At 43.2% G+C, this 71670-nt stretch overlaps 1 protein-coding gene across 1 annotated transcript; it reads left to right on the forward strand.

Annotated features, from left to right (window-relative positions):
- The first annotated feature begins 394 nt into the window (after positions 1–394).
- LOC104537796 (anthrax toxin receptor 1-like) lies at positions 395–60282 on the forward strand. Its single transcript, XM_010180793.1, has 18 exons — positions 395–555; positions 12801–12872; positions 13014–13085; positions 15247–15328; positions 15427–15460; positions 17431–17510; positions 17625–17693; positions 17894–17974; positions 18078–18138; positions 24562–24660; positions 26952–27021; positions 28156–28234; positions 31999–32094; positions 32808–32846; positions 35975–36073; positions 37732–37899; positions 39051–39131; positions 60052–60282. The coding sequence occupies exons 1-18, from the start codon at positions 395–397 to the stop codon at positions 60280–60282; spliced, it is 1674 nt and encodes a 557-aa protein (XP_010179095.1).
- The last annotated feature ends 11388 nt before the right edge of the window (positions 60283–71670 follow it).

A 71670-nucleotide genomic window follows, 5' to 3' on the forward strand; every position in this document is an offset into this window, starting at 1 on the left:
CCCCCTCCCGCTCTTCTCCCTCTGCCCCTTCCTGCCTCTGGCCCTGGCGAGAGGAGCTGCTTCTCTCCCTGCGGGACGGGGCTGAGCCACTCGGGGCAGCCGCCGAGGCGGCGGGGAATGGGGACGGGGCTCAGGGGACCATCCGGCCAGGCTCAGCCTCCAGCCCTGAGCCTGCAATCCCGTGCCCGGCGGACAGGGTTGCCTTGAGCAGGCAGGGTTGAGCCGAGATCCTGAAATTAGCGTGTGTGGGTTTTTTTCCCCTCCACTTTCCACACCCCTCTCCCTTCTCCCCCTTCTTCTCTCCTCTCTTCTCTTCCCTTGGTGCTTCCTAAGAGCCCGTAAGGTCTGCAGCGAGAAAGACTGGGGGAGGAGGAAGAATTAAGGCAGGGAAAAGATGGCGAGTTGCAGGAGCAGCGTGGAGAAAGCAGCGTTTTTGTGCTGCTGCTTGCTGGCAATGGGGAGCCTAACCTTCTGCGCCCGGCCGGAGGAGGAGGAAGAGCAAGAAGAGCAGCGCTCCTGTCACGGTGCCTTTGATCTCTACTTCGTCCTGGATAAGTAAGTGACAGTCGCATTTAAAAACGTTTATTCACCCTTCAGTGCCTCCTTGCAGCAGCAGGGACGTTATTTCCCCAGTCTCCCCGGGTGCCTTCCCTCACCTTCCCTGGTGCCAAACATGATGTGAAGGGCAGGGTCCTTATTTTTGCTCCCCAAAACTTGCGCGTTTCCCAGGCAGAGCATTCAGGGGAGCAGTATGCTTTATCCTCGGTTAGTTACACATGCGAACCTGGGAAATGAGAGCACCTTCAGGTTGTGGTGTGTGGGCTGTGAGCATTGAATTTGAAGGGGTGTTGGTCAGCGTCCCCAGCACCACTAGACTTTGGTGTTAAGACTCAGGCTAAGTGCTGAGATGTCACCTGTGGGATTTAGCAGCACCAGGGCTGTGCAGACCTACTTAAAGTTAAGGCTAGATTGCGTGTATGTAGTGGCTGTTTTTTTACAGACTCGATGTAAAGTTTTATGGAGCTTGTTTCTGCTCAACTTCTTCGGAATTGTCTAAATCTGTGTTTGAGTTACATCTATTAAAATAGGTTGGCAAATAACAGGTTGGTTCTTTAATACTGTGTTAGCCCAATTTAGGTATGGCCAGAGGGTATGGTTAAGCTCACATTCATAGGCATGTTATAGCAAGCACTAGCAAAGTAATTGGTAAACTGGTGTGCACACAGGTGATTTTCAGAAGGCACAAATTTCTCTTCCTCATGGTGCATTGCTCTGGCTTGACAGCCAAGGGTTGTACTCAAAGAATAAATTATTAGTCTTCCACATATACTCAGTGTGATGGCTGTGTTATCTAATAGATCCTGGGTTGTATATGCGGTATGATATTATGAAAGACTGAAGCCTTTTCTTCATGATCTTTGCCCATAAGCCTGGTGTGATGGCTGTACTGTGCAGTTTCCTGGGTGGGAGAACTGTTCAGTCCATCAGGCCTCCTGCACAGCCTGAGAGAGGCAAAAAGCCACAATCCCTCAGGAGCTTGTATATTCCCATATTCAAGAACAAGAAAAAAAGAGTCTTTAATAGTGGTTTTGGTTTTATAGCAAAAGGATCTGAAGACCAAAGGCATTATGCCTTTCTGAAAGATGCACTAACACCATGTGGTCGTTGTTTTGTTTTCTTACACTAAGAGCTTGTTCCTGAAGTAACCTTCATGTCTAGAAAGAGCTCTGGGAGGGGGACAGTGTTAGTTCTCAAATTCATTCTTGCCAGGCTTTCAAGAAGTGATTGGTACTGTTGTTATGCTCACTTCCCATGTCGAATTCCCCTGTAACAATAGATGTTAGTGAATGCAATACAGGTTCTCTCTGTGACACAGTATCTGTCTTCTGCAGTGCAATGTCTTTGTTTGCAATGGCTCTGTGTACCCCTAGCAATCACCACACTGCACTCCTATGCTACTTTTGTGTTTGGGGAAATCAAGGTAGAGAAGAGAGTGATTTGCTCAGTTACTGATATGTCAAGCAATAGGAAGCTGGTTGTGTAAGCAAGTTCCTCTTCAGTATCGTAGACAGGAAATCGTATGTTTTCTTTTAGCTGTGGGTCTTGTGTCTTGGCTCAGGTGCTATCAACTCAGTACAGTTGTCTGCTGGAGACCAAACCTGGTTATGATCGGAGTAAGTCATGCACTTCAGTTCCAGTGGGAAAATTGTCTTTGGCTTCAGTTGCACACTTAGTGTTTATAACCTTTGAGAGTTTTACCAAAGAGTTCCTCTTTGGTAAAAAGCTGTAGTAAAAGTTACTTGGGCCCCTGGGTGGTTTTAGAATCCGTCCCTGTTCCTACCAAGTCTGTGGCAAGGTGGTGGCAAAGCATCTTTTGGTCCCAATGAGATTGCATTGCAGGCCATATGGGTAATATTAGAGTGCCAGATCTGAGGAAGCATAGGTCCCATGCTACCTTTCTGCTGTAACCAAATGCATGTGGTACCTGGAGGCAGAGGAGCCGGCTGAGGGTGTATTTGGTCCCGGTTGTATTCTGTGACATCTGGCACAGCACAAGGAGCTTTATGGAAGCAGGGAGGATTAACTGAGTGGACAGACTCTGGATCTTGGGATAGTTAATCAGGAAGGAACTAGATAATCCATTAGTGTTGAGAAGGGTTAGGGTATTCCTGGTAGGGAGAAGGCAGGAAGCCAGTGAGAAGCAGCTGGTCAAAACTGAAAATGCAGTGGAGATATATATATATGTGTATGTATATATATATTAGAATTGGATCAATTCTGATACATATCTGGGAAGAATTCTGGCTCTAATTTCTAATGGGAGAATCCCCAGAATAACCCAGCCCTATAAATCACAGAGTATCCCCACGTGGCCTGGGGATTGTCTCCCTTCATTGGTGCCTTGCCAGTCTGGAGTTCGATGCATTCAGACTTAATTAGCTGTCTAACAATGGCATTGAAGTCTTGGCTCTGTAAAAACTCCAGGCTTTAATCCCGCGACCCTGTAGCATGCTCTTTAGCAGAATGACAGGCCCTGTCTCTAAAGTCGGCCTGGGTGAACCAAAATGACTTTAAATCTGCTTTGCTTTGGTTCCCCATAGGAAGATGTAATCTCACATCAGTAGGAGGCAAATTGGAAGAAGACAACAAACCTTTCTCCTTATGCATGTAAGCACTATGTGTTACTGCAATGACTTTATTGGGGTATGATTTTTCCTTTTCATTCTGCCAGGCAAAGTCTGTGGAGATTTAATCCTGCAGGCAACAACCATGAGATGGAAAAAATCATCTGCTGGTGAAGTTATTGGTATAATATATATGCTGCCAATTAGAAAAAGAAACTCTCTGTTTTCTTACAATTTTTATCTGCTTGAAGTTGACTGCAGCTTTTTATGTTAACTTCATGGGATAGGCAAGGTCACAGCAGTGGAACTAAGCCTTGGATGCTGAACAAGCTGGCATGGTGAAAGGGAAAAGCAGCATGTGTGGAAGGGAGACCTGCTACCATATTCCTTAGATTTATCTGACTGTGCCAGAGCCACATTAGGACAGCCTTGTCTCGGGAGATGCTTAAATGAGCAAATCTCTTGACGCTACAAGAACTGGACACTTGCTGGCTGCAGAGGCAACTGCCTAGAGTCTGTAATCTTGTGCTGTCTCTACTTCATACTTTGAGTTAGGCAGGCTTGAGCTTATTTAGAGGTATAGTGGAAAGCTTTAAAGTATCATATTGAAGCAGCAGAAATTTTTCTGCTTGCAGCTAAGTCACTCCCTGTACACGAAGTAAGGGGGTATGTTGTGGAGTTGGCATACACATCTCTCCTATGGCATGTGGCAAGATCAAGCCACATGTGATACCGAAGATCTTTTGTTTACCTTTAAACAAGCATAGCTCTTAAGTCCAACATAATTAACAGCTGAGTACTTTTCACTTGCTTGGGTTGCTGCTTTTGCTTTGGCTGTCCAGGTGCATGAAAATCCTTTTTCCAGTTCCGTCTCAAACTGCTGAGGGCAGGTCCTCCTAGGGATTTGATTGCTTCACTGTGTAGGTCTTGTAGTGACATCCCCTTGCTTGAGTGTGTAAATAACTCCCTTTCATCTCTGCTTTGCTGTTAACATCCAGCTGTTGTTTGTAATCATATTGAAATGCACTTGCATAGCAGGAAGAATGACTGACCTCTAGTGTTTCCTGATTATAATAGTGCATGGTAGCATCGTTATGATTGTTTGTTAGTGCAACAAATAGAAACCCTTTTAAAATAAGGACTTATAACAGTCATAAATATCTGCTCCTGGAGATGCTTGACATGGTAGATCTGAGCTGCAGAGCTGTCTGTATTTTATATTTACCAAGTATGAGGAAATTTCGTTGATTATTTTTTCACTCTAGGATAGGATGGGAAATGGGAGGGGAGGGGGAAGGGAGAAGAATGTGAGATAGTCAAAAGTATTTTCTCATTTTTCCTGCTGGGATATTTGCTAAGAAACTGTTTGGATTTTGAGGAAAAATGAACTGCACAGCCTTGGGAGAATGTTTTCTTTTTCCACAGCACAAAGCATGGCAGTGCAAATGTTTAGAGTAAGGCTCACTCTTGCTGATTTTCTTTTAGAGCAGTGATTCTAACTTTTTCTTTGGGGGAGACTGGCCTCACTACCCTTTCTCCACTCCTCATCTTCCCCCTGAACTTCTGGTCTTCATGGTGTTCTTTGTTTTGGGCCTATAATACTGTCTTTCACATCAGTTTTGCTTTGTCTCCTGTGGTCCCAAGAGCATCTCTGTCAACAGCAACTTTGGTAAAGGCATCAGTACAACGTGGCCAGTCACGCCTTCTCACTTGTAATCCATTTTCCAGCTGCCTTCCTTTAAATTTTCTGACCCTCGCTCCAGAGGTGAATGTCGCTGGTAGGATGGTGGTGGTGAAGAGCATAACCTCTGATTACATGGGAATTTAGCTACCTTGTTCCATCTTCTTCCTGGTTTTGGTTTTTGGGTCCCTGTCCAACACCTCCCTCCCCACCAACTTCCCCTCGAAAAGCTAGTTTTGTGGGGGAGGGGGGTGTTGGGCAGGAAGCCTGTTGATACTTCCTAATCCAGTTAAGGCAAGACAAAAAGCCATCAGAACAAGAGGCATTTCAGTAGCTGCTCTTCTGGACCAGCTTTTATAATTTTAAGGCAACTATGGTGAATTGCTGAACTCCATATGCCTTGGGTTTTTTTCACAATATGCCACATTTGAAGCAAAGGTGTTTGTGAAATGGGTTTTTTTGTGTCTCTTCCCCCACCCCTGATGATTTCCTTGCCATGGATGCCTTTCCTTTTGAATGAATTCAGCACTCATTAAGCAGCTATTTTTTGCCTTAGCCTCTCACTATAGCCTTTTGCCTTTCTTCCCTCATCCACATAGTCCCAGCTCAAGAGTGTTAGGATGGAGCTGGACCTGTGGGAACTTCTGCAGCTTGTCTCCGCACTCTCTCGATCCAGTACCATTCTGCCTGGTGGTATTATGCTGCGTATGAAGAGGTGAAAAGCGTGGCTAACAACATTGTTGTAGTTGGAAATCAGACTGTTGGCAGACAGGTGCCTGACACGTGTTCTGTCACCTAGCTTAATTGCATTTGAAAATCTTTTATTGACAATCTGCTGAACTCCTTTTTCTGTAAGCAAAAATATCTATGTACTACAGCCAGCCTTAAGTTCATCATAAGAAGTAGGACCTGATGCAGGTCAATTGCCTATTGAGATTGAGAGGAGTTGCTTCCTGAATAAAAGTATCAGCTTTGTTCCCTAGATGGCATTAATTACTACTATAAATGCATGTCTAAAACCTGTTGTGTCTGTCTTCCTTCTTTTCTGTCTGATTTTCTTTTTCTTCCCCTTCATTTATAACGTAACCACATCATGTACATGACACCTCGCATACTCGGCAACTGCCTGTAAGCCATACTCTTTATTGTTTTCAAAACATAATCTGTTGGTATTTTGCCTTTGCATCTATCTTTGTTGTGGCTATATTGCAGCCAGTGCTGTGATTTTCTTACAACCAGGTATAATTGCTTGGAATGTTCCAAAGCAAATTTTTGTTTGGTTTCAGACATACCTATGTTATTGGAAACAGGTTTTGTTTGTTTGTATTTTGTCTAATATTATTCTGCCAGATTTGCCTTTTGGCAAGGAAAAAAAAAATCAGGAAAACCAATTCTCCTCCCCTCTATCCCAAGGAAAAAAATCTTTATAAAACACAAGGCAAAGCTAATGGGGAGTGGTTATTTGACATAAAATGTGTACAGTTAACAGGAAGAAAAAGCCACGGCAGCTTGTCATTTGCAGTCTATTTATGCATGTAACTGAATCTGATTTATTTGGGGCTTAAGCCAAGGAAGTAAACTGTAAGATTCCCACTGACTTAGGAGTTTTTGTCTGTGAGTACACAGTGATTGAGAATTTCATTACTCTTGTCTGAGCTTTCAGACCAAATGCCGGTGTGAATTGTGATTTGAGTGTGTATGAGGTGTAGTAGCATTGAACCTATTCATCGCAAATGTGGAGAAGATTCATTGACTCGTGTGAGCTATTAACAGCACAAGAGCTGTATCTCCCTGCTCCTGGTTATCATTTGCACTTTGTTGGAGTGTGACTAGGGTTGAGTGCCCTGCTTTTTGCTCCTCGTATTGTGCTGAAGAGGACTGGGATGCTGAGAGTGGGTCTTCCAAGCCTGGTGCTGCTCAGAGCAGCTCTGGAGCTTTACAGGGAGATCGGAAGTGGTTCGATGCAGTCTGAGCATGGCTTCTGAATTTTACTTTGATGTTCTGTTCTGGTGGCTGGATATGAAGCAAGAGGTATAGCACCAGGTAGATAGAACTTGTAGATTAGATGGATTACTGTAGAAGCAATGGGCAATGTTTTGAGGGATGACTTACAGAAGTCACCAGTGCTGCTGCAGATTTTGTCAATAGTTTTATAGAAATAAAGTTATCTAGAAAATCGATGGGTTTGGTCATGAAACCTTTTGGATTCAAATACTCCAAGTCCTGTGCTCAGGGTGCTGGCCTAGAACTGAGAAATCTATTTTCCAATCACTTCTCTGTATCTTCCCCTCTCCATTCCAGGCATTGTCTTGTCCATTAACATTACAAGGACTTTGAAACAAGGACTGCCTCAGAATGGCTGTCTCTGTCAGTGCTTCTAATTGCCTCTGGAACAGATAATATAAACTAGTCCTTCCTTGCTTGGATGAATCACCCAGTCAAGGTCCCTTCCATACTTGGAAGAAGCATTGTTTGGGAGAGGAGGATTCTTGTCACTTTGAATGCTCTGCTGGTTCAGAAGGGAGCAGAGTGGTGGATGAACATGCACGTGCATGTCTGAAACCACAACAAACTAGATGCCCCAGGGTTTGCTTTTATTGCAGAGCCGTTATTAGCCATGTGCAAGAATTCTGCTGCTGTCTACAATTGGGTTGTGGCCACAAAGAGCTCTCTTCACATAACAACAAAGTGACATGTTTCTGAGCAATGGGCTGTATACGGGGCCACCATTAGCACGAGGTGATAGAGACTTGCAGGGACCTGCAGACTCTGAGTGTTGTACTCCCCTGACACCATACTCAAACTGAACCTAGCATCTGTAATGATGGGTTTGTTTCTTGCTCCAGGATCTCTGTAATTGCTGCCTTCAGCTAATTTGTAGCAGAGGCAAATGTCCATATGGGGGAATAGGACAAGGGGCAGCTCTGTATCTTCAAGGGGTCTCATTTTCTCACTTTCAACCTTGAAAAAAGGCTCTGAGTCCTGCTGCTTTCACTCTGTGTACATGTGGTAATAAAAATATTTATTGTTTGGGTAGTGTTGGAGTATTATACTTTCACTGCTAAGCTGCAGGTCTGATGCATATTGCACTGGGTTGATCTGTATAGGCTCCAGACAGTGAGCTTAGCTATAACTGTGAATCATGTATGTCTGAGGACAGATACCTTACAACTGACCCTCTTAGTTTTTGCCTGCTGAAGTAACTGGGCTGAGAATGGCACCACATATGCCAGGGTTGTCCTGCTTGGTTTTTCTGGACTTCAGCTTCCACCATCTCTGTGAACCTATTGGAAAAGAAGAATATATTTCCAGCCCACCTCATGGTTTTTTATCTCTCAAACAGCAGTGAAATCCCTCAGTCTGGGGTAGGCATGACTCTAACATACCGTTTTTGTACTGACATAGAGCTCCACTAAGCTAGACAGAGTCACGCTGAGACACTCAGAGCAAGCAGGAGCAGAATCAAGCCTTGCAATCACATCACTTCCTTCCACCCCCAGAAATACTCCCTGACCTCCTCTTTCCCCTCCCATCCAGCAGTAGCAATGTGAAATTCAGGAAAACAGTAGAAGCGGGAGCTGCAGCAGCAGCCGCTCCTCTGAGCTGAGTCCTGATGAGGCTGGGAGCACATTCCTTCCTATGTTGTGGTTTGCTGACTCTTCTCTTTGTCTCATGTGCAGTGGGAATAGAGCTCATGGAGCGGAGAGCATGCTCGCAACAAATGGCTTCTATGGGTTTTTTCACTTTGCTTGGGACTTATTCTCATCCCATTGGTGCAGTTATGAACCTGAGGAAATTCTGCTGTTTCTCTAGACCCATTCCAAGTTCACCCCAGTGATACTCGCAAGAGAAACAGGCCCTGAAATATTTTCCTGTGCTGCTCTGGCTACCCACAGCAGCTGTTTAATTGCTTTGCATTTTTCTTTGCCATAAGCATTATGTAACCTCCGAAGACTGAAACCTCACCAGTCCTGCTTGGCTCTGACAGCCACACAAACTGCTTGTAAGCTGTGGGTCAGTATCCACAGGGGTCTTTGGCTTCACGGGGTTGGTACTTTGCAGAGAATGTCAGGCTCACTGGGCTGCTTCAGTGAGGAGAGCCTGGGACTTGGCTGGGTGACAGTGGCTATTTTGATCGATGTAAGAAGTTGAACCCAGGTAGCTGATGACTGAAAGCAGGAAATCTCTAAGGCATGAGCCAAGAAGATAGATCTGGTTGTAACATAGTCTTTCTTTGCAGACAGCCACAGCGTTGTCTTGGTGGATGTACTGGTACAAACCTCCACATAACAGGATATATAGGATTTCCTGGCTGCATCACTTTCCTATGACTTCTAGTTACTGGTGAGGGTGGATGAGTGTGTATCGCTTGCCCAGTGCTTTTTCTGAACAGCACCGATCTTTGCCATGCTTCATTTATTCTTTTCTGATTAGTCAGAAGTCTTCACAGCTCCTCTGAAATCTTGCAGGAGTTTATAATTTGGTGGCCAAACAGGCCAGGTAAGGAATCTGTGGTTATTTACCAGTGGCACCTTGGGACAATGTGCCAACTCTGTCTAAGGCTCCTATTAGCACAGGTATGCGAATTAACAGGCGTTTGTTCCTAGTTATTGTAAAGTTCTAAGGGAAACAACAAAAGAACTGAAACTGCTGTAAAAATCATGCTGTGGATGTCCAAGAATAACCTGTAGTGTAGAGCATCACTGAAATACTCTGTGCTTTCTCTAGGCTTAGTAACTGAAATTAAAAATGAGTATGGCTTTCAAGCATTGACCATGGTCAGAAAGGAGCTTGAAGTATGCTTGGGGCCTTCCACTTGCCATGGGAAACCAAGGCAAAAACCTCGTAGTCTGATCCAGCCATGAAGGGCAGCAAGCTACTTTATGCTGGCAGCAAAAGTGATTTTGCAGTGTGAAAGATAAGATCCCAAAAGCAGTGAAATACTGCAGTATTTTCAATAGTGTTGGTCAGCTTCTGTGTGTCAGTGTTGGGAGTAATATTTGACAGCATTTGGCATCTTAGTATGTAGTTTAGCAAACATTTTATTATTGTAATCTTGTTTAATCTGCCATTACAACGGCTGTTTGCTGATGGTGTTGGGTTTGGCCTCTGGGACAACAGATAAAACTATCAGGACAAACCCCAGAAGCCTCCAAAACATACATATATATGAAACAGCAAATAAAAAGACTTTGCAAACAGGGATATTTAGAGGTGAGCTTGGGTAAGAGGGAGGGGAACTCAGGTTCTTCTATAAGCCAGGCCAGCCCCACTGGTGTTCATGAGGGATTTGACATGACTGGCAGTGGTAGCATTTGGGAATAATTTGCAGTTGGAGATGACACACCTGGGCTTGGAGAAGTCTGGTGGTGAAAGTGGTTAAGTGCTGACTACTTCGCTGGTGTTCTCTATATGGGATTTTGAAACAGTAACATTTTCTTGCTAGCATCTCCATCTGGCTTTGACACTTCTTGGTTGATGGATTGGGACACTTTGACACTTGCCAGCTGATAAACAACATGTGGGTGCAGAATTCCTCCTAGGGGAGAAGGAGAGCCACTGCTGTGCTGAAGTCCCTCTGCTCACCAAGGTTGTGGTTCAGTGATGCACAGCCAGGCCTTCTGGGAGCACAGGCCTTCCCGTGAGGCCTATCCCATCCCAGAGACCTCCCTCGCTTCTCAGAGGTGATAATCTCTGAATTTATTTATCATCATCAATAATTACAGTCAATTCTTAGTCTCACTGGCTGGACCCTTTCCAAGCAGGGCTGTTTCATTATAGTCAGAGTACATGGGAGCACATAGCATTAAGTTTGTCTATGCATTTTCACTTTAAAAAATCTTCAAATTTTTCCACCATTAGTAGCTTATGATTTTCTTGAGTTCTCAGTGTCTAGGCTGTTTTACCGAGCTGTTCTTTGACTGAAGGGTAGATTAAGCGAAAAAAAAAAAGGGAGGGAAGTAATTCAGACAGTCCTAAGAAGGTACTGGAAATGATGATTTGTTGCTCTTATAAAGCAAATTCGTTGCTACATTCTTTTTTTTGGATTGCATCAGTGCCTCTGCAGCTGGCAGTAGAAATCTGATGCCTCAACCAAAATAGGTCAGTCTTTTCCAAGTATGAAACTGTGGCTATTCTATGTAGGGAAGTGACTCCATTGGAAACTGCAGGAACTGGATTTAAGTTGAATGGCAAGCTCAGAATGAAACTGAAAGTGTCAACTCCAGGGGGTGAAAGAATGGAAAAAAAAATTGGGACTCGTAAATGCATCTTGCATAGGTTCACGGAAATTCTCCAAGTTCATTATGTTTAGAGATTTAGCCTGGCACTTTCAGAAAAATCCTGGAGAATTACAGGTGTTGAACTGCCTCAGATCCCTTTTGGAAAAGGAGTCTTTAACGTCCATATGTCACATCAAGTACGTGCTTCACATCAGTATGGATTATTTTTTAATAAAGGGCTCATTAGTGCTGTTCATAAATATTTAAACATGTTGTTGGTGTGCCACGTATAAATTGGAGACTGCAGAGGATCCAGACCCTTGGTTTGGTGCTTTGTTACTCTTCCTCAGTGCCTGGCAACTTCTTCATTCTTTGGTAACCAGTTTGTTCTGCGAATTAATCACCAGTTCTCCAGAAGAGCAGCGTGAAAGCTGGGTTACAAGAGCAAGCTTATTCTAGTTTATATACTTCAGGGGTGTCCTTTCAGTCCTTGCCCTTTTTTCTTTGCTCTTCTCCACTCCACCAGCACCACTGCAGGACAGGCGGTGCTGTTTTGTATTGCACATATGGGCTTCTGTATGGTGATCTGTACCTGGCATACTGGGCCAGGTATGGCTGGCATAGGGTCACGTGGAAAGCAAATAGTAGCACTGAGAATTGTAATATGAGATAATTTTCTCACTTTTTTAATACATGTACAGAGAAGAATATCTAACAGCATGTAGAGGAGAGCTACTGCTTTACAGCAGTTAAATTTCAGAAATTTTTTAGTTCTGCATCTAAGCCCTTGCGATCCTTCTGTACGTGCTGTTGTTTTATTTATCTTTCTGCCTAAGATACCTGATACGTGAGCCTGCCTGGCAAGGAAAGCAAATGAGCCATTCTTTCATGAACACTACAGCCCTAGGGAGGGTTTTTATAACCATTGACTTCTCATGTTTTGTAGCTTTTTAAATGTCTTAAAAGTGTATGGCATAGATCCACATGATAGAAATCACTTATTTACTGTAGAGTTGCTGCGTGCAAGGCTCTATTTGAGGTCTGAGTCCCACCAGACTGTGGGGGTCCCTACGACTAGGCAGAAAAAAGCCAGGGTGTGCCAGTAATGCAGTTTTATGTACTGGGAATGGCAGTGTGAATGTGTAAGTTTGTGCATGTAACTAAGTTGCCCGGGTTTTCATAAGAAATCTGTAACGGAGCCAGAGATTGACTGTCCAGAATGCTAGTCCAGCGAATTAGCTACGAGTACTGCCTTTCCCTTCTGAATTACTTCAAAAGCTTTCTCTTTTGAAACAAACAGTAATTCATGGAAACATTCTCCCACGCATTCTGGGAGAATAGAAGATTAGTCAAGATTTTCTGTGTGGCTGCAAGAGCAGAGCTGTGCTCTAGGAAAGTAAATAACCTGCTAGCAGATGATTTAGTGAAATCAAATAAAATTAATTAAACTAGAAGAAAATATTTATATTTTACTTTGTGAAAGAAACAAAATCAGATGGAAGAGTTACTGAGCTTGTTTCAAAATTGTATGGTAGACTGTTTCAGGCCTATGTCTACTTCTCTTTGAGTCAGTGTGTTTTGTAATGATGGTTCCTGTTACAGCTTCCAACATAACTGCTGTAAAAGCCTCAATAGAGTTAACTGCTTCGTCTCCATAGACCTCTGTGTAAATTGTGTGTCCCTAACCACTTTTGGAGTATCTTGAAATTCAGACTGGAACAAGGAATTCTGCATGAAATAAGATTAATGTGATCAATTATGTTTTATACACAGGTCTGGAAGTGTCAGAAATCATTGGACGGAGATTTACTCTTTTGTGGAAAGCCTAGCTGAGAAGTTCATAAGGTAAAGTTTTCTTAAGATGATATTTTAATTTCCTATGTATAAAGAACTTTTTTTTTTCATTCACTACTTCTTATCAAATGAAAATCTGCTGGAGTAATACACGTGTGTGTGATGTGGATCTGGCTTGTTCTTCTGTTTCAGTCCAATGTTGCGGATGTCTTTCATTGTTTTTTCTTCACGAGGCACTACAGTCATGAAACTAACAGAAAACAGGCAAGTACTCCTTATCCTTTACCCAGAAATATGCACCATCCCTTCTGGAGCAGCAGGTGGCCCCAAAACCAGAATTCAGAGATCTGTCTTGGTCCTCAGTGTAGCACCAACTAAAATCCTTTCTACCATTCCCAACTGGAAGAGGGCTTAGAAGTCCTGTAAGTCTCTCATTACCATTTTGTTTTCAGCCTTATGAGAGAAAGGCAGCACTGGGTTTTCTGTTCTTCTGTATTTCAAGGATAAACTGTGTTTCCAGTTGAGGATTTGTGTACATCCTTACTATCCCCAACTACCCAAATAAGGACAATTTTTGTGTAAGATCTCTGATGCTGAGCTGATGAGCAAAAGACTTTGTGAAAGTCCCACAGTGCGCTTCGAAGCGGCCCAAAGCCCTGAAATTTAGACCAGTAGCTGTTTGTACCCAGTGCCTGAGCACTATCTCACCAGGCCATCACACTGCTCTACTGGGCTGTCTTGAAACAGAAGAGATTTGCACAGCCAAGCATCAGGCTTCTTAAGAAAAAGGGAGTCTGAAGCTGGAGCAAAATTCTTGTTGCCATCTCCACAACCAAATCTTCTTTTTTGTTTTTGTTTTTGTTTTTTTGTTGTCGTTGTTGTTTGGTTGGTTTTTTGTTCTGTTTGTTTTTTTTTAAAAAGCAACCAAAAAAACCTCTCAAAAAATAAAACCACCAACAACAACCAAAAAACCCAAAAAACCCACCAGAAAAAAAGAGAAAAACACATTAAAAAATCTCAAACCGTAACAAAAAACCACAACTAATTTTCAGTTTAATTTGCCTCACACACAAATCCCTGTCATGGAGATGTTTCCGAGTACTTTTTTTCATTTCAACTTAAAGCGCTTGCTTTTGCTACTGCTTCTGTCTGTGTGAGAGGGCCCCAGCAGCACAGTGCACTCTATAAATAAAGGGGACTCTGGAGCAGTCTTGAAAGAACGACTCCTCTCTCCGTTTTGTACTCCAGAGCCTCATCGAAAGCCAGGAACCCTGACGGGGTCTTGCATTTCTGCTGGCTCCACTGAGTTTTGCCTCAGGTCTCCATCTTGTACCTTGGTGACAGCCCTCAAACTTACCTACTTCTCCCAGATAGATTTGCTCTTTGCAAGGTGGAAAGAAGATGGGAACCCTGTGGCAATTTGTTGAGCCTGGTATTAAAACATTCCCTCTCCTAAACTCCTGTTCTCTGTATGGGTCACTATATGTGCCTTTTCAGCTCATTTTATACTTTGAAAAGGTAAAAATGTGCTTTTTGCCTTAAGGACATCCCCAATCAAAGTTCCTCATTTTACCTTTGTCCCACATAGGCTCTTCTGTAATTGAGATTGTGCTGCCTAAAATGCCCAGATGCAAAATGGATCTTAGAAAGACTCTCATTATCTTTTTTTTTTTTAAAAGGGTGCCCAATAGCATTGTGAGCTGATATTTGGACTTCCTACAACTTGTCTGTTGAATATTTGTTTTGTGATTTGCCCTTATTTGTGTTCCATTCATATGTGAAAACTCTGCTAAAGATTAGGGTATTATAGTGATCAGGGATCAATTAAATTACTGATTTCCCTGAATGGTCTTGGTTAACAGGTATTTGTGGAGCAAGAAGCTATACAACAGGGGTCTTGGTACCAAAGTCTGTCTCTTACCAGGAAGCAGTCTGATGTCTAGTCCTGATCTAGGATAGGACATTGTCATCATTCCCATCCTGTTCTCTTATCTTTTGGCCTCTGTCTTTCTAATGGTAAAGTCCTAATCCCAACTATCCTGATGATTGATGGAATACAGAGTTTTTAGTCATCCTGTTTTCATGACAGGGTCATAAGCTTTTAAATCCTCATTCCATCTGCAGTTTATCAGTTTAATATTTGTCATTTGCTTTATTCAATCTTATCCTGCCTTAGAGTGCACCAGAAGAAAGAAGCAGGGACAGAATTGCGCCCTTAAAATGCGTTAGCCCTAACATTGCATCATATGTCTGGTTTTGTGCTCCCATGGGTGTTAGGCTGAAAAAATATGTTCTTTTAAAAATCCTGGATTTACCAATGCTTTAGCTGGTGTGTGCTGACAGGGTAAATAATCTAGCTGTGATACAGGAATATCTCAAAACAGAACTTTTAATAAAATTTTCTCCCGTTTTCTCTTATCCAAAGGGAAGCCATAAGACGAGGGCTCGACATTCTTCAGTATGAAGTGCCTGGAGGAGACACGTTCATGCATGAAGGATTTAAAAGGGTACACATCACAGTACCTCCTTTCTTTGATTTAAACATATGAACTTTGCTTGCTGCTGCTGTACTTAAGAGCTAACAATGTTCTACACTTCGTTGCAGGCAAATGAGCAGATTTACCACGAAACCTATGGAGGTAGGCATTGTATATCACTCATGTTATATATCTGGATTGAAAAGACAGGGTTGATAGATGACCTGCAGTAAACCCACTAAAAGAAGTGTTGGAGAAGGAATTGGTGTTACACAATCGCTACATTCCATTTTGACTACAGCTCTACTTTCAAATGCATGATTCATGGTTTATTAAGACCAGAGGAGACCAGTATGATCACAGAACTGACCTAGTGCAAAATACAGGCCAAAGCATTACAGCCAAAACTGCCTGTTCTGCACCCAGGGAACAGGAATACCCAGGTTTTCCTGTACCCTTCTGTTCTGATGCACTCAGCCCTGTCTGCCTCGTGTGCCCAAGTCCTCATTCTCATTAGTGTACGTATGAATACAATCAGGTGAGGTTTTTACATCAGTATGAATGATTTGGGATCAGATTCTGAGTTCCTAAAATGTACATTTTTCACTAAATTTCAAGAGGGAAATGTATTTGTATATTTTGTCTGTGCCAAAAGAAGGCCTAATTAGTTAAACTGAGCACTCCTTGCCTGCTTTGTACCCTGGCATGAGGTTGTTCTCATTTGTGGGCTGATGGTCTCTTTGAAAGCTGGAGAAATGGGTCAGTGCCTTTTTGATAAAATAGGCTGTGAGTGTAGGGTCTTCAGCAGCAACTTTGCATGGCTTCTCAGGCATTTCTGACAGCGAGGTCAAGAGTCCTGAAGAGTCCAACTGAAAATTATTTTACCTCTTCGTAACATGTAGCTAAGAACTAATCAACTACTATGTAAGTTGATTAGGAAAGAGAAAGGAGGAGACTAGATCTGGATTTATAGGCTAAAATATCGGGGGCTGGGGGGGGGAAGGCTTCAAAAGAAAAGAAAATAAGATCTCCAGATTTTCAGTCTTTCCAGCATACTGGGCAGAAGGAAAAAAAAAAAAAGGTAGAGGAATACAGGGATCCAAGCTGGTTTTTTACCCCCAAGTTGCAGGTCATTTTTTAAAGATTTGTGTCTCTGTCTGACATGACATCGGAAGGACTGCATGGCATAAGAAACCTGTCAGAACTAATCTGTCTTTAATTTCAGACACTGTGGGGGAAGACACTTGAAATTGTAACAGATTATTTTGAAATAACAACAAATACTTCCCTGAAAGTAACATGTGTGTGTATTAGTTACTTTGCTTAAGAGCTGTTGAAGCAGAATGGTTAACTATACCATAGTTTGCATATTAATTTGGTTTAATCTTGTTAACATGTTGCATTTTTCTAGGCTGCATTGTATTCTATACTACATTACATATATAGCTATGCAATGTCTATGCAACCTTTTCGCTTAAGCTTAGGTGGGATATGAAATGTCTTATCACAAGATGTGAATCTTCTCCAGTGGACCTGATCTCAAGGTTTTAACATGCTCAGAGTTCCTATGAACTTCACTAGCAGCTCTTGTTGCTCAAGAAGTATTGGACTGAACACCCCTACAGAAGCATATTTCATGCCATTTTCAGTGGAGTTGCTCTTTGAAAGTCTGCTAGAGGGGAAGGTAGGATGGGAGGAAAGATTCTTCTGTAGAGGTATCTCTTACCACAGTAACTGGGCCAGGTTTGTGTAGAGACATCTTTGTCAGGAGAAGAGAGGAAGCCTCTCCCTCTCTAAGGATCCGTTCTGCCGCTTCTCCACACAAAGGGTCTAGATGTAATCTTGGTGGCTGCTGTATTTTACTCGGAACAGAGAAGTCTGTGTGTGGACCTTGTTAGAGCAGTACTCCCCCTTCAGTGAGGCTTGTGATACGAAGGTGCACAGGTTTTAGCTTATGGTGTGCTATGGTGCATCTAACCTTCAACTGGTATCTCTCAGTGAAGTCCATACAAGTCAGACTGAGAGTCTGGCCTTATGGTTTTGTATTTATTTGTCAGCTTAACTTCAGACTTACTTTTAATTGTTGAATCTTGTGTCATATGTATGTAATCTGTTAATTATCCTCCATGTAGGAGTTCGGACCGCCAGTGTGATTATTGCTCTGACGGATGGAGAATTGCAAGACGTTCAGTTTTATTATGCAGAACAAGAAGTAAGTCACCTTTGCATTTACCTGAACTAGCTTATGTCAGACTTATAGGCATTTACTGTTGCTCCACTGATTATATGGCATTGCATTTAATGGCAACTTTGTTTTCTTATTTAGGCCAACAGAGCCAGAAGCCTTGGAGCTATTGTTTATTGTGTTGGAGTGAAAGATTTTAATGAAACTCAGGTAACTTTTGTTGCTTTCTTGTTTTGTTTTTCTGTTGTACTACTGCACAAGTAACAGCATCAGATGAAGGCATTTATTTAATTACTTGAGGCATAAATCACTTCCTGTCAGTATGATGTCTTTTAGCAAGTATGAAAGGACCCAGTTTTGTTCACTGTAATTTTGTTTTCCTCATGATTTATGATTGTCTTTCTTCACAGCTGTCAACAATTGCTGACAGCATCGATCATGTTTTTCCAGTTACGGGAGGCTTTTATGCCCTGAGAGGAACCATTGATTCAGTAAGTTGGATATTCTGAAACCCAGAAAAAAGACACCTTTTCCTGTATTAATAAAGTATAGGTAAATATGGTTACCAAAAATAACATTATCTAAATCTCATAGATTCTCAAGAAGTCTTGCATTGAGATCCTAGCGGCTGAACCATCCAGTGTTTGTGCAGGAGGTAAGTTACTACAAGAACAGTGCGATAAGGCAAATGAACTCTGCTGATAAAATGTCAGTAACTACCTAATGTGGTATCGAAGCTGAAGTCCATGGATGTGTTAGAGCATCCCCTTGAGCCATAGCAAAAGCCCTGCGTGTCCCTTCTCAGCTTGAGGAAAAAATAATGCCAATAAACGTGTAGCTGCTGCAGCTGAATGCCAGCTCAGAGAGTTGGCTGAGGTAGTGCTCGGGGAATTGGGGATACCACTTTTTAAAATATCTGAGAAAAAGATGACAAAAGTGATGTAAAGACTGTGAGAGATGTTTAAGGGTCTAAAGGCAATGCCTCACAAATTTCTGGAAAGACTACCTTCCTGGGATATGCTGAGACTTGTCAGTGGTTATAACAAGATTTCGAAAAACACTCTCAGAAATTTCAAGTTTCTTGAACCAGACATAATTAACTGCATAGGCCAAGATACCTGATGCGTTTCCCAAAGCACCAGTCTTACTTTTCTTGCAATGAAATAAATGTTAGTATATATGGTAAATGAGAAGATTCCCCAGAGGACCCGCTCATAATTTCATGCCTTTCATATCTAATATATTTATCTTGTGTTTGTTCATGTTTACATTAGCAATTCTCGTGTGTGTTTTTTGTCTGCTCAAGAGGCTATTGCAGCAGAGTAAGTGTGACACCGTAAGTTTGCTGGAAGGTACAGTTTACAGCATGGTTATTTAGGTCTGATGGTACTGTCTTGTGTTTGTTCCCTTGTACGTTGTAAAAATGAGCACATAAAAACAGAATAGCAATGACGCATGAAAGCTGACCTTGCAAGCAGAGAAAAATTGGCAGTTGGGGAGCGATGTAATAAATATCACGGAGAAGAGAAATTGTTCACTCTTCACTTCCACATGCCGATCGCAATATGATCCTGCCATGAGTATTTAAATTTAAAATGAAATAAAATACCCTGCTGTCTTTTGAACTATTTCTAAATACGTAATTGTGAGATGGGTGTTACAAAATCTTGTCTGTCGAAAAAATTTGAAAAAAAAAAAAAAAGAAATCCATTATTTTGCCTTTTAAATATCTCCTTGTGGAGTTGAGCAAAATGAATTTTAAAGCTTTGACTGCGATAAATTATTTTTTTTTTGCTTACTTATTGCATACCAGGCAATTTTTTGTGTAACAGCTTGCTGCGAACTTTTCTGTTTACCAGGAATTGCATTTAGCTACATGAAAATGCTTGTGTACTGCTAATGATTTCAGTAGTATTCTTGTAATTGGTACAAAGTTAAGAGTATTGTAAAGTGGAATTTGAAACTGTTTTTTAATGGAAATTTGAAAATAGTTTTCAAAAGTATTTGAGAAATTAATTTTTTAAAAAATATTAGCTTTTCAAAACCAGACATATTTCAGCAAAAAGTAGGATTCCTTTTTCTAAAGAAATCAGCTTGATTTCTGATTCACGAGTTCAAGCCATTTTGGTTTTTTGCAAGCTTGCTGAGTAACTAGTTTACCACAAAACTGATTAAAAATACACTAGTGCATTTTCAAATAGTTTGCTCTCCTTAATTATTTTTTTTCATTACTATGTAGAAGTTTTTCAGTATCTTTGTGGGTTTCAAATCGGACCAATAGAAATTAGGCAGAACCACTTTCTGTATATTGCTGCTGATTCAGCAAAATACTGGCACGTGTTTCACTTGAATCTTGAGGTTTGTTCTGTCCTAGTTGACAAAGCCACTCAGCAAAGGCTGGTGCATGGTGAAATGTGGTGCTGAATCCCCAGGATGTGAAGACTTGGATCTTGTGTGCTTGAAGCTTTGCTTATAGCAGCAGGGAGCTTGAAAATAGGAGGAAGCCAAAACTGCAGCCCCAAGTGGTGCACATTGTTGTTGTGGGTTAGAGGATCTTTAGCACCAGGAATCAGGCCTGTAATAGCTTCTGTTATGAGTCTAGTCCAGCAAACCTTATCTGAAATAAAGTCGTGCAAGAGGTTTTATGGTGTGAGGCTGCAAATATTTACACTTCTGCTTAGCTTTGTTATCTTTCGTTATCTCATTTATGTTAGCATAGCCAGAGGTTCATCTTTATAGCTGCGTGCACCACTGGTCTCCTGCAGGGAATCTCCTGGGATTCAACAACTTATTTCATGGTAGTGTGAATCCAGATCCTGGATCCAGTTCAGTGGACAGTCATATATATTTCTACTCTCTATGCAGTGTGATTTATTTTTAATGTACTTTATTTGGACTTTAACACACAAAAAAATACTGAAGCCTATGAAGTAATCTCAGAATTTTAATGCATTTTAAATTTAGGTAATTACTAATGTAGCTTACTGATATCTGTATAGGTAAGAGATATAGCCATTGAATCCTGTATACAAATTTATATACACCTGCATTAAGAACTGGCTCAAAATTAGAACATAAGATTTTCTAGATATGCAATATTCCTCCCCCTTTTTTTAAGTTAGGAATTTTCTTCTTTTAAAAAATACGGAATTGTGCATTTTAAAATTTTGATTGAAAAATAGTAGACTTTTGAAAGAGTGCAGTGTATTATCACATCATCCAGAAAAGAAGCTTGCTTGTTTACAGCCTTGAAATATGGCTTTACCTGTGATTTTTGCATGAAACTTATCTGAGTGAGGAGGTGATAATCAGTTTGGCTTTTATTCAGTGTTATGACTGATTTTTAGATTCTGATATGAGATCATGAGGGCTTTGTATTGCTCAGTGGAAGTCAGTCATGATCAGGGCTTAGAGCAGACTGACCTACTCATTGCAACTGTTCTTGCAACTTGTAATTCCCACTGTGCTGGTCACTACTGGTGATCTCAGCTTCACTTTTGACTTGCCAGAGTTTCAATAAAATACTGATGAAAATTTCCACGTGGTGACAATTCCAGTTTGGACTCTGGCTCTCTGTGATGAAGCTATCTGGCAAGTCCCGTTTACAAATTGATCTCGTCACGTTGTGACAGCTATCTGATGCTTAATGCTTTTTGACCCTGCAAATTCATTGTCCCCAATGTGAAGCAATGTAGTTAGGTCCTTCCTGTTCCCTCTGATTTAAAGTGACCAAGACATGCAGCCTGTAAACAGGCTATCAGTGCAGAATTGGAGGTGCCTCATCCTGTTTGACAGCATCATTGCTTTGATTATGCTTATGGTACGCAGATGTGATTGAAAGGTTTTGTTGGATGTGGCATCCTACTGGCCACATCAACTACCAGGTGTGGATACAAGCCGTCAGCTTCTCATCAGAGTTACAGAAGCGAAGCCGACAGCGCAGCCAGCGCACACCAGCTTCAACCTACCATCTCGCTGCCAGCGCTGCCCGGTTATTTCAGTGCTGACCTTTTTCCCTTCGCTGTCTTGTCAAAAGCTGCAATCTACGATCTGACAGTAACTAAGGAAGAAAAGGACGCAGCCAGAGCCAGGGCGCAAAATTAAATGGAATTAGCCATTTCAACAGACCATCATCCAGAACACGTTAATGCTCCGGAGCATCTGAAGGGTCAGGCTTCTTAACAGCAACAACCAAATCCTGAACTAGCTGTTTACATTTCCGTGCGAGTCTGGTATTGAAACTACATTGTCAGCTTATATTGGTGGACAGGTTGCTACCCAGTCAGTTGTTCACGACTGACTGTGCAGGGTGGCAGTGACGGTGAAAAGAAGGGCAGGAGAGGTAAACTGTCTTGACAACACTAAACTTCTGGATGTAGCTGTTATGTTCAATGTCTTGTGTTGAAAGTCTCTTGCTTGCTACATCTTTTTGAAGCCACTGAAATAGCTATCAAGTCTTTGTACTTGCTGCCTTTTCAGACCATTAGTTCATGAGGCGTGTGGGGGGAAAAAACTCTTAAGTGCAATCTTATTTTAGCAAGCTCCTCTTATAATATAAACTAGAGAGGAAAAAAAGAAATTATCATCTTAGCTGGGAGTTTAAGACACCCTGGAGTGGGCTGGCTACAAGCAAGTCTGAGGTAATGTGTGGTCCCACATAGGTAGTTCTGGTGGGTGGGCAGAGACCCAGTTGCCCTTGGGGCTGGCCATGACTCTCAGCTTTGCTGGCAAAAAAAGGGCATGCTCATCAAGAATAACCCTCAGTATATCAGCTGGGTAGGTGTGGAACGGCTCAAGGCATGGATCAGACTTAGAGTAACTCCAGATTCTTACTGGAGTAAGAAACAGCTGAATCTGCCCTACAGTCCATTTTTATTGGTTTAAAGAAGTGCCTTCCACCCCCACTGAGAACCAGGAGGTATATAACTCCTCCATTAAAAAGGAGGCCAAATTCTGATGCTGTCTTTGTGCATTTGGTTCTTGCTGTACTCGGTGAGGTCTCAAATTTGATAATCTTTCTTCAGTGGAGTGCCAAAGCATGTGTTTCATTTTAGTATGCGCTCCAGTCGGTATTTTCTTTTTCCCCTCCCAAAATATCTTCTCCAATTCCATGTACCTTGCAGCCTGTGTCAGCTTAGAGCACTGCTCCAGGGAAAAGTTACCATGAGGAAAACCAAAGTGTGGGTTTCCAGTGCTTGATCATAACTTGTGCACACCCTTGTTCAATTAACCCAGAGCTGTATTAGACCTCAATGTAGTGAGAATGTGTTTTTGGCAAGAACAAGCTGTTTGTATGGAAAAGTTAAAGCACTCCACATCCTTATGCTAGCTTGCCTTGCAGTAACTCGATAGTGAAGAACAGGCAGACCAAGCTTAATATGTATTTCAGCCACCTTTGAGCCTCATGTAGCGTTATCCCATAACAAATCCTTCCTCCAGAGCATACAAATAACGTGGCAGTGCATCATATGAAATGTTATCAAAAGCCAATCCTCATATCACTAAAAAATAGGTATGGCTCCCCTCAATCCTATCTTCGTCTCATTTTTAGTATGTTGGTCAAAGTACAGCTGATAGTGCATGTGGACTTGTTCATGGTTTCACTTGCTGCTAGTGGAAAACTTCTATGTAGTTTATTCATATTTTTCTATGTGTAGCTTGAAGATTAATTGGTCCCGTGTTGTGCTGGTATCCCCCTGGTATTGGGCTGATCTCAGATGCTGCTGAGTGGCTGGCATAAGCAAGCTCTGTGGAGGATTTAACTAAAGCAGGGGATTTATGTGTGAAAGTACAGCTTCCGTGCTTTCCCTTGCCATGGGTGTTGGCTGTGAGCTTCTTGAGTGTAGCACCAAAGAGAGTTTTAAAAACCACATTTGGCACAGAATAAATCTGTAATGTCTCTCCACCTGCCTGCATCAAAGATGTTTTCTTTGTGGTCAATGTCGCAGCTACAGGTTTCCCTTGGCACTTCACCTCCTGCTGCATCTTATGCCTAGCTTGGCAATTTGGGCTGGTTCCAAGAAGAAAGTGACTGCAGCATTGTGTTGGGCTCTCTCTGTGTAAAGTAAAAGAGAAGGAAGAGCCACAAACAGTTGTGTTGTGCTGTTATCAGAGCTCTGAGGCCCATATAGGTTACTAAGTAAATAATTTTGAAAGTTTACTGTGGAGAGGCTGAGAAACCAAACCAGGCTTCTTAATATCATATTCCTCAGATTACCTTTCCTGTTTTTAACTGTCTTGGATACACTGACTCGAGGAGGGGAGGTGTCACAATAGGCATAAAGTCGGCTGATGCTACCACCACTTGTCCCTCTCTCTCCTTCTGCACACTTCTATTCCCAGCAGATGCTCAGACAGGCAGATCACCTTGCTGATCTCTCTGACAACAAACAGAGGGTTATTTTTCAGGTGTGTGAGCAAGCTCAGTGCGCTGCACCATGATCAGTGGTTTCAACAGTGGAGGGCATGTGCAGTTGGGATCTCCCTTCTGGCAGTACCCTTCCTAGGTTGGCTTTTCTCAAATGTGAAACTGCTCTATTGGGGAAAAAGACTATTGAAAGGTTGGCTGAAAAAGCTGACATTGCTTTTTCTGCTTGAATGAACAAATCATGATTGCTCATCACAGTAATGACAAAAATCACAGGTGCCCCTCCATCAGGACTGAAGGAGAGGTGCAAAGGAGACCTTATCAGGACAGAAAGCCAAGTGCCACCTGCTGTGGAGATAGGAGGAAGGACTGGTGCTTACGGTTAGCAAAGGTGTCTGGCCCAAAATCCATGGAGAAACCATGAGATGACATCAGTTATGTTTGGCTCGCAGTATTGCTGTGGCACCTTTAATTAAGGCATTGGGAGTCAATGGGATGCTCGCGGGAGCAATCTTGAACTGAGTGTTGCTCTGTGAAGCACTAGTGCCACCACGGAACTCCTGTCCTCTGCTGCTGGATATTGAGAGTGTCAGTGTGAATGTTCTGATTCAGGTATAGGGCAGAGAAGAGCTATTGTCACACTGTACTTAACTCTGAAAGGAAATGCTGTATTTGAGCTATTTTTCGTAACTTTCCTGTTTTTACTTACAGAATCCTTTCAAGTTGTGGTAAGAGGCAACGGCTTTTATCATGCAAGAAATATCGACCAGGTACTCTGCAGCTTCAAGCTCAATGACAGCCTTACTATCAGTAAGTTTGCAGGCTGATGGATTCCAGTACCCCCTGTGGCTATGTCACAGCCCACCTCTTGTCTGTGTTGGACAAGTCCTTCCAGTGGATGTGGGGGAAACTGGGTAGGGATCTACACCTAAAAGAAGCTTTAAATTCATCCTTATTCAATCCTATGACCTGTGGGTGTTGTGGTGTGAGGGCTTACATGGGGTGTGCTGCTGCCCAGTGAATTTCAGTGTCATTGTAATGATGCATGTAGGTGATGCATACAGCCAGCGAGGACTGGGTATCAGGTTTTAGGAGGGAGAAATAAAATTGCTCCCTATTCCCTTGTTCATCACCAGTAAAAAGAAATAATGCTATCTTGCTCCTCTGGTGGTGTCTTCAGGCTATTTTGTCACCAATTTGGGAGACTCACCGTAAAGCAGGAGGCACTCACCGTCCCAGGCCTTCTCCATTCCTCTCTGATGCCTGATGCTGGTCTTGTTGCAGAGAGCATGTAATGCAAAAACTCCTTGTCATCACTGTGCTATACAGGGTCTTTTGTTTGCTGTCTCAGCAGCCAGGCATAGGACTGAATGTCCAAAAAGGATTGAGTGTCCAGTTTCCCAGCAGTCTTCTCTCATTCTTGAGAAGCAGTGTATGTCTGGCAGGGTGAAGCACAGCATGGGGAGGGGAGCTTTGCTCCTTTTCTGTATATGCTGCCCTTGTTGGCTGAGCATAGTAGGGGCTTTCATATCCTGTCGTGGTCAGACTGGTGCCTTCCCTAGCAGTGAGTTCACTTACAAGAGGGAGCACATGAATCGCTCCTTCATTTCCCATCCTAGTTGCCTACGTGGAGGCTGCATTAAATAAACTCCGGTGGTCTCACTCTCATTCCACTTACAGATGTCCTTTGTTGGGGATCTGTTTCTTGAGGTTTACCGGGTAGATAGACTTTTGTTTTTTTTCTTCCTTGTCCCTAATGCACTGGCACCTTGACTGGACTTCACACAATGAGTGCTGACCCAGAACTGGAAATACACAGCAGGAAAAATACCCTAATTCCACATCTCCTCTGTGCTGTGTTATCCTTGGGTTAGGTCTGCAACAGATGTTGTGATGACACACTGATCTATGCTGCTGGCTTTTTTCCCCTCAGGCTGGCCCTAAAACATATCACTATAATTTCCATGGTGTCATCTCTGCCAAAGCATGGAAATGAGCTTTGTCTTCAGGTGTGCTTGGGGTGGGATAAGTATGAAGGAACAACTCTTATATCTGTTGCTACTTTAGTTAATATTTTTCCTAGGTAGAAAGAGCAGTCAAGCCTGTAAGGTTTAAATAAGGTGGCAGCTTTTACCAGCCCCTAATTTACTTATGTTGGACTTCTGTGGACCCATCTTTATCTGGACTAGCACCTTAGCTGCTTTGTGGGGCTGTTTGAAGCTAAAGTGTGGTCACGGCAGTGACTTGTCTGCTCTTGTGCCTCATCTTATGCACTTTTAGGGGTATGGCATTGCAGGATTAGTGCTGGGCCTTCTCTGTGTTCATTTGACTTGATTTTCTGAATGTAGCTTTAGAAAGCAGCAGGGTTAGCACTGCCGACTCTCAGAGCAGCAGAGTGTAAGGATGCAGGAAAACACCTATAGCCTTGCTTTTAACTCTGCCTGCACCAGACCTCTATAAACACGAGCTGTTTCTGGATGATGCTGCCACAGAGGGGAGGCTGGGGACAAGAAAAGCAGCAGCTAGTGCAGGACAGTTTTTCACAGCAGCATCAGTCATGGCCCCTTTCTGCCTGTCTCCTGTATATGACCAGCCATGGGGTTTTTTTCCTCCCGTGTCTGTCCACTTCAGCTCCACCCCATTTCTGTTCTTCCTTGGGCTTCAAACAGTGCAGCCTTGACTACTCTTGTCTGTGTGTTTGGAAGTGGGTACCACTTCCATTGAACCCTATACTTTTAACCCCTTGAGTATCTTGTGAGGTCAGAGTATTCAGTATGGGTAGAGTTTGCATGCATTTGTCAGATAGACAAGTTGAATATTGCTCAAAGCTGGCTTCCAAATGGCTGTTCACTACTGTCAGGAACAGAGATGTGCTTCCATTTCTCAGCTATGGTATCTCTAGCCTGATAATGTTATATTGGCATCAACAAGACTGGTCATCCTAGTATTCAGCTATGTAATCAGCATCATTGGGAAATATTGGATCTTGCCTATATACTGCATTCATCTGTGGCTCTCATTGGTGCCAATGCTTCTCCGGGGGTGGCCTGCTCAAGACAATTTTTTTTTCATCCCTGACAGTTATATTCATTTCTTTTCAGATGAGAAGCCAACCCTTGTTCACGATACTTACTTACTTTGTCCTGCCCCAGTGATAGAAGATGCTGGACAGTAAGTATTGCTTTCCAGCACATGTCAAGAAAGAGGGAACTTCTGGATGAGGATGTGATTACTGACCAAGGGCTCAGAATTCTGCCCAAAGTGCCAAGCTAATATGTGTGTGTGTGGCAGGATTACCTCCCTCTCCTTTGTGCCAAATCTCATCCTAGTATGAGCCAGCATAGCTCTATTCAAAGCTGGATCTTTAGCACACTTTAATCAAAGGCCTTCTTGGACCTTGGTCCCATATCATAGAATGGTGATTTCTCCTCTGTTCCTGCATTCTGTTTTTTTCAGATGAAAAGGTAATTGACTTCCAGGCAAACTTTGCACTTTGTTTGAAAAGAGGTGCTTGGTTTGAATTCCCTTGCTGCTTTTGTAGATGTTGCTTCCTGTGTTTTGCCCTGCTCTGGCTAGTGTTGGTATTTTTCAGCGGTTGTAATCCTGCAGACTCCAGGAGACATGGCACAAGACTCTGCCTCCTCCCTTGGTGATCTTGTGGGTGCTTAAATACTGTACCTAGGGGTGAGGGGGAATGCCTCCCTCCCCTTTCCTATTTGTGGGTGAGGGAAAGTTGGTAGGGTTTGGGGGAATTTTTGTTTGTTGTTTGGGTGTTGTTGTTTTTTTCTTGGCCCCTTTTTTTGATATTGGGGAGCAGTTAAAGATAGATTATTTTTTAATTTCACTGTCATTTCAGTGTTTTTATCCCTTGACCTCAGTGCAAGTGTTCTAGATTTGTTTGGATACAAAATAAAATACGTTCTGGTTCTTTTACCTGCAGAAGAGGTTGGTTTTTTTTAAAAAAAAAGCCTTAAAGTTTCTTGCGCTATCTGGGGTAGTATTGCAAATGTCTAAGGCTTTGTGTTATGACTCACTGTTCTAGTGCCCTTTGCCTCAGGTGGCATAGAGTTTTTTTTAATAAAGAGCATATGCCCCCACTCAATTAAGCCAACGTTGAAAGGGTAGCTCCTGGGCAAGCAGAGAGACAAATGCAGGTAAGCACCTAAAGCCATGAAAATGCCTTGACTCAGCAGGACATGTTATCCAGGCGTGTTCGTGAGCCAATGGCTAAAACACAGCCAGAATAAAGAGAACAATGGGTATAAAGATGACACTAAAAATAAGTGTATCTGTTTTGTGCTTTAGGGTGGTTTTCCTACAAGTCAGCATGAACAACGGGCTAACGTTCATCTCCAGCTCTGTCAGCATCACCAGCACACAGTGTGTAAGTAATTGCAATGGGGCTTGACAGAGGAACCATGAGATCTTGGAGAGAGACAGTGGCTCTTCAGGCAAAGCCTCCTCGAGTGAGCATGAGCTCTCTTCAGCTTCTGCATCACAGTTATTGTCTGGATCCCAGCAATTCTTTGAAAAATAACCACGGCTAGTTAAGTTTCAGTTGTTATTGATGGTGGTTCGATCATGATAGATTTACTGAATTAAAAAACGACAGCAAAAGGCACCCTGCACACTCCTATCCCAGGAAAGGGAGATCCTCAAAGTTAGGATCTGACTAGAAGGGAATCTGGGAAAATGAGGGAAGGAGCATCAGGAAGCAACACCTTGGTGAGGTTTGGGAATCCTTATGGGGTCTGGGGTGAAAGGTGTAACTGCCAGGACTTGGATCTGAAAGGGCCACAGCATGGAAGGTCCTCTGAAGTCATATGGTTGGGTTTTTTGTGGTTGGAGCTTACAGTATTTTTCTTAGACTTCCACAATTTCCTTTACTCGTTCAAGATTTGCTAAGGTGTTTTTACAGTTTTAATTACAGGAGCTGGTTGCTTTTCTCTTGATGTCCTGGGGGACACCCAGAGAGAGATTGCAGCTTCAGATACTAGAATGAGCTGCTTGATAAACTCCTGCTGCTCATCCTAGCCAAGGTTGAATGTGTTTTTGCAGGACAGCAATGGCTGTGATATGATCATCTCTTGATCAAAAAGACCACCTGCCCTCAGGTGGAGTGTCAGGGACCAACAGCTAGAAGTGATCCTTTAGCAAAATCTGATTTTAGAACCAATCAAAATGAAGAAGCTGACTGCTAGATAAGCAGTCTTCCTTGCCTTGAAGTAAAAATAGGCAATGCCCATAGCTGGTACAGTAGCTAAAGATTTGGCCTTGTGCTTATGGATGAAACAAAGTCTACTGGAGTACCTGATAGCAAACACTTTGTATCGAAGTTGAGCTTTATTGTTATTGGTGTCAAAAGGGCTTCTATAGCCTACGTCAAATGCTGTCATATTGGTTTGTAATCATTGTTGGCCTTTCTGACAGCTGCAGAACAGGAGTACAGGAAGAAGGACAGAGGCAGTGACTGGAACTTGCAGACCTCATTTTCTAGTAGTGAAGGTGGTGATTCTCACACCAGATTGCTGGAGCATCCCAGGGTGTGGGCACTTAGAATTTAGCAGAGATGTGTTTGCTGCTTCCCCTGATTATTTTTATTTTTCCGAAACTCTCCTCCAAATTTTCTACACCAAAGACTGGTATTTTCACATTTTATTCCCCTCCGCTACCTCAGGTACAATAAAACCTTTCAAGTCAGCAGGGAAACAAGTGTTAACTGGTGCATTTAGTTACCCATATGTAACTCATTTCTGATGAAGACTGAAGTCTTAGCTCTAGCTGGTGTTCCTAAAGGCCAGAACATGGATGCAGGAAGCTTTCCTCTCAGTAGCCGTAGGATAAAGAGAGGAACTCAATCTCCAATCCTGTCAATCTCACAGTTTTTGACCAGCCTCTTGCAGATTGAATGTGAAGGAGGCAGGAAGCCTGATTCTCAGCTGGTACCAAAAAAAAAGACTGTCTCATTCCAGTTACATCCCATAAGCAGGGAGGTTGACAGTTCAGTTTCCAACTTTGTCTTAATTTCATGCATTTCACTCTTCTTGTTTTAGAGACTCCCTCCATTTCCTTTCCTCTCCTGTTTCTTTTTCTGTGGGTGGCAGTCAGCTGGCCTGCTCAGCTCTCCTCCCCAGCTGGCCCTTCTGTCCTTTCTGTACAGTAAGTATCTTCACTTTACTCTAAAGCCTCTGTGTGATCCTTGTGCTTATTTCTGTTCAGCTGCATGAGCTCTGCTATTTCCTTTTCCAAGTCCAGCATCACTACAATACTTTGTATATTTAGTCATTAAAAGAAAGCCCTTTAGCTTCTTGCTGCCAGCAACTCCCGAGCTGCTACTGGCAAATGTCTCAGCGATTTATATGACCGCTTAGCACTGGAAAAGCAATGCCTGGGAGCAAAGGCTACAAAACAAGGAGGTAATGTGTGTTTGGAGTAACAGTAGCAGTGATAGGTACATCTGTGGCTCATGCACTGCACTGCTACTGTGCTTGGATTTGTTTTTAAGGTGTGCAGCAGTACCTCTTAAAGTTTTGCTTGACCTTTATTAATCCTTTTCTCAGCAAACTGACTTCACTGGAAATTCATGCCTCTCAAGTGTCTGCTTTCCAGATGTGTTAGCGCTATATGGGGCCATAGGAGGGCCAGAAAGGGAGGCTGCAGGACTGAACTGCAGCTGGGTAGTGTGTCTTCTAACAGGACTTCTTTGTGCAGGGGGTCTGGCACATGTCTTAGCACTCCACGTTGGCTTTTGCCATTTTGCTACTTGGCATTTTACCTTTTTGCCATTCCATGACCGTGAATGAGGTGAGCGAAATAGTGTGTCCCAAAACAGGTCAGTTGGTTGCATCTATTGCAAGAAGCCACAGACTAGTGGAGGGATGGTAATGCTGTGACACAGAGATCTGGGATACTGGGTTACTTGCCCAAAAGCATGGTGGTAGAAGCTGTGGTGGTGTTAGTCCCATCTTGAACATGTCAGTCATGACAGCTCAGGGATTTGGCCTGAGAAAGAACCAGGTAATGCCCAAGTCAGCCACTTGGGATCTCACCCAGACTTTGCAAAGCTTTTCTGAGCTGGTACTTTCTTTTCCATGGTCAGTCATTTCATTTTCTGAGGAGAAAACAAACCCACTTAGAACAGTGAAGGGAACTCTTGTTGTAAGAAGGGGCTAAACATCAGTTTCTGGTGTCATGGGAATTTGGCAAGTAGTTTGAGATTTAAAAAGGTCAATCTCATAGACTTTATCCGCCGTAAATCTTTGGAACTTCCTTTCTTTCTACTTATCCTTCTGCCTATACTTCTTTGAACATCTCTTACAGCTTCCTCTCTGGGTAGTTCCTGTTCCCCAACCTGATTCACAGGTCTTTCTTCAAGCTTTTTTCACACCTTCCTAGTACCAGTCCATCCAGCAGTTTGCTGCCAGCTTTTGCATGTTCTCCGGTCCCCCTGTTGCTGATGAATTGAAACTCTTCTCAAACTTAGAAAATCTACAGTTCAGGAAGTTTCTTTTCACAGTGTAAAAGAAATGGCTGAAGCACTGGAGCTAATCTTAACCTCATTCCAGAGTCCAGTGCAATCCAAGGAAATGGCATCAAACACTGGCTGGATGGCCGGGCCCAGAGGGTGATGGTGAATGAAGTTAAATCCACTTGGCACCTGGTCACAAGTGGTGTTCCCCAAGGCTCAGTGTTGGGGCCACTCCTGTATAACATCTTTATCAATGATCTGGATGAGGGGATTGAGTGCTCCCTCAGTAAGTTTGAAGATGACACCAAGTTAAGTGGCAGTGTTGATCAGCTTGAGGGTAGGAAGCCTCTTCAGAGGGACCTAGACAGGCTGGATTGATGGGCTGAGGCCAACTGCATGAGGTTCAATAAGGCCAAGGGCCAACTCCTGCGCTTGGATCTCAGCAACCCCATGCAATGCTACAGGCTTGGGGACAAGTGGCTGGAAAGCTGCCTGACAAAACAAGACCTAGGGGTGTTGATCGACAGCTGGCTGAATGAGCCAGCAGTGTGCCCAGGTGGCCAAGAAGGCCAACAGCATCCTGGCCTGCAACAGGAATAATATAGCCAGCAGGACTAGAAGAACTCCTGCCTTGTTTGTGACACGTGCACATAACTCAGAAGTAATAATCTTGTTTGCAGCTGACTGGGACCATCCTTTTCATTGCTCTCCTGATTCTCTTTCTGCTGCTGGCTCTGGCTCTCCTTTGGTGGTTCTGGCCCCTTTGCTGCACAGTGGTAAGTACAGGCTTTTATTATTTTGATTTGGTTTAATTTCTTCTTTGTGAAAGCACAGAGTTAAAATGTTGGAGTGGATAGTTAACTGTTTAATAAAAATGCTGCCAGGTTTGTAAGGCCCTGATTCAACAATTTGCTTAAAGTGCTTGTTCAAGTCACTCTCGTCCGGGTTTTTGAATGTCGCAAGGCCTACGTAATTTTGACACTGAATGAGAAGTCTGTGGACATGACCCAAGTTTCTGAAGGGATCGAAACCTCCTTAGAACAAGATCTGAAACCTGCTGCAGAAAAGTGTAATGGAACTGAATTACTAATATGTGTATAAGCTGTTATGGTCATTTTTAGAGACAAGAGTTAGGCTTTTCTAGTATTAGTATTAGTCATAGGAGCTGCAGATTCTGAGTGAATGTTTTGCACTAGCTTGGTAATCACATGACATTAAGGAAGAACTACCAGGATACAGAGCTGTAGAACAAGTTACTTGATAGGGCGTTTGTCTAATTGGATAGTTCAATGTGATGGATTTAGCTTCTCACCCGCATTTATTTTATGTGTGCTGAAAAGCAGCAGGGCTAATGATGGGATTGAATGTGGGTGAATGGACAAGGGCGACCTTTCTGTGATATGAGCAAGAAAGAAGAGAGGGCATAACATTGAGATGGATGAACCCTACCATTAAATCGGATTTCTCCCGTTTTTTTTATATATTCCAGGTGATCAAGGAGCCACCACCTCCACCACCTCCAGAGCCTGTAAGTACACTATTTTTGAGCTGTTGCACTGCCTGCAGCCACTGCAATGTATTGTGGAATGTCAGCCCTGTAGGTGTCTTAATGACACCTTGAAGGCTGTGAGAGGAAGTCTTTGGGGTCAGGACAGTTATTGCTGCCTTCTGGACTCTTTATATACATACAGCAAGATTATTTCCATCCACAGATAAAATAGTTGCATAACACAGAAGTTCACAGACCAACAGTTCCTATGGTATTTTCTCATTCTGCTGCACATCAAACAAGCGTGTAAGCAAATCTTTGCTTCTCGAGAGGTAATAAAAGCGGTTCTCTCTTCCAGTAAAACTGCTACAGATCTCAGCAGGCATTTAGCCCGCTTTGAAAGTAAGGAACAAAGTCTGGCAGCTAGAAGAAAGGACAGTGAAGACCACATTCTTGTGGCTTTGCTACAGGAGAGGCAGGCAAGAGCCTGCCCTGGCTGTGGCTCTGCGGCAGAGTGACCTTTGGAAGGACATTTAGCCTTTCTCCATTTAGGTTGGGAGCTGTTTGAGGCAGGGTTTTATTTAGCTCTTTTTGGGACAGTAACATGCTGACCTTGACCTCAGCTTATTTTCACTCTACTAATTTCATGAAAATAATAGTAATAAATAAAAGTACCTCCAGAGAACTCATGCCTGCCTTTATTTCTTTCCTAGGCATATACAGTTAAATGATGGAAAAATACTTGCCTAACCCACAAGGGAAGCTTACAGTTTGCTGCTAACTGGCTGTAACTTTGCAGTAATTTCGGGAGGCAACCACAGCTGCTGTTTTGAGGTTGCCAGAGGCCACCATTGCCATGTGATCCTATTGCTTGTCCTGGGCAGCAGCACTTGTGATAATTTAACTTTAAAATAGGCACCAAAAATCATGCTAGTTTTAGGGTGATTAGTGTTGTCATGAAGCATGCAATTGCAACCATGCTGTGTTAGAGAGCGTCGCACCCCTGCAGCAGAGTTCCTAGATGTTTTGTGATTATTCTGGTCAGCAGAGTTTTTAAATGCAATCAGAGACTGTAAGCTGATGTAAGCCTGCAGGAATAACACAGAATACAGATATTATCCATACCTTTACATTGCCTTGTCTTTATCCAGTATGGCTTGTTGTTTTGTTATACTTAGCACTAGTCTCTGTAGGTATGGTGACCTGCCTTTTAGCTGATACAGTCTGGTATTGCTGCTATTAAACTGAATATAGTTAGCTACAACTTGTTCTAAACCACAAGCATTAGATTTCCATTACTTTTAAAAATGGATGTGGTAGCTGTTAGTGTTGCTTTGCAATGTGTTCAGTGTAGGGGATATTTGGTATAAATCCTTTATTAGCTGGAAAAGTATTAGGCATCATTATTAACTGTGTCCTGCTACTGTCAGGCTTGCCAGCAATAAGGGTTGTTAGACATGAAGACTTGAAATCTGTGTTACATCACATGGAAGAGGCAAGATATTTTATATAGTACTCAAGTTCACAGTGAAATCAAATACAAATGAATTAAAGCTGCTGATGTAGTTCACTGGGTACTGTTTTAGATGTGGCACAAAATGCAATAAAATTTGGGTATTTGTTATCCTCTTAAAAAAAAAACCCAAACAACCAAACAAAAAAAACCCAACCAAACAAGAGCAAACCACAATGCCTTCCTTGTACATTTCTTTATTGACTTAGGGTAAAAACCAAACAACAGCAAAAAAACCCAACCAAAAACCCAAGCCAAACCAAAAAAAATACCTCAGACCTTCTTACTAGTTAATGGAAACGCCAACTGTAGTCCTTCCTGGCCATACTGAAGAATTTATCGGAGGAACTGACCCATGAACCATAGCTGAGAGATCAGATGTCACTTAATAACTGATGGGAATACCTTTCTCCAAGACATTATCTGGAAGTTAAATATGAACAAACAAAAATCGAGGCATGTTTTTTAAGGGCAATTATTGACTTTTGGGACTCTCAATTCTTTTTACATTCCAGTAGAAATTTTGGGTAGGGGATTTTTGAGAAAATCTCACCTATTAATCTGGCAATAATTTGTATCCTTCTCTAGTATTTGGATTTTTATTTTCTTTTTATTTTATTTTATTTTTTTTAGCAAAAACTAAGTCCAGGCAGTGTTTCTAGAAGGATACTTGTACTGATTACAATTAGCAGAGAGCACTGTGCATGGCCAGTCCAAAAGTGGCGCGCACATCTGCATATCCACATGAGGTGTAGTTGTTTGTTTTTATAAAAGAGTGTGAGGAATGAAGACTGTATTGTAGGAGGCTTGTTGGGCCCTTTCTTCAAGTGTGTGTGTACTCAAGGAGTCTCATGGTGTGACTTTCAGCTACCTCAACTCAGTGTAATGATAGGGAGTCTGAGAAATGCCAGTGACTTGGCTCGAGTTGATAGAGTTGGAGATGAGTTCCCAGGGTTGTCGAACCAGAAACATTTGCCAGCTTTTAGTCAAGCAAGAACAGAACAATGAATCTGAAGTAAAACTCTGATTCAGACTCTCCCATGATCCAGAAAAGTCTGCAGTCTTTATAATTGCAGGTGAAAAACTCTGGATGTGTGCTTCCTGACAGTTTGGAGATGCCTAAGTCTGAGTCCTGTTTCCAAACTGTACAGCTTAAGCCATACTCTACAGAGAATCAAGCAGCGTAGAATAACTGCTTACAGCTGCTATGAGAAAAAGGTCGAGGCACATGTTAGAAAACTCACAGTGGTAGCTTTTTTCCCCTGATAGATTTGTATTAAGTTCTAAAAGCACAATTAATAAATGGTTTCTTTGGGTTAACCGATTGCTGCATTTTCTGCATACCATAGTGGTAAGCCAGTATAATGTACGATTCATGTCCCCTTTGCTCTCCCTTACAAGTCAGTTGTGATTTTGAAGCTCAATGCATATTTGACTAAATAAAAGCTGCCTGGAGAAGAGGGGTAGGCAATCCTTTTTGGCTTCTCTAGTTAAAATTGCAGCTGCAGAGACAAGAGACTCTTGTTTTTTTGTCAGCAAATAAGTGTAACAGACAACGCCAGACATCCAAGGACTGGACCATAGGATGTTCACTTGTTTTCACTTGTGCCATTTATGTGAGAACAGCAGCAGTATCTCCTTATCTTTCCCATAGGAATCAGATGATGAAGATGGATTGCCAAAGAAAAAGTGGCCAACTGTGGACGCATCTTATTATGGAGGTCGAGGTGTTGGTGGGATTAAGAGGATGGAGGTATTTGGCTTGTTCTTTAGTGTTTTGAAAATCTGCACGTTTAATTATAAATCGTACCAATATGTTGTTATGTGATTTTTAAAAATGTTGATGGGTTAGAGACTTAGATTTAATTAGGACTTGTCCACCTGATCACACCTGCTGTCCAAATAACAGAAATAAAGCTGCCATCATTCGCACGAATAATTAATTAAATCTAGCATTATGAGCCAGAGAAAATTTGCAGGTTAAGAAAGGGGATAAGCACGAAAAGAGATTTTAATTTACTGAATCAAACCCTTCACTCAGTGCAGTTGGGTCCAGTTCTCTTCTCTCAGGCAGAGTTACACTGACCTTCACTATTTGAAGGTGCCATCTACACTGTGCCTGGCTGGAAGAAGTTGGCTTGGGGAATTTAAACCAGTGATTTTTCTTTTTCCCCCCTCTTTTTTCCTTTTTTTTTTTGTTTTTTTTTTTTTCTGTGGTTTGTTTTTAAGTTAAGCATTAACTCCCAATGCACAAAAACACATCTGTGTTTAAATTGGCCAGTAAATGAAATCCTGCCCTAAGATTCATGTAGAAGCTAGTCTTGATGTGTGAAGTGAGGTGTTACCGTGAAAGAGATTTGCCTTTTGTTGTCCTATGGCATGTACAATCCAGGGAGTCAGTGGGTAATGCTGTGATCAGCTGCTAACTCCTGTAAATAACCCTGTTAGTGTTATCAACTCAATATTCCAAACCACAGATAATATAAGGCAGGGAATTTTCACTTACTTGTATCAGCAGAGGAGGCCTAATGATAAATTTTTCGGGATCTCACACCAGGAACTCCCGGTATATCTAATTGGTAGCTGAGGGAGGTGGGCTAATGTAAGTCAGCCAAGCATTTGAACCAAGCTAGGGCTAGCAGGATGAACTGGCTTCCCTGCAAGTCTTGCCGCTAAAGAATTGCATCTGAATATCCCTAACAATTTTCCTCAGAAGAGTTTTATCCTTGATGCTGAGTAAACCTACGGATCATATGTTGCCCTTGAATGCAGGATCACGTTTCTGTTTGAGGTAAGTCAGGCGACAAAATCAAAATTTCAGCTCAAAATGAGTAGTGTATAGTACTTGAATTTAAATTTACTGTCCCCTCTTGTGACTGTGCAAGGTGTTCTTTGGAAGAGCTCTTCTTAATAGTAGCTGCATGACTACTGTTAAGATGCTCTTGACCCATTCAAGTACTTGTCCACTGATCCTGTTTTCACTTTTGAACTGAACTGTAGGAGCTGCTTAGGGCTGGCTGTAAAGGCTGCCTGCCTTCAGCTGGTGCTGCTGCCTCCTTTTTGCATGAGGCAATGGGAAGCATATTACACCTGTGTACTCACAGAGCTGGGCACAGTGCTTTGGATTTCACTTGGGAATTGATTCATCTGCCCAGGATGCTGTGAGTTCCCACAACATCTTACGTTACCAGAAGGTGCAAATGCTATTAGTTCAAGCTGATTTTGAGGGAGAATATTTGACTCTTAAGTGTATATTTCTGATTAACGTGGGAGTTTGATGCCTTCAGAAATTTGGCTTCATATCTCATGGCACTGGGTCACCTGATGGGAACTGGATTAATGTCTGTGAAAACCACCTGCTGGTGGAACTGCTGGAGTGTGTCTACTTACAGTGTGCTCTCTTGACTTCAGGTGCGATGGGGAGACAAGGGGTCGACAGAGGAAGGAGCAAAATTGGAAAAGCCCAAAAATGCTATTATTAAGTTGCCAGAGCAGGAGTATGAGCCATGGGAACCCAAGCCAAAAAAGCCCCATGTGAGAAAACCACCTTCCCAGCGGAAATGGTACACTCCAATCAAGGTAATGTGTCTGCCCCTTAGTTTTACCAAGTCTCTTATGCCATGTATGTTAACTCCCACTTCCTTAGTGTGTGGCCTTTCTTATGGTGGAACTGGGAGAGCCTGTTTAGAAAAATAGCCAATAATCTTCAACTCTGCCATTTCTTGGATCATGTATTTCACCTGACCCTCTGTTGCAACAGATATATGGGGGAGAGTGGAGGGTACTAGAGGCATGAGCAGAGATCTTCCTTCCCTCAGCTCACACCTCCTTTTTGTGTACTTGAGCACAGCATGGGTTAGCAACAGCAGATATCCTGGTTCTTTGGAGTGCGTCCTGTTTTGTGCCGTCTCAAGGCAACACACAAAGAGGATCAGAAAATGCACAGTCCTTGCTTTGATTCCACTGTGGCTAAGGCCTCGGGTTGGGATTCAGCTCTGTTCCCCTCTAGTTCAGCCACAAGATGTAGTATTTGATTTTGGGAAAGTCATTCAGTCTCTCCACACTTTTTCATCCTCATTTCTCCCGTGTCATTATAGTATCTAGTATCTCCCTGTCTTTAATGTATGTATCCTCACACAACCCTTGAGGCAGGGCAGAGCTGTTATCTCCACTTACAGAGAAGGAAGCTGGATGGCTAGGACAAGCCAAGGGAGCAGCATACCATGCTTATCCCAGAAACCTCTGGACATGTCCCAGACCAGTGCTTTGTGGGATGAAGTCCCCCCCTCAGCACCATGCTTACACATTTGTTTAACAGTGCTTGAGTTTATTGTCTGGAAAGTACCTGTGAATTTTAAAACCCACCTAGGTAGGGAGTCTTATGGCTGTTTGTCCACGTTCCAGCTCACCTTGCCTCCTGTTGCTCTGCATTTTGTTAATGTAACGTGTGTCTAATTGTGCCCTGTAGGAGAGTTGTTCACATTAAACTACCATCATCCTCAATGAGTTTGGAGCAGGGTGAATTTGGCCTGTACCAAATTCAGGTACCTGTTACCCTGTTGAGGTCTCTTTTCTGGCAGTCTAGATAAGCAGTGTACAAAGGGCAAGAGCACAGGAGCAGTGTTTCTGCAGACAGTTTAAGACAGAAATGGTTGGACCAACTCATCTGTACTTTAATCTCATGCTGTTTTCCCCAAAATTTTTGATCATGTAATTTTTTTTTTTTCCAGGGCAAACTTGATGCACTGTGGGCTTTGGTTCGACGAGGCTATGATCAAGTCTCTCTTATGAGACCACAGCCAGGGGATAAGGTAAGGTGTCACAAACACACTGGCACGTCACTTGTCTGTTAGCAGCAGCAATGCTTCCCTCCCTGCAATCACTCCCTCTTTTATTTTTATTTTTTTTCCCCCGCCTTTGGTGAGCTTGTCTCTCTTCATACTGCCCTAAGGCTAAGGCTAAGGTTTGTCACAAGAACCAGAGATTTCAAAGTGAGATAAAATGTTTGCTGTGGCATTTATTTAAAAGTATTGCCCCAAAAGGTAAACAGCAGTGTCTCCACAGTGATGATTTGAGCAGACCAAGGAAGAAGCTGGCCAGCTGCAGTAGTGCTTTCAGAGCCACAGAGATGTCTGCGTGCCAGCCCTGGGTCACTCACAGTAGCTTAGTTGAGTGCTCCACGATTTCCCTGTGTGTGTGTGGCACTGTTATGGTTGTCTCTATCTTGTTATTCTGGAGGGACAACTCCATAAGAATTGAGTTCTGCTGCTTTGGTCTGTTGCACCTTCAGATCTGGCTTTCTGCAGTGGAGCTTTGAAACACAAGGACCAAGCAGAGAGAACAGCATCTTTCTCTCCCCGTGGCCCTTCTCCAGACAGGGTCCATATGTTTAATCCATAATTAAGTTCTTTACTGAGAGGGTCGTCAGAAGCTGGAACAGGCTGCCCAGGGAGGTGGTGGAGTCACCATCCCTGGATGTGTTTAAAGAGTGGGTAGATGAGGTACTTAAGGATATGGTTTAGGGGGTAGACAGGAGCGGTTGGACATGATGATCTCAGAGGTCTTTTCCAACCGAGCGATTCTGTGATTCTGTAATCACCTTTGCTCTCAGGGCAAGGGGTTATAGAGTTATAGCAGTAGAGGCCATAAAGTGCTTTTCTGGGATAGGAGTGGTGCAGAGGCCCTTATGCTGGGCTTGTCTGCCTGGATGATTTTTACACCTAACAACAGGCTTAAAATTAAGCAGCCCTGATTTGCAGAACTTATGACAAATACACCCCTCCAACTTCTGGCAAAATACTGTTAGAGCATTAGTCTAGTTATTAACCAAACATACACAGCTTCAGTATTTAAAATTTAGTCTCTTCCTTTTTCTTTTGGTGTGCAAGGAAACTAAGAGAACAGACTCAGCTTCTTATGCTACTTTGTAAAATGGTCTCAACTGTTTCACTAAGCTGCATTTTCAAGGCAGCTGTGCTCAAGACACCTTATTTAATTTTTAAGCACGATCTAGAGCTTCTGAATAGGCTCTTTAGGCCCAGCTGTATTTTGATAGCACTAACATTGTATAATACGAATCTATCCTCTGCCTTCACTCCCTTGGTTGGTACATTTCTATCAGTGCAGAGCACAACAAAGCCTCTGTTAGTCCGCGCGGTCAAGAAACATGCAGAGGCCTGGCTCCAAACAGGGATCCTCAGTTCCTTGCCTTCCAGCTCTGCTGCAGGGAGGACAAGGGGCTCAAAAGAGGTAATGTAAAACTTAGAGAGCTGAAGGATTATTGTATCAGAGAGAACATTAGAAAAATCAAATGTACATCTGGGAAATAGGGTGGAAAGAATCCTATTGAGCCAGATTCAGTGGAAGAATAGGATCATCTCTGTTCCCTGGCCTGTGAAATTAACTAAAGCTGAAGAATATTCAAAGGGAAACAAGAAAATGACTAGACATCCTTCTGCTGTAAAAAAAATAAATAAAGGATATCACAGGCCTGTATTTCATGGAGAAAGCTAGCAGAGAAAAGAGCAAGGTTATTATTTATTGTTTGGTTGACTTTTCTAGGAGCAATTATCCTCAGTGGAGAATTGGGTCCTTGCGAGTTAGGCTTTTGGTGTAGGGGAAGTATATCAATATATATGTATGTACACGTAAGTATATATGAGTGTACACACACATGCACACGGTTTCTTGGAGGCTGAAGAATGGGAAAATCAAGCTAGTGCTATGAGTGGCCTGGAGCTCTGGCTGTGCAGAGCAGGAGCAACCTGACAGCCCCAGAAGCAAACCCACAGCTCTGCTCTGCTCAGCCCAGCCTAGCCCAGGCGGTGACAAGGTCTCTTCTGTACAGGTCTGCTGACAGCAGTGGATGGATTTGGATTTACTGTTGTGTAGACATGCAAGTACAGCCAGATATGTCTCGGTGCACCACGTTCTCCCACACTGCACCATGCAGAGGCCAGTGCCTGTGTGGTGATCTTGGAGAGAGCATTGCTTTGCCTTGTGGAGCAGGGAGGAAGAATTCTTGAGGTTTTTTTGGTTTGGCTTTTTTTGTTTGATTTTAAGGTAATTTCATAGTTGTCTGGGTTGTTCAGGAAAACTTAGAGCTTGGAAGGCAAAAGGAACACACAATTTAATTGTGTTTTAGGATTGATGTTTGGATTCACAACTCAGAAGATTCCTACTTCTGGATTGCCAAAGTCAGTCAAATTATTTTTACATTTTCAAGGACTACCAGAGATACAGGTTGTTTCCCACTGGAACACAATAACTCACTGAAGTTACATGTTCCAGATTTCTGTTTCACAGTTTACCTTCATTAGAAAAAAAAAAAGTTGTAGTTTTCCATTTTTATTGCTATGGTTGGGCATATATTCACTTTTTGAAGTTATTGGGGGAAGTTATAGAAAAAAACACGGGTTTTTTTCCTGCATAATGAAAATAATAGTTATAGTAGTGAAACAACATCTACAGTACAGGAAGAAAAATATTTTTTCGGAAGACTTTTGGGATGGGGAAAGATGTCAAAGGAGAATTTTTGACATTAAAACACTCTTTGAAATGTATAATTTCTTTCATAATTTGAAAATGTGTACTTTGGACTGGGAGCGTTTTCCCAAAAAAAAGTCTGAAAAATACTTGTAGAAAAACTTTCCGTGATAGTTTTGGTGAAAACCAGAATACGGTAATGTTTTTGGTCGAGACATCTGTTTGGCATCTTCCCCACAACACAGCCTCCTTCTCTTTGGCTCTGAAGAACATGCAGGGAAGGCATTATTGCCGCCCCAGGTTTTCAAAACGTGACTTCTCCCTTACTCTCATCGCAAAGTGAAGTTAAAAATGGCACTGCTTGTACTTTTTAAGTCTTCATGGTGCAGCCCATTCCAGAGTGTGTGTGAGAGCCTTGCGGTGGAAATCCAGGCTGAAGTGTCCGTGCTGGAATACAGGGCTGACTGCTGCGAGGGACGTTTTATTGCCCTTTGCTCTGGGTGGCCTGGGGTGTTGGCCATCCATCCTCATTTCTTCCTTCTTCATGATCCTGTTGCCTTTTCCAAACCACCTGCTCTTTTCCCTACCTGTGACTCCCTTGGACTCCTGCCCTAAACATTCCCTTCTGTTTCCTTCTGTGGTTTCTCCCTTTTCTTGCTGTCTCTATTGGTCATTGCTTCCATGCACCTCCCCTTGATGAGGCAAACTGGTGCTCTGCAGTGCTGCCCTTTGAGAGCAGTGGGCTGGAGACCAGTCTCTTTCCCCTGTTCCTCTCATGCTGCAGGAATAGAGCTGCTGGTAGGAACATGCCCCAGTTATGGCTTTGCTGCAGAGCTGGCTGAGACTCCGAGAGCTGCCCTGTCCTGGGAGGGACTTCTCAAGAAAAGGATCCCAGGATGGATGACCCAGCAGCATTAAAGAGGGTTTCATTAGTAGGACTGCTTGTTAAAATCACAGGCGCTTCTCAGAACTGACTAAAGCAAACCAGCGAAGCACAAGCTCTGATGCCCCTTCTCCTGGGAGTTGTGCCCACTGTTTGGCTTGGCTCTGCAGGTAGCTTCTCCTCTCGGTCTCCATTAAATGGCCCCACCACTGAAATTGGTTGTTATAAGTTTGGCAAATACCTCAATAAAGGGTCACAGGACCCCACTCACTTGACTTCAGTAGGTCACCCCTAGCAGGAGCACCAGGACGGGACAGCAAGCGATAAACACACACTCGGCTTTACCCCATCATTACCAGACAGGCTGCTATTTGTGGGATGTTTTTTTGCTGAGCTCTCTGACATCATCAGCAGAGGAGTGAAGAGAAAAAGGGCTAGCAGCTCTCCTGCACATTGCTGGGCTTTCTTCCTTGCAGTAATGTACAAAGGTGAAGCCTTGATAGGCATTTGTGCTACTGCTGCAGTGATGGATCCCTTAGAGCTAGACAGCTCTAGCTGTCTATTCTTCCCTTTCTCTCCCAGAAATTTGTGTCTTAGAGCATCAGCAGTCACTCTTCTGGCCCAGCAAGGGGATTGGCAGCTCTGGGGTGGAGACACTGCTCATCCACCAACAGGGAGCATGTCAGAGTGGCCACAAGGCCTAGCAAGCTATATGTTGCTTAGGATACTCAGGCTGCTTTGAGGACTTCCCCATCACTCTGTGTTGGTGCCTTCCTGAGCTTGGTTTTGAGCCTGTAGGGGGCTGCTATGAAGATTGGAGTTTGGGAAATATTAATGTCTGGCTATCTTGAAGTATCTCATAGAAACCCCAGTAGTTGGTGGGGCAGGTTGTCAGTAGCCGCTGCAAAAAAGAACTTTCAAGCTCTTCCCCTTGGCCTCATGGATCAAAAGCGGTGCTGTTATGAACACCAGCAACTAAACATTAAAAGCCCCAATATGGGCAGAGAGGAAGGTGAGATGCTTCTTTCAAATGGTCTGCTTAGTTGCTGCTTTCAGCAAATCCATTCCATTTTGCATTTCAGTGCATACCATCACAGGAAATTCTCAGAGGCTCGGTTCACCAAAAACCTCAACTTAAAAAAAAAAAAGGGGGGAGGGGGATGGCATTTTTTACTTTAAAGCTTTAGAAAGTGATCTAGTGACCTCATTTTTGTCACTGAAAATTACTTGCAACAGAAAGTGAGAGTGTAGACTGGATTTTGCTGTCATCATTACCCTTGTATACTCATGGGACTTGACTTAGAAGAAGGCAATGCTTTAGCAGTAGTACCCTGTGGTTTGCACATGCAAAGCCCTTTCCTGGGGGAAGGGGACTAGAAGCAGGCTGTTGTACAAAAATCTGAAAGCCTTTTTTTTTCCTTCTTCATTCCATGAAACTGAAGGTAAAAATGCTGCTGTGCAGCCAGAAATTTCACAATGAGCTGCTGGTCATATTGGAAGCCAGCACTTCGGGGTCCTTTCAAGTTCTCACCATTGAGTCACTGTGTGACTTTGAACAAGGCACGGCAGCTGGAAATTTAAACATCAGCCTCTGAAATGAGGAGAACAGGAGTATTTGGATTCCTTATTCTGTGTGTCATTTTCCAAGTGATTACTCTTAGACCGACAGGTTTGTTAAAGCTTAGAAGCTCTGATTACCCTCAAATTTTGAGTGATTCCATGTAATGCTGGCCATGACATCTGGGTGCCTTAGTTTTTGCAGCTGCCATATTTACCTTTCATATGGCTTTGAGGTTTAGTTAGGGCTTGCCAGGCACTCGGGACTCCCCAGATAAATGGTGGGACATCAAGCTTATGGATTATTAATGACTAGTAATTATTTTCTGGCTGCTGCCCGCAGGTGGTCAGCAGTTAGAATGCAGCCCAGGGAGATGGCAGTATCAGCTTGTCAGTCCGTGGTAGCTGCCCATTTACCAGTGCTATTTGAAGCTCATACTAATTCTGTTCAAGACTGAGTAATGGCCCTTAACAGGCATCCCCGCCACTTGCTTGGAGATGTGTTGTAATCGCCTAAGTAATAATTGGCAGAGCTACAGGGGGTGCTGGAAAGGCAGCACTGAGCTCCTTCAGGCTGTTCATCAGAGACTGATGCCTGGTTCTGGGGCTTTTCTCCCTTTGCTTAACCTTTGTGGAGCCGATTACCTTCATAAGTTGCTGAAAATTAGGACATTGCCTGCTACAGTAGGTGACCTCACTTTGTCACTTTCAATGAAAATGTGACATGTGTAGTCCATTTTTTACTTTTTCCCTCCTTTTTGCAAAGAGACCAATATCTGTATTGTATCTGCTGTAGCAGGCATAACACAGGGAAGAAAGTCCCCTGGTGTGGGACCAGCATCCCCATGCAGAGTTCCCAGGATGTGCTGAGCACTGCAAGCTGGAAATATATAATTGGTGGTATATGAATTTCCTGTCCTGAAAGAACCCTCCATACTGGCATTTGAGTCTCACTTGTGCTAGGATTATGTTATTTCTGAAAGGGAAGAGTTCACCAGTGGGCTTTGGGGATAGATCTAACCTCTTTGCCCCTGAGGGGAACTAGCAGTGTGCCCACATCTTTGGGAGCTGGAGGCATGCTCAGTAACAATAGCCACCAGAGACTCCTCTGAAGGATGGACACAAATCTCAGGGCTGGAGTCACTTAGCACAGGCTACACAACAAAAAGGAGAAGGTTTGGCCTTATGGTTAAGACACAGAGCTGTAACTTTGGAAACCCTGGCTGTAGCCGATGTAAGTTACTTCACTTCTTTTGTACTGTAGTTCCACAGTGATAAATGAGATAAACAGTAAATTCTAGGAGGGTTGAGACCATGTTCCTAACAGCAGTTTGAACACTTCATCTATGAACTCTATTAGGTAGACAGGGGACTTTTCTGCTACTCTTAAAGCATGTGTACCACTTAGATATTTATGGTAAAGGAACAGGTTCACCAGGTCCGATTCTCAATTGTTTTTTAGGGTAAGAAGTGGTGACTTAGTCCCACGTTAACTGTGACTGCCCTGGGAGAGTAGGCTCTTGCATGTTGTTATCACAGTCTTCCAGGCAGCACTTCACAGATGCTGCACAATTGTACTTGGAGTACAGTGTGTCTAAGCTAGGCAGGCCTGGCTTGGAGTAAAGAAACCGTCTTGGGGCTTAGGAGGAAGCCCACAACTTCCACAAGCTCACAGGAAGAACATACACCTTTTTATTTTTAAAGACAAATGCACATACAGTTGCTTACTAGGACTGAATGTGCAGAATCATGATTTGCACATGCAAGTGAACAGATACGCTGCTGTCAATATGTTAATTTGTTTCTTGTCAGCACCACGGACTCAATGCTGAACCCCATGTTACCTTGTTTCAGTGGGATTGCTGGGACCTGGGCATACTTCCTTTTCTTCCAAGTTGGGTAACAGTCCAGAACTTAACCTACCCAGCCTTCCTTAGCTTTCTGCTTGCATACTTCTAGTAAATATGTAGGAATACATTTCATCATATGCAGAATGAGTAGTGCCGTGACCTTCCTCTGAAGGTTTTTGAGCTCTGGAAATAAAACCACTGTGTAAGATATGTATTAATACTAGTTTTCATACTGAAGTCAGAGTGATAACTGAAGATCAAAAGCTGTTGCATCATTACTCTCTACAGAGGAGCTGTAATTCTCAATGCCTCTGTTCTTGTGTAAAGTACTGCGGTTTATGTTGTGCTACCTGAAGAAAACGCAAACACTGTGTCTGCCATTGTACAAGTAACACAAAGATACTACCCAACCTGAAGATCTTATAAGCTATGCCTGTTAAGTCTTAATCAGTTTATTCTTGCTTTGAACATAAATATCAGGTTAATAATAAAATCCTCCAGTTTTCTATGCCAGTTTTAGTCTCAGATAGGAACTGTTCCTGAACAACAAGGCTGCAAACCCTTTGTGCTCTTTGCAGCAGCACTGGTGTCTTCTGCCCTTTTTTTTTATTTGTCATGTGAGCATATTCCTTCTTTTCCCATCATGTTTGGGTTTCTTCTAAGGACTGTAATTACCCAAGTAGACACCTCAGTCTTCACTGGCTGAGAAATTTAAGGAGTGGGATACACAGAAACTGTGAAGTGAAACCCACCAAAAGCAATGTCCCTTCTTGCAGTGCTATGGATGAGGCACTCCGAGTGGAGCAGAGCTTTGAAAAATGAAAGGAAGTGTACCTATTCTTTTCTGCTGCTAGAGGACACTATCTCTGCTAAGTTGAGGTCAGGGTGCATAACAGAGTTTGTACAAGAGAGGTGGCAATGAGGTGCTCGTGGAAGAGTAACTTCAAAATGCAGAGCCGATACTTGATAGACTGGTCAAGCTGCATAGGGGAAATTTTCCCTATGCAGGGATGTATTTGCATAGATTGTTAGGTTTCTGTAGCGTACTTGAAATGGGAAGGAGAGCTCCATGTCAGGACTCTAGTACTTGAGTTGCTTCCCTGCTTTCTTCATTCCTAGAAATAAGGTGGTTTTGTCCCAAGGAGCTCTTCTATCCAACTTAACATAGGAGCTTTTGGGAAATAAGTGGTTTTCTTTGCTTTGTAAATAGGGCAGCACTGATAGTGAACTGTACGAGTCTCATTCCAAGAGAAGAAAAATCCTTGTGAGATAAGCACAGATGAACCTGAGAACTGTGGGTTTATCATCTACTTGCTGTAGGAAGCAACAGAACCATTTAGGGGCCAGTTACCCCAAGATGGGTTGGGGATACTTGTATTTGTTTCCAGGCTCTAAACTAAGAGGCAGCTTGTCTGTAGTGGGCCAGGATCTTACGTTTTTGGCTGAGGCAAGGAAAAATAATAACCATTTTCACCAGAAATCTCTCTGAGAGTCTCCAGCATTATCCTATACCCTAGGTGGATAAGGAGTATTGTGCTCTTCCTCTGTGCATACCATAATCACAGCTTGCTCCTGAAGAGACAATCAAACAATTCACTCTGGAAAGCATGATGACACTTAATTACAGATTGAGCAAGACCAGTTATGGTTCTTTGTGGCCTAATTTGCTCCTCCCATCAAGCCGCCAATACCTCAAGGCTGAGCCTGTTGCACCCAGCAAATGTTTGTTGCTCTTGTTGCTATGCTCCAAAGCCCTTCCCATTCTAGGTGATGGGCAAGTGCAATCTTCTTTTTCCTGAAAATGCCAAAGGAAAAAGAAAAATCTCTTGCAAACGAACCACTGTTGTTTTTTTTCTTGAACCTCATTCTAGTCTGGTCAGCATTCAAGTGTGGAAATGTGTGGTGCTGTGGTTAAAACAAGGGATGTGAGTCATGAGTCCTGAACTTGTAAATACCTTTTTCTTTTTCCCCTGAAGCTGCTGCATAACCTTGGGTGGATGACATGACCTGACAGTGGCTCTCCTTACTTCCTTCACTCTGGGAGCCTCCTCCATAAAATCTGTCAGAAAAGAGGAAGGCAGTAAATCATGCATTGTGAGTGCAGGTTTAGATTATGATATTTCTCTCAAGTTTGAGTGGGATTTGGTCTGATGTGACTGTACTTTGAGATCAGTACTGAATAGAAAGTATGTCCGATAGACCTTAACTTTGATTATGCCTAGTGTTATCCTTTTCAGTTTCCTTTGCCACTTCAGCTTTTTTAGGACTCAGAATCAACAGGCTTTGTTATGGATCTGCACTGTGTGTTACTTCAGCCACAACCTCAGCAAGGTCCAAGACATGTGATGTTTTGTGCATTCCAATCTTGTGACACTGGCCATTCTTTCAAGAGTTGTTTGTAGCCTATTGCTGTGTTTTCCTGCTAAGGCAGGCCTGGAAACAACATGTAGCTCCCTACTGAATGGACCATGATACAAATTGTTTGAATAGCCCTATCTTCAATGCTGGGATGGATTCTCTGTGTCACTTTCCTTGTGTGACAAAGCTGGAAAAGTGGTATTGGGCATGTGAGAGTTTGTTCCTCATAGGACTTATTCTCAAGACCCTTCACCAGCTTTTCCCTTCTTTGTACCCTCTCCAGCATCTCAATGTCTTTCTTATACTGCAGTGTCCCAAAGACAGTACTCAAGGTGTGGTCTCACCAGTGCTGAGTACAGCGGGACAATCACTTCTCTTGTCCTGCTGGCCACACTATTCCTGATGCAGGCCAGGATGCCATTGCCCTTCTTGGCCACCTGGGCACATTGCTGGCTCATGTTCATGGTCCTTTTCTGCCAGGCAGCTTTCCAGCCACTCTTCCCTAAGCCTGCAGTGTTGCATGAGGTTGTTGTGACCCAAGTGCAGGACTTGGCACATGGCCTTATGGAAGCTCGTGATTTGCCTCAGCCCATCAATCCAGCCTATCCAGATCCTTCTGAAGAGGCTTCCTACCTTCAAGCAGATCAACACTCCCACCTAACTTGGTGTTATCTGCAAGCTTACTGAGGGTGCACTCAATCCCTTCATCCAGATCACTGATAAAGATATTAAACAGGAGTGGCCCCAACACTGAGCCTTGGGGAACACCACTTGTGACCAGGTGCCAAGTGGATTTAGCGCCATTCGCCACCACCCTCTGGGCCTGGCCATCCAGCCAGTGTTTGATCTAACAGAGTGTATGCCTGTCCAAGCCTTGGGCAAGCAGTTTGTTCATGAGAATGCTGTGGGAAACAGTATTGAAGGCTTTACTGAAGTCCAGGTAAACAACATCCACAGCCTTTCTTTCATGCACCAAGCAGGTCACCTTGTCATAGAAGGAGATCAGGTTTGTTAAGCAGGACCTGCCCTTCATGAAACCATGTTAACTGTGCCTAATCATCTGGTTGTCCTGTAAATGGTCTGTAATGGCACTTAAGATGACTTGTTCCATGACCTTCCCTAGCACTGAAGTCAGACTGACAGGTCTGCATCTTCCTGGATCCTCCTTTTGTCCCTTCTTTTAGATGGGCATTACATTTGCCAATCTCCAGTTCACTAGGACCACCCTGGTTAGCCATGACTGCTGATAAATTATGAAGACTGGCTTGGTGAGCCCATCTGCCAACTCCTTCAACACTCTCAGGTGTAACCGACCAGGCCTCATAGACTTATGTATGTCTAGGTGGTGCAGCAGGTCACTAGCCATTTACTCTTGGATTATGGTGGTCCTATTACACAGAATCACAGAATCCCAGAACGTTAGGGATTGGAAGGGACCTCAAAAGCTCATCCAGTCCAATCCCCCTGCTGGAGCAGGAACACCCAGATGAGGTTACACAGGAAGGTGTCCAGGCGGGGTTTGAATGTCTGCAGAGAAGGAGACTCCACAACCTCTCTGGGCAGCCTGGGCCATGCTCTGTCACCCTCACTGAGAAGAAGTTTCTTCTCCAATTTCAGTGGAACCTCCTGTGTTCCAGTTTGTGTCCGTTACCCCTTGTCTTATCATTGTTTGTCACCGAGAAGAGCCTGGCTCCATCCTCGTGACACTCACCCTTTAAATATTTATAAACGTGAATGAGGTCTCCCCTCAGTCTCCTCTTCTGCAAACTAAAGAGACCCAGCTCCCTCAGCCGCTCCTCATAAGGGAGATGCTCCACTCCCTTGATCATCTTTGTAGCCCTACGCTGGACTCTCTCCAGCAGTTCCCTGTCCTTCTTGAACTGAGGGGCCCAGAACTGAACGCAATATTCCAGATGCAGTCTCAAATTCTCTCTTATTCTGTTCCCCATCCCTGTCTTCCAGCTCAAGGGGCTGGGTATCTAGCAAAAAACTATTTCTGCTATTAAAGACTGAGGCAAAGAAGGCATTAAGTACCTCAGCCTTTTCCTCATCCTTAGTCACTGTCTTTCCCCCAGCATCCAATAAAAGAAGATTCTCCTTAGTCCTCTGTTGTTAATGTATTTATAAAAACATTTTTTATTGGTTTTTATGACCATAGCCAGATTGAGTTCTAGTTGGGCTTCTAATTTTCTCCCTGCATAGCTTCACTGTGCCTTTGTAGTCCAAGTGGCCTGCTCCTTTTTCCAAAAGCCATAAACTCTCCTTTTGTTCTTGAGTTCTGGCCAAAGCTCTCCATTTAGCCACAACTATCTTCCACCTTGCCATCCCATCTTTTGGGACATGGGGATGGCCTGTTCCTTTGCCTTTAAGACTTCCTTCTTGAACAGTGCTCAGCCTTCCTGGACTCCTTTGCCCTTCAGGACAGCCTCCCAGGGGACTCTGCCGATCAGTCTCCTGAACAGGCTAAAGTCTGCCCTACAGAAGTCCAAGGTGGTGGTTCTGCTACACCCCTCTGATTCTCTGAGAATCAAAAAATCTAGTATTTCATAATCACTATGCTCATGATGGCCTCCAACCATTACATCTCCTACAAGTCTTTCTCTGTTAACAAGCAGTAGGTCCAGGAAGGCACGCTCTCTAGTTGGCTCCTTCACCAGCTGTATCAGGAAATTATTTTCCATACGCCCCAAGAACCTCTGGGACTGCTTCCTTTCTGCTGTATTGTATTCCCAGCACACATCTCGGAAGTTGAAATCCCCCACAAGAACAAGAAGTAGTGATTGTGAAATCTCTCCCAGCTCTTTATGGAGTATCTAATCAGCCTCATCTTCCTGATTGAATGATCTGTAACAAACTCCCACCACGATATCTGCCTTGTTGGCCTTCCCCTTGTTTCTCACCCATACCATACACATTCAACCTTATCATCATCTTTATTAAGTGTTAGACGTTCATATCTCCCCCCGATATAGAGGGCCACGCCACTGCCTCTTCTTCCTCGCCTATGCCTTCTGAAAAGTTGGTAGCCATCAATTGCAGCACTCCAGTCATGTGAGTAGTCCCACCATGTTTCCATGATGGCAACTATATCATAGTTCTCTTGCTACACAGTGGCCTGTTTGTTGCCCGTACTGTGTGCATTGGTATAGATGCACTTCAGCTGTGCTAATGATCCTGCTGCCTTTTTGGAGGGAGGAGTCCTAATTCCCACCAAGACCATGCTCAGATGCTTCCATAGTTGTCAGCCTATCAACTCTTGTGTCTATGCTGCCACATGGATCACCATCCCTCCACCTTTACTGAGACGGTCAACTGTACGACCTTACTACCATACTGTCCCACAGGTACCAGCATGCTGCTCCCAGACTCCTTGTTAGCCAGCCCAGTTTTATCCTCAACCCCCTTCAAGTCTAATTTAAAGACCTTTCAACGAGCTCTTCTAGCTCCTGCCTTGGGAACCTTTTCCCCCTTGGAGACAGGCATTTCCTGTCTGTTGCCAGCAGGCTTGGTATCTTGTAAAGCAGCCCATGGTCAAAGATCTGGTCGTAGCCAGTTTCCTGGGCTGAGCTATTCCTCCTTCAGATTCCTTAGTATTGGCTGGCTTCTCCAGGGTTAAGTTGGAAGTAACTGACTTCTCTTCAGTGTATTCCTGCACTGGTCTTCCAACTAATTGAATAGACTGCTCCCAGAGGACCCATCCCTGGTTTCGAGCAGTGTCATGCACAGCTGGGACTGTGAAATGGGGAGCAGTGTCTGCAGATGTGCATGTTCTGGGAACCTGTCAATACTTGATTGTATTCAACTCTCAGCATTCTGATTAAAGAAGCTACAGTAGACTGGGATACTGCAAAATGGTTCCTATCTGTATTGTAATTCTCTGGTAGTTCTGGACACCATTTTCCAGATGACTTATTGTTTTGGCTAAAACCTGCTATTTTAGATGGTCTGTACACATTTTTGCATGCTAGTGGAATTAGCTGAAGTGGAAAAAATACCTTTGAAAAAGTCTTTATCTTTTCAATTATTGTTTTGAAACAACTTTTCCACCTGAAATTCAAAAAAAAGTTGTTTTGAATTGAAAAACATAAAATTTTCAGGGCCAAGTGAAACTTACTTTGACATATTTCTTCTACCTGAAAAATGAAGGCTTTTGGTTGTTGTTGACTTTCCCTTGGCCAGGAAGTGAACCAAAAGGTGGCTTTTATTGCCACTGTTACGTGTGGTGCATGCCATGGGCCTGTTTGTGAGTTTGCCCTGGCAACCCCCCTTGACCCCTGGGGGATCCCTTGGATCTCTTTCCTCCCTTCCCCACCCCATAAATCCTACTTTCTCAGTTATGTGGCTCTTATAGCCAGGATGTCTGAGGGCATACTGAACTTCTGAATAATTTCTTCTCTCGGCCCCTTTACAGAGCAAAACTGGTCCCCCTTGGCCTTTGTGAGAGGGGCTCAGGCATCTTGGCTCTTGCCTGGGCTTTCCAGGCAATGATGTGGGCCATGTCTTGGCTAAGCCAACGGGTCTTACTCTGAATGTGTCGGTAGCCCAAGGCATTGCTCAGCTGTGTTTCACTGTCACCATGTGCTCTGCTTCCAGCCTGTATGCAGCCCTCTTCTTATTTGTCACACAGGCACCAGGGTTTGTGAAGCAGAGACTGGCTTTCTGTGCTGTGTCTCCCTGGTGCTGCCAGTAAGCCAGTGACTGGGGCTTGTGGGTGGTTTAGTTTGGTTGCTAAAAAGTAAGAGAAAATTTGCTTATAAGGGTCTTTGTGGACTGTGTGAAGGACCTGCATGTGACTCAGCTGCTTTTAAATATCCTATTCCTTCCTGGGTCAGGACATGGGTCCTGCTTAAAGCTGTGTTACCTCCCACATTTTAAAGCTCAGTCTAATTGCTTTTGCAGTGTGAAGCGAACCCAGTAGGTTACACTTCTTGGCAGCACCACCTCGCTCACGCTGTGCTGCTCCTGCTTGGATCATCCTTGTGCATTTGCATTCATCATTTTGTAATTTTCAATTTGACTTTGTGATGTACCTAAGGCCACAACAGGGACCTCACTGTTACAGTATGAGTGATTCACAATCCTCAGTGCAGTGATTTCCTTCCCCTCCAATAACTCCGTCACAGGAGGAGGGAGCAGAAGTGATGTGAGTTTACTTATAAAAAGACCAAATAATATATGGGGTAAAGAAAGAGCTGAACTGATTTTCATTTTTAAAAGCAGCCCTGAAGAAGATAATAAATAAATTCTCATTGTTCCACACTGCCACTTTATTGGACCATACTTTGTCCTCTCTTCAGTCAACCCCATTTTCTCGTATCTCTTCATAGTTTGGGGTTACCATAATTTTAGGCACCAATGCTGAGCTGCCAAAGAGATCCCCAGAAAATTGTTATTGACAAGAGAGGGCTTATTAAACTCAAAGATATTTAAAGTCAGGTTCTCATGTAAACAATTATTTATGTTGATGATATTTAATGTTTTTATTTGAGACCTAATAACTGAAAATGGCTTCATATAAAAATTAATTACAAGTTAATAAATTAATTGCTAATGATTAATGCAATGACCAAAGTATAATTAATGGCTATGATTAAAATTTAATTGTTAATATAATTTGAAGTTAATTATAAATTACGTATTTATTGACCTGAAAGCATGATCAGCTACCAAACTGGTGATATGGGAATCTCTGACATTTCCAATACTTTATTTTTCAACATGAAAATGGTATCTCAGTCTCAAATATAAAAGTTACTTGAATACACTTGAAAACCAGGCAAGCTTAGGTTTTACGTGAAGAACAGTTTCAGCAGCTCACTTATTTCTAGCCTGTATGCTGCAGGGTAATCAGTGCAATTCCAGGAAATCCGTGAAGGTTTTAATGAGCCATGACATGTTCAGTGCACAGTCAGCATGAAGCAGTGCAGTGTGAGGAAGCTTTTGGCAAAAGCTGATGCACATAGATCCTGGCTCCTGAGGAGCCAGCTGCTAATCCTGACACTTGCCCAGGGAACTCAAATAGTGGGAACTCTGTACTACCTCAGTTCAGCTCTCTATAAGATCACTGTATCCACAACCTACCTCATTCATAAATACCTTTGCTGAGCAAGTTTCCAATACTGTTGCTGTTTTAGGATACTCGGTGTAGGTGTTTCTCCTAGAACACTTTTTTTTCTCCAATTTTTCCAAGATTTTTTTGCTTTTGCAAGAGTCACTGATCTTAAAGGTATATATCCCATTGGTTTCTGGATGTGTGGATCAAAATCTTCTCTTAGCTAAAGTGATTCTGACCTTTTGTAGATGCTTGCTCTTGTAGTTTTGTAGGTAGCATAAAAACTTGTATCTGTTCTTTTGAATTTTAGAGCTCTACTTTTACACTGAACTATCAGTAGGTATTTAGGAAGGGAAGCTACGTGGCCATTACAAGTGAACCACATCCATTGCAAGCTGGCAGAGTCATCCCAGTAACATCCTTAAACAAAATTGGGGACAAAGGTGACTACTTATTTGAGCCCAAAGAATTTATGTTCAGGTTACAGATAAGGAGGAAGTTCTTTACTGAGAGGGTCGTCAGAAGCTGGAACAGGCTGCCCAGGGAGGTGGTGGAGTCACCATCCCTGGATGTATTTAAAGAGCGGGTAGATGAGGAACTTAAGGATATGGTTTAGGGGGTAGACAGGAGCGGTTGGACATGATGATCTCAGAGGGCTTTTCCAACCGAGCGATTCTGCGATTCTGTGATTCTATGTTCATTTTGGGTTTCAGCATCCTAAGTGTAATATTTTTGACTGGGAGCCAATTTATTTATTTATTTCTTTTAGTGATCCAGTGTTTTAGATTGCTATGCTCAAACTTTAAAGGGATGATTTTATTTTAATCCATTCTTAAATGTAAAGGCAAGTATCATATTCTTACGAAGTCGAAGACCAAGAAATTTCAGTAAACATTTAAGTGCAGCCAACTCTTCCTCAGTCAGAGACCTGTCTCTGCTAGTCAGAATTGCAGCACTGAGACTCCATAAGCAAAACCAAGAGTGAATGAAAACAAGCAAAATTTGTAACAGGAAGGATATCTTTTATTAGGTCAATTAATGCAGCTAAAAATAAGAAACAGACATACTTCTGTGGATGCAAACACTCTGGCATGCACAGAGATGAAACTGGATTTGATTTTTTGTTAAATAAACACCAATGCGTGCGTTAAAATGAACAGAAAAAAGGGATGGCTACTAGCAGATGGGGCAGGTTTTTGAAAATTCTTTTTGCCAAAGTGCTCTTAGGATCATGGGTGAAGAGACTTGCCCATGGCAGTCTTTGAATTGCCTGGGTAATTTTAACAGTTGTTCCTTTCCATTGAAAACTTGCTGAGTAGTAGCTAAACATTTTAGGGGAACAAGCGCTGGGGAATGATCTACTGAGAAATGAAAGTAGCCCAGAAACAAGATGTGGTGGTTTTTAAGAGGTTCCTCCCTTCCTCCCCCCTTAAACCACACACAAAAACACATCCTAGGTGGTCGAGGAGGCATTGCCTAGAAGCACAAAGTGCCTGAATTGCACATGTGATTGTTACACTGGGATAAAAGCTGGAGTCGGGACAAGGGCAGATCCCACAGCTTCAGTATTTGTACTCTTTGAAAAGCCAATTTGGCAAGCAGCATAACAAGAGCCTAACAAGTGGATGGACATATGGGGAGGCAAAATAATTGTGCATTAGGAAGACTGTGCAGATGTGAGCTGAAGTAAGGGCGTAACTCCATATGGCACATTGCTGACCTTCAGTTGGTGCCTGAATGACAGTACGCAGTGTGGGTCGCACCATCTGAGGGATGCTGTACTGGGAGCGGGGCTGAAACCAGACAGAACTGGCTTTACACAGATCATCTGCTTCCTAGAAAACAATAAAGCAGCTACGGACAGCTGTTGTGCCTGAGATCATCATGGTATTACTGGACCTTGCAACTCTTAACACCCTAAACACTTAGTGTATATCATGCTTTAGGGAAAAAAATACTGTTACCATTACTCAGATGGTGGTGGCTTTTAATCCCTGTTAATGCCCTGTGCAGAGAGAGCACAGGTGAGTGTGCAGGGTACCTAGTTTCTGTCCATCTTCTCTGGGGTGTAAAAGCCTTTATATGCCTTTGGTGAGGAAACTACTTCATCCTTTCAAGCACAGGCTATTAAGAATCCTGTGTTTAGAATGTTTATTTGAGAAACACAATGATTTTTTCTTCTATTAACTAACCCCAGAGGGATATACATATTTGGTAGAATAGCTGTGGTGCTGTGTTTTTAGGGAAATGTGATGAGTGGAGGGCTTAACACTTCAACCTATAAATCCTTTGATGTACTACACTTGATAAGTCTAAGCTATGACTTACGATATATTATCATTTGTTCCTTCCTTTCCCTTTTGTCTGTTAATCCTAACACCGGCTAAGAGTTCAGCTTCATTTTATCAATGGCTGCTTGAACTGCTCAGGAGGATTTGCTTCAGTATTCACCAGAAGTCTTTGATACATGAGATTGTAGGCTAACACCAATAATCTTTTGTGAGGAAGTGTCACAATACATACATCGATCATCCAAGCCTCTATCTGTCAGACTCTCCCAACGCAACCGTATTTTTTCATAACACAATGCGGCGCATGGCCTTTAAATTACCCATCTGTCTGACAAATCAGTGAGTGTGGCAGAAACTGGCAGCAGTTTGACGTCGCCTATCACTTTAACTGAAGTGAAAGTAATGCAAACAGATTTATGGGATCCCCTTTGATTATAGACCATGAATATATTTGGAATTGATGTTTGGGAGAGAGACATAACAGAGAAGCAGGAAAGGCTTGTATGCAAAAGCACTGGTATTGTGTTTGCAGCTTTGCATTTAATATGAGGGAGATTGTTCTTCATTTTTTCCCTCCGCATATGTTGCATCTCAACACCTCTGACTTTTTTTTTTCCTGAGTGATTATTTAGCTGTCATAAATTCATAATTTTATCAAGGTGGAGTTTTCTTAAATGTATTTGCTGTACAGCTATCATACATATCTGTGTGTTCACCACATAGCAATAAATATTGCTGAATTTCCAAGTGTGCTCTGAATACAATAAAGCCCAGCAGAATGCAAATGGCAGTTGCAAGCTGACAAGGATGGCTGCTCACTGCAGTGCTGGTGAGGACTTGAGTTCTCTGATGGAGAGAACTGACTTAGGGTTTTTCTGATCCAATGGTTTATCTTTGTGGCAGAAGTAACCAAGACCTTGGCTTTTGCCCTTTGATATCTCCCTGCAGAGGCTCTGACCCTAGAACAGTATTGCCTTAAACTTGGTTCATAGCCAAAGCCTGTTATAACAAGCCTGCTTTTTTAAAAAGGGGATATTGTCCTACTTATTGAGGCTGTTGTTTAAATGTAGTGGTGAATTTGTGATGGTGAAAGCCGGGGCTGAGAACTACGTAGTATGTCTCATGTACAGGCAACGACACACCCATTCAAACAGCTTTTGGCTGCAGCTGAGCTCTTGAAGCCCTGAGATGTCCAATCCAAGTAAGTGGCAGGGTGGTACCCTTTGGGCATTACTACATTTGTTGAATCATTTTCTGAGTTCTCTGGAGCTTACAGTAACTTCTCTTAATACTCTGCTTGGCTTTCTTCAGAGAAGCCATAGACTGAAGTTATTCCCTTATTTTTAAAGGAATAGTTTTCATGAATGAAGGTGCAGGTATTGGGAGTCACTCAACAAAATAGATAGTTGGGTTTCAGCTCTGATGTCTTTTACCTGGGTTCCAGGGGAATGTGTGATTTGTGGGGTTGCTGCAGGAACTCAGCCTATTCTCTTAACACCTTCATAGTTTCCTCATGCCAGGCAGTACTGAGCTAGCAGCTATCTGTCGCTGGTGTGGGTTCTTGTATTCCCTTGTTATCACAGCTATTGGTAGCTGTGATCATGATCTACAGCTGCTTAACTCTGAGAAAAGCTTTTCTAAATCTGGTGTCCTTCTCCAGAATTTTGCTTGGAGGATGTTGGCGTAACCTGGAGCTGAATTTGGTTTGTTGATTCCAGTATACAGCCTAAACATCTGCAGCTCTGTGGTCTTTCAAAACAATGGAGGGAAGAAGCCTTCTGGGGTAGATATTTTCTAAACAAACCAAATAGTTTTTTTTACTTTTCCCTCAGATAGCATATGCCTTGGAAAAAGAGAAACAGGTAACATTTTCCTCTGTGCTAAACTGTAGAGGCCATTTTCATTAGGATGATTACTACATGGAACAAAACAGGCCTGCTGCGCAAAGGAAAAGGTGCTGGTAAATGGACTTCATCACTGATGGGATGGGTACTTTCCAGGCCACACTTACTTATTTGGAAAACATATCCCAGCTCCTGTAAATGGGCTGTTGGCAGCACATTTCAGGCAGTTTTTATCTCCAGCCTTTGCACATGATGATGATGAGAGGCCTATATGACTTCCAGACTAAGGCTTCTGCCAAGCTTGTGGCAGCTGGGTTCTTGCATAAGCATCTCCTCCCACCTCCCTAGGTGAGGAGGCGGAGACAGTGATGCTGAGTGCTTCATCTCGTCACACAAGGTTGTGTCTGCAGGATTTCATGAGGTCTCTACAAAAATAGTGGTGCAGTTTGTAACAAAACTTACAGACCATGGGGAGGAATAAGTACAGCAGAGATCTTGGTGTCTGACTGATGTTGCCATGTAGGTTTGGAAGTGGCCAGGAGCCTCTGACTGCTCCTCACAGGGAAGGCTAGGTTGTCTTTAGGGTCTGTCTGTCTCTCTTTCTCTATGGAACTTGGTTAATGGGAACCTATGCAAAGCTTTGTTTTGGCTAAAGGAAACCCTGACATATTTGCATTTTGCCCCTAGCAGACCAGAACGTCCCCAGTGCTTGCTGTTTTTTCAAACTCAAGCTACTCCTGTTTTAAAATCTCCATCCACAGTTCTCCCACCAGGTCTTGCCTGCCTGCATCCCAAATCCATGCTGGAAACACACTCACTGGAAAGCCCTTTGTTCAAATTCCACACCTTGTTGGTGTTTGTGAGGGAAACCATATCTACATTTGAAACACAGAAGACAGATCTACTCTCCCAGTGTAGTGTTCAAAGCACGGACACCAGCTAGGCTAGCATCACAGTGAAAAGGAGAGCTCCGGATGGTGTCTTTGCTAAGGTTGTTCCTCTGGTATGATCCTGTCTCTGCTATGCGGTTTTTTTCAAGCCCAGTTTTGTTAGTCAGAGATCTCACCAAGGCAGGCATTACTTTGGTGGAGCTGTGGCTTTAGGCATGTTCTGCGTAGCTCTAGTAGCAGAGGGCACATGTGAGCAAAGTCACACTGGTGTCCCTTTTGGTTTAAACCAGTCCTAGGCTATTCTCTGTAGGTAGGAACTCTGAAAAGCAAGGAAAGCATTTGTTTCTAGTGCTGACCCTCAGTACAGCATGGTCTGAATGTCATGTCCAGGACCCAGTGAATGATACTGGATGGAGATCTCTAAGTGCAGCCTGGCCCCTCTGTTTATAGTACCTTTGGCTAGGTGCTGATAGTTAAAACACCTGCTTTTTTATGAATAATGGATTTTTCTTTACCTCTAGGGACGATGCATAAACTTCACTCGTGTGAAATCAGATGGAACCTCTGCCCCTTACAGCCCACCGCTGAAGCTGCCGCGGCGCGACAATGTTCCTCTCAACAACGCTCCAAGGAATCCTTCTCCTCCTGTGTCTCTGCAGCCCCCTTCCAGGCAGCCACCTCCTGGACCACCCCCCTCCCGAGCCCCCCCTGGACCTCCTCCTTCACGTCCACCCCCACAGCCTATGGCTTAGAGTGCAGCAAAACCCTGATTGACCAAACATGTCTCTTTGCTGAACACGGCATATTTATTGAGTATTGGTTTACAGTTAAAGATATCAGAATTTGTTGCTGGTCAGCAAAAAAAAAAAGAAGAAAAAGAATTGTCAAGTGTCAATTTTATATATATTTATACCACACGTGCTGAGTAAACGTTCAGTGGATAGATTCAGAGCTATGGGGTATAGAAACAAACCAAAATGATCATCTAGATACAGTAGCAGCTTTTGTATGTATACATTTATATACATATGGCATTCATCTGGCTTGGTACGTCAGATCATTCATTAATAACTTTACCCGGTACAAGTGCATCAGTTGTTTTGATAGCTGCCACCTGCAAGTTAGTTAAACATAGTTCATTGAGGAATTTGCTTTCTTTTCCCCAACAGTACTGCATCCAGATGTTACATGGAACAAAAATTGCAAAGATAACTTTCTGCCTTTGGTTCTGCAGGTGGAATTTCCATGAAAGTTTATAAGGAGGCTATACTAAGAATGGAGTAAAATGGGACTATGTGCCAATAATCTAGCAACAGTAATCTAGCATAGAAGAGAGGTATCTCTTTCTTCTGAGAAAATCAGTTTTGAACGTGCCATCTCTACATATGTTTAGACTTGGTTGCATGGGATAGCCACTGAAGGCCAGATACTGGTTCTAGAAATCCAAACCTTGAACAAGACCTGGGTTCAGATTTGTCCAAAGTTCAGAGGAATTTTGAGAAAAATGTTTTTACTAGATGTTTAGTTTTCATTTACAGAAAATGTGGTCAAAAATGGAGCAAATATACATGCAATTTGAGCATGAATGCTCTACCATACAAACAGCATGTGCTATTTTGATAGCAGCATTGAGGGACTGATTGCATTGCTATTTAATTAGATACATTTCCTTTTGACCTTACTACCAAGCAGAACTAGATCCCCTTGTGGTTCAAACATTAATTCCTATATGGGTAGCTCTTTCTTTAGACAGCCCAGATCCCACTAATGTGTAACCTTGCAGTCTACCTGTGCTTGAGAGGCATGGCATGATGTGTACGAGCTTTTATCCCTGTTTTGTATAATGTTTGGCTAGAGGATTTCCCAAAACTTGTGACTGCTCACCCCTGACCTCAATTCTGTGTGTCACCAGACAGTGATGTGAACACCTACACAGAGGTGGGAATTTATGACGCGGGACTGCGGGACAGCCCATGAATAGTGTTCACTAAGCAACACTTGAGTGGGTTGTGCCCAGATCATTCCCTAGTGAATCAAAATAACACCTGAGCTTGCTTTTTCTCCACCTCTACCTATTATATTTATTGGGAGAGGGTGGCTGCAAATCCCTATGCTGGTTCGCTTTGGCACTGGCTGTGTTATTAGGATAGTTGTAGAAATAATGTTTATGTTGCATTATGACACAGCATATATCTATCTCTCCATCTATGTGTAGGTGTGGGTGTGTAGCACATCACAGTAGTTATTGGCACGTCAGTCCAAGATAAAACACTAACTGCATCGTGCAGTACCTCCAGAGTTAAGGCCTCTGTGCAGTTGTTACAGGCATATAAAGGTGCACTGGTACAGATAGAAATCAGACTTACTATTTCCAGTGGAAGTTCCACTTGCAGAACACCACACCAAGCTCTCATTGGTCTATGCTGATCACTGCGACATGCCGTGTGTATGCAGCTGAGGCTGTCAAAGATAAACTCAGAAGAACCACAGAGCCTCCTTCTCCTCTTGCACTGCTCTGCTCTCTAGAGTTATGCTCTTACCTCATGTACATTGGTGCAGGTAGTGGAATCACACTCGTGGGTGCCAGCTGGCCTTGGAGCTGTTCCTAACTTAGACCTGAGCCAGCAAAGCACTTCTGCGTGCATTAAAATGTCCTGCAGGTCAAAAAGAACATCCTTATGCCCAAGTACTTTGCTAACCTGTGACTTCATTGTGATCAGAAAGGAGAATTAGGATGCACTCAACCCTATCCTCATTCATTTTAGTCTCTTGTATAGGATCTGCATAATTTGCTTCATAAGAATGGATTTGTTTGGAGGAGAGAGAAGTGTGTGTATATGTGTGTGAGTGTGTCTGTTTGTGTGTGGGAACTCTGGAGGTTTTTGTTTGGTTTCTCTTCCTTTATAAAAGTTGCTCAGAGAGTAGCACTCCTATGAATAGAAAGGCCTTTTGCAACCAGTGCAACACAGAGTCATCACTTGTCTCCATTTCTTTCAGTTGAAAGGTGAAACAGAAACATGTCCAGTTTTCCACTGCAGTTCTGGTGAAGCCCCACTTTTGACACCAGTGAAAGGTGACTGCAGTGATGGGGTAGGGACCTGGATGTGGGGGAAGGTGCTTTACAAGCAGAGATCATTGGCTGACATTGTTTTGGTCATATGGAAGCCTGTGGAAATAAACTTGCTGGGTCTAAAACCAGTGGTAATATGTATGTAAAGTTCAGCCAAACAGCCTCTCATGTTAGCTATGAATAACTAGCCAAAATAATGCTAACCAGGAATTGAAATGGGAAAGTAAAACCAGTTTCCCTGTCAGAACAAAACATGGCATTTGAGGTTTAGCTGCTTGGAGTGGGGCAGACCACTGCTCTGTAGATGTTGAGCCTCTTATCAGTAGGCAGTTATGAGATTGAAACAATGGTGGAGCTCACAAATGACATAATAATAAATGGGAAAACTTGCTTACGGAATTACTATGTGTTAATGGAGTTGAACTGATGGGCCAGGAGTAAACTTTAGCTAATGAAAAAGCCTAGGAGCCAGATTTTGTGTTGTATTGCACCTGTACAGCTCTTGAGAGGGGTCAGTATTGTTGCTGCAGATTTGCATTGATGTTAATGTTGGTAGAATTTGACTCACTTCTAGTGAGAACAGAGGTGTTGGCTTAGGCTTCTCACAGTCACACATCCAACATGCCTGCTTTTTGCAGCTGAGGGGAATATTCTTTGCTGGAATAGCCAGTTTTGTGGAGATAACAGATACTATCAATTTCTGTATAACTTGCAAACGCAGCAAGGGTAGGAGTGGTTTGGGCTTCCAGGTGATCAGATCCATATATGATAAAGCAGGAAGCACCATGAATTTGAAAATTAGATTCAGCATAAATGCAGTTTCCAGCATTTTCACTATATAGAATCAAGTATTTGATGTGTAACTCAAGTTCTGGCTGCAGCTTCTGTGATAGGAGTAGTGCAGGTTTAGTTTGCCAGTAAAGCAGGAAGAAGAGAAGGTGAGCCTGAAGTTGATAGCAACTGAGTTGCCTTTGCAAAGGTAGCAGCACTGGCTACAGAAATGCCTTTTGGTTGTGTAGAAATGTACCCAATTGCAGTGATCTCAGGCACTATAATGATGCAGTAGGAGAAACTGATTGCTATTTTACCGTCTGCTGAGCTCAAGCCTTACCTGGTGTAAATCAAAATAGGCCAACTGAAATCAAGGCAGTAATGCTGGTGTCTATCAGCTGAGAGCTGGCTCAAAATAAATGAAGGGACAAAATCCCTCTAACTGGCTTGATATTTCAATGTTTGTTTTGGTGTAGTCACATATCAGTTGCAATTACAGTGGTTACACTGCTAAGAAATGTTCTCATGTGGGATGATTCCCCTGTATTTTCCAGCATATAGGATCATTTGAAAGGTGAGTATCTAATGCTTCCCCAAATCTGAGAGAAAAATATAGATTCGGGGAACCTTTAGCTCACACTTAGCACAGATGTGAAATGGCACAAGGTGCAAAGCAGCAGGAAGGGAAACCCCAGGTATTTAAAGCTGATGCAGAACCACATTGATCAAAGTGTATTTATGGCCATCTTTCAACCTTAGTGAATGTATTGCCATCTGTGGGAGTAGCATGCAGAGCAGACGGTCCTAAATGTAAAAAGGGGGGGGGGGAAGAAAGGAAAAGAATCAGCTCCTCATCTGAATGAGCGAGCATAACAATGAATGACAGTATTTCATGAACTGTACCAGTTCAAATGCATGTGCACCTGGTGCTCCTAATGCTTTTTACTTCTGTTGGTCTTTAGACAACATGATCAGTAATATGCTTTTTCTCTTTAATTGTTTGCTGGTTTTTATTGCTGTTACGTTGTTTTGTTTTGTTTTGTTTTTAAAAAAAAATACATTTCACTGAGAAAACAGCCCTACTTCTGTAAATATAGAGTTTAATTTGGAGGAGACAGCACACTTCTGGATGTTACTGCTGGACAGTTATTTATTAAAAGGGGCTTAAGGTGAATAAATACAGGTGGCTCAGGATACATGCATGCAAGTGTGATAATGCAGTATAGCATTTTCAGTTCTCTGTAGTTTTTGGGGAAGGGGAATTTTTGGGTCATCCTCGTTTGTTTAGAAGTTTGTTACTGATCTGATATTTTTGAATAATGCATTAGAGATTCCTAACATATAACAGTGCTTAAACAGATGTGTAGATTATGATAGACTTTTCATTTGGGGGGGAGGGGGTAGTGAAGGAGAAATGTTTTAGTTTTTAAGGGAAACAATGTACTGTACTAAACTTATTTTAGGAAAAGATGTGTGTTTTCAGAAACAGTGGGGATGTGGGCTGATAAGACAGCCGGGGCATGGAGATGAGGGACAGAGGAAGCAGTTTGTGGGAAAAAGACGTTTTACATGGGGGTATGGATTTGTTACTGGTACATGTGGTACAAATTTCTGTAACTGACATGCTGCTTCCACGTTATGATCATATAACCTTTATGCATTTTATGTGCCTGCTCCATTTTTCTGAGAAAACCTTGCAAATGTAATGCCTGCATGCAAATGTGGGAGATGTAGCCAAAGTCTTATAATCCAACATAATGTAGCCTTAATGGATTCAAAATCAACAATAAAAGTGCTTACTGGTTAAACACTACAGAGAATTTCATTGCAGGGTCATTTTAAGAGGGGATAAACTTGTCCGTACTTGGTTTCTAATCTGCTCAGCCATCTAATGGTGAGGAGGAGAACATGGGGTTGAGCTGGGCTGTCAGAATGCCTGTCCCCAAGTTGCTACTGATGCATTACTTGAGGAGAGGCAAGGGTATGCGCTGTGCCTCAGTTTCCTGTTTCTAGCCTGAGAATGTCAGTCTTTGCCTAATTCAAAAGTAAGCCATTGTTTGTTGGAAACCTTTTTAGATCTCAGACAACATGGTGGAAATGCTGAGTAAATTCCAGTTGAGTCAATGCTCAAATATTGACTGACACGTAGGGTAGGATCTGAACTTATTGTTGCTGTCTCAAAGACAAGTCATCCAACATACAGAAACAGCAAAATAAAAGCCATGCAAGATAAGATGCTAGAGTTCAAGACTTTAGCACAGAGAAATTCTATGGTAAATCCTGCACCTATGAAAACACAGGAGTCACCAGGTTTCAAACACAGCTACTGATTTTTATTGGTCTTGCCTGAAGGACGCAGGCCTGGGTCATAAGACCCCTTCTCTCTTTCTGTCTCAAACTAGTTTTTTCTTCCCTCCCTTCTGTTAATGCTTCCTCTGCATCTCTTTGAGCCCCATTGAAGAGCAGAGAAGGGGGGCTGGTGGAAACATAAGACAGGGAAGAAGGTCAAGAGAGGTAGGCCACAAACATCTCCAACCCCAGCAGGCACCAATTATGGGTAATCAAGGCTGCTGCAAAGCTGCTGAGCTGTGCTATGCACTCAGTCTGCCCAGCATGGCAGCTTTGCAGCCCTGCCTGCACTGGGAAAGGAAGCTGGTCCTTGCACACACACAGCTCCCTGAGCCCATGTGAGCCTCATCTGCAAAAACGGTGGGCACTGATCTTTGGGGGTATGGTAGCCGCGTTATGTCATCGTGGCAAAGCAGGTGGGAGCTGCGTGGTGGCTGAGCCAAGCACCTCCCTCCCTCTGGCAGCTCCAACTGGCTGTGTTGCAAATGGGAGCCAAACTCCTTTGCCCGGAGCTATGCTCCTCCCTCGCAGAGTCAGGGGTTCTGACAAAGAGCCCTGCTTGTTCTCACTCTGCTCCCCAATTGTCTCTCTGCTGAGACAATACTCAGCCAGAATGGGTTTGTGGCCTTCGGTCTTTTTTGTTTCTCCATCTGCTTCTTACGTGAAAGGCATGCTTGGGCTCTCGAAAGAGATCAGATAAACAAAAGCCGTCCTAAAGCCAAGTCTCTGGGCATTTTTGTTCCACATTAACAAAAACCCGACACTGGCTGCAGCTGTGGTTGGTTAGGTTTATGCATGCCTGAGACAACAAAAATCAGATTTGACCTGAACTTCCCCAGAGACTGGGAATGTGCAGATCCAGGACTTTGGTTACGGACTTGTCTATAAATAGCCTCTAATGCTGATTTAGCAACTCTCATCAAACACACTTCAGTCTCAGGAGTGGCATTTACATGTGAACATACAGCAGCAAGCCCTATTTGGCTGCATGGAAGTCAGCAGCAGTAATTTTACTGGCTTCAGCAATCTGAGCCAGGAACTGAAAAAATGCCCTTTCCCCCTATCCTCCCATTCCTTAAGAAACCACAGGCAGAGCATGTTGCCCACACTGGAAGTTGTCTAATCTTCGCTCTGTGAATGTGCTTTGCCCTTTAGGTTAGCGCTCATATCAAGTTTCATCAGTTTCTGCAGCAAAGTTCCCCCTCTCCCTGCAGATTGAGGGACGTCCCCCCTTTCACTGAAAGGGTGAGTATGCTGGAATTTTCCTAGCTAGCTATTGCTCTGATTTCTGACTGTAGCTTAGGAGAACTGTGAGATGATGAGATGAAAGAGTTCCTTTAAAGACAGGGAAGAACCTGCTGAAAGGTTCTGCCTGTGACAAAGACTGAGTAAAAGTTTCCTTTTAAGCTTTCAGAGACGCAGAACTGTAGTGGATGGGTAAATACTTCACTCAAGGTTCTTAGATAACCCCAACTGTGTCTCTGCCACAGAGTTCACTGAAGTGAGTTCTCCTCATGCCAGTCAGTCACTGCCATGTAGTGCCTGAGTTGCCCTTTATCCATGCTGGTGTCCTTCTGCATCGTGCTGAGCCTCTAGGCCACAATTCTTGGGTGCAGACTGACTGTTTCTTCAAAATAGAAGTAGGGACCCTGCAGAAATGGTATACACTTTTCCTTCTGATGGTAGAGGGATATGGATTTAGAGAATGAGTATTCCTCGAGCGCACAGGAGAACATAGGAGTCAAGACTTACCCACATGCAATAAACACACATGTATTTGCGCAGGTTACTAAATAAAGTGAATCTTTTCTTACCATGGCTTATGCATTGTTAAGGTAAATTACTAAGTGCCCTTAAATGTTTACTAGTCTCCATTTTTTTCAGGAAGAGAATAGGAAGATGTTTGGAGCTGAAAACAGGAATCTCAAGATTCCCCTTCATCATCAAAGGCATATTTGAGCAACCAGAACCAATGGGAAAATATGGCAAGCATATGCGGCAGCTCATCCTTCTTAGAAACACAACTATAGCTCCTTTATGCCTCTCTTTTCTTGTGTATCAGGAAAGTTGAAAGTGAACATGCCCAGATGTAGAGGTTAGTCCTGATCAGCTTTAGAGTTTTTTCCTAGTCTTTTCTGGATTTCTGATCCACATGTGTAAGGTGTGTTGGGATCTTCAGTACTGCGGGGATGCCGGTACAGCGGTGATGCTGTTGGGCCTGGTGCCAGCTGGGAAATGCTGCGATGTCCTCAGCAGAGCGGTGCCTTCAGAAGGTACTTAATAACCCTTCCAAGCCATTGTCATCGTGATGGTAGATTTGGGTCTACCATGGGTCACCAGGAGTCACCTGCTCCAGGAATACACGCAGCCCAAGTCTGAGACACCACCAGTGCCAGCCTGTCCACCAGGAGGCACAGAGAGCCTGGTGGGGTCTTTCTCTCCCCAGGCTAGCAGGTGTGGCCAGGTACTACTAGTGCCTCATAGCTTGTGACCTTCTCTAAGGGAAGAAGTGGACAGGGAGAAACTGCAGCTCTGCAGGCTCTGGAGTTTCCCAGCCTTCTGTCTATTTTTTTGCCTATACTAATGGTTTCTGCATCGCTGAAGTGACTCACAGGTCAAAATAGGAAATAGCTCATTTCCCTCCTGGCCATGGAAAGAAGCAGGTCTGCCTCTAACCCAGGCCAGCCAGACCCAGCACCTCCCTGGGAAGAGCAGGCTGGTTGTTTCCCAGGTGGCCTGAGCCAGTGGCTCTGCCATGGTCTCCCAGAAGATGTGTCTGGAAGGTGAATTTTCCATATCCCACATGAATCTTGTTCTCCTTTTCCTAAGCCATGCACAGACAGTAGTTATCTGCTCCCCGGGGGCCTGAGCTGCAGCCTGCTGGTGCCAGGAGGCGTTCTGAGGAGTTGATGGAGCACCCGTGGGTTCACCAACTCTGCAGAGTCATTTTTGTAGGGTGGCACAGCCAGCATTAAGCCTTTCCTTCCCTCCTGTGATGCTACCGCAGGCAAATCAGGCTCTGGCTGTTTCTCTGCCCTCCATTTTGTGCCTCAGTTTCCCTTGCTGTAAGGACAGAGCCCCTCTCTTTGAACTATGTGGGTCAGCGCTCCTGGCCAGGCAGTTCCTGCAGCTGTAGCTGTGTTGGCTCTACTCAGACTCAGCAGCTAGCTACTTTCCTCTCTGGGTACCCTTGCAGACCCTGCTGGGGCGGAGGGAAGAGGCAGGAGGTGCTGCACATGACTCATGTCTGGCGTTCTGGTATTTTTGGTAGTTCAGGAGCAGCCTCAACTCAACAGCAGGAAATGTGTAAAAATAGCCTGTCAATGTGTTTGCAGCCAAGCAAAATGCAAGATGTCTCTCTGCCAGGATCTGGCCCCAGCAGTCCCTTTCCTAACCAGCTCTCAGAGAGATGCATGCAGAGGACAAGCTGTGGAGAAGCACTTGCCCCAGGCACATCCAGGGACTTTTTCCTCTTCTCCCTTAGGCTGCTCTGTGTAAGTATATCTCCATCACAGGGTCACTTAAAGCAGCAGGACTGTGTTTAATTGTGTACAGACACCTGTACTTATTCCATCGAAGAGTACACAAAATCCAGTCCCCATAGAGGCAGGTGGGGACATGCACAAAGTATTTCACAAGTAAGCATCCAAAGACTTCCCACCCGCTGCTGGCATGTGAACTCCTGGCATCTGTCATGCCCCCATCAGACCCAAGTGAGCTGCCTTTGCCCATTCTGATTCAGAGGGTGCTTTCTTTGTTGACCTTTAGGGTTAAACAAGAGTGGCAATTGCCTGCTTTGCATAGGGAGCAGTTGTTAGGGCGACTGAGAGGAATTCCTTGGCACCAGCAAGAAAGGAATGAGCAGAAAAATGCTCAGCCAGAGTCAGCCAGAAGCAGAGCAGAGCCAGAGTAAGTCAAGGGGTTGTGGTGCTCTGCTGCTTTCCTATTAGTGCCTCACCCTGGCTCTCCCACTGGCAGCAGAGGGGCCCTGTGAAGCAAAGGTGTCTTGGAAAGATGAATCCAACACCCCATTGCAAACTCTGTACAGGGTCTTCTGCAGCACTGGCTGTCCCTGCTGACCCCAGGGCTCATCCTCTCAGCTGCGAAGGTGCTGAGGGGAATCAAGCCCTGAGTTTTTACTGTATTGCTTCCGTGATTGAACACCCACCGCAACATACAGACATGAATTTTGTCTTATGATACTTCACACAAAGCTACTTGTGGTAATAAAGGAAACTTGGAAAATAAGCAGTGGGAGTGATTTTCAAATGGAAATAAGCCTATTTTGGGGTCATTTTCACTGTGAAAGATAGTTCAAAGGCACAAGAGGAAAGGGCAGAATGAGCAGTGAGCTGCCAGGTATGTGAATATATTTTTTTTAGGCTTTAGTGCCTCTATTTTTGCTTTACAGATGCTCTCCTTACTCAGAACTGCTGCCTTCCCCACCTGCTCATTTTCCTCTGCTCACACTTCTTTCATAAACAGACAATAACTTTTTGTTTGGATAGGCTTGCTGGCAAATTTACACAGCTCTCCCATATAATGATCTGATTTCAGGTGATGGCGATTAGTAGATGTAAGGGCATTTGCTCTTAAGAACTGTGAGGGCATTCAGCTGCTTGTATCCATGTAAGCAGTTCTCAACAGGGAGAAAGGAGAATAAAATAATAATTTTTAAAAAGAGAACAATGGAAGAAGAAGGTAGTGGCTGGTCTCTGGGCTTGTTTGCACAGTGACCTAAAATCTGTCGAATGAAACCAGTGTGGTTTACACAGTGAGAGAGTACAAGTCTGCAAACATAGCAGCTGCTGGGGCAAGAGACTGATATAAATCACTGGAGGTAGGGCAAAGTGTTGTTATTGATGGGTGTAGAGTTAAAAGACTTGTAAGCAAGGGGGTTACGTCCAGACCTGGAAAGCATAGTATACTACATGCATTTAGTGATTTATTTTATGTATAAAACTGCAGTTTGCTGAACTGTCTCATCATCAGAGCTACAGCTCTATGTGGTATTACTTACAGACTGGATTGGAGAAAGTTATTAAGCGTTTAGCCTTGTAACAGAATATCTTTCCCCTGTTTGGTCTGAGGCGTGAGCTCTAATTTCCTTAAACTTAAGTAGTTATGTTACATGATTCGTCAGACTATTGCTTTGCATAGAAGTATCTTTCTGTGTTTGGTCTGTTGTTTCCACAATGATTCTGGTTGATTTCCAAGTTCATGACTGAAACAAACAAACAAATACAAACTTTGGGGTGAAATTCCCAGTGGGCTGTGCTGTACTTGTTAGGCTTGAGAAAAGCTCTGATAGAAGTGAAAGCCATGGAGTAAGTTAAATTGCTGAGCAGTTGAGAACCTGGTTTCCATAAGCTTTCATGTTCCAAAGCAGTCAGCTCTTAGCCTGAAACTTTCCAGGCACAGGGCCAGACTTTACAAACCTACAGATGGGAAAGCAGAAAAGGGGCCTGCCTCTGTACCCTAGAAGATTTTAGTCACCCTCAATCTAAATTACAGTATCCTTTAGATTGCTTTCATTTGACCTAAAACACAGCAATTGGAGCTTTATGGGTGATGAAATCTTCTTGAAACAATGCCAGTAATGCACTGTTCTAAGGCTATCAGCATCTTTATTTCATGGCTTAAATGTTTTTGGGGTTTGAAAAAGGTTGAGTGAAATCCTGCTTGTTATTTCTTGTACAGTTTTTCTTACACTGGTTGAATATATATCAGGGGTGGCTCCAATGTCACTGATTCAAGCTTGGAAAGTCCCAAGGCTGGAGTCAAGATAAGCAAAGTACCCTGGTAGCTTCTTCATTTTGTCTAGCTGGAAACTGGTTTGGACCAAAAAAACCCACAAACCAAACCTGATTATGGTGCATGTGCTGCTGCTTCCCACTCTTGCTGACTGATGGCTGTGTCGGGCATATCGGCAGGAGCAGGGACTCTCTGA

The sequence above is a fragment of the Mesitornis unicolor genome, unplaced genomic scaffold (genome assembly GCF_000695765.1).
Source record: "Mesitornis unicolor isolate BGI_N332 unplaced genomic scaffold, ASM69576v1 scaffold543, whole genome shotgun sequence".
Taxonomy (NCBI): Eukaryota; Metazoa; Chordata; class Aves; order Mesitornithiformes; family Mesitornithidae; genus Mesitornis; species Mesitornis unicolor.

Coding starts and splice junctions, on each gene's coding strand:
- LOC104537796 (XM_010180793.1), top strand. CDS start 395: ATGGCGAGTTGCAGGAGCAGCGTGGAGAAAGCAGCGTTTTTGTGCTGC. Junction 13,086..15,246: donor ATGAAACTAACAGAAAACAG/GCAAGTACTCCT, acceptor TCTTATCCAAAG/GGAAGCCATAAGACGAGGGC. Junction 17,511..17,624: donor TTTATTATGCAGAACAAGAA/GTAAGTCACCTT, acceptor TTTCTTATTTAG/GCCAACAGAGCCAGAAGCCT.